Below are 72,089 nucleotides of genomic sequence, written 5' to 3' on the forward strand. Positions count from 1 at the left end.
TGTCAAATGCCCAATGCCAGATCTCATGGAAAATTATGGTGATTGGACAGGACAATCCATTCCTATTTCCCAAAACAGTGGAAGATCTTTTAAAGCAAACATATCCTTGGTCCACTCTTTTGAGGACAAGGACCAAGAGAGTTTTTAAAGATAGGATATGTATAAGGCAGACATACCAAAAAGGACCTTTACAAATACAGGTTTGAGACCTTCAAAAGCAATTTGAAAATTCCTTTTGGCATAGCTCACAGATATAATGAAGGGGTTCCTCTCAGAGTGAAGAGTCATCACTGCTTACAGGGAAGAAAAGTTGTCTCTGCACAAATAAAAGTATAGGTATTGTAAAACTCTGATACAACACTGTTTCTCCAACTGTACAGTCCAATATGGTGGCTACTGGTCACAAAATTAAAAGACGCTTACTCCTTGGAAGAAAAGCTATGAGAAACCTAGACAGTGTATCTATTGGTCAATTGAAATATGGCTAATAAAACCCAGGAGTGAATTTTAAATTTTACTTAATTTTAAGCAGTTAAAATTTAATTTTAAGTAATTAGAATTTAAATTTATATAGCCTTTTGTGGTTAGTGACTACTGGGGTGGATACCTAGATACAACCTGTTGAATAGTGCATCTCCATCAGTTCAGTTCAGTTCAGTCGCTCAGTCATGTCCGACTCTCTGCAACCCCATGAATTGCAGCACGCCAGGCCTCTCTGTCCATCACCAACTCCCAGAGCCTACCCAAACCCATGTTCATCGAGTCGGTGATGCCATCCAACCATCTCATCCTCTGTCGTCCCCTTCTCCTCCCGCCCCCAATCCTACCCAGCATTAGGGTCTTTTCCAATGAGTCAACTCTTCGCATGAGGTGGCCAAAGTATTGGAGCTTCAGCTTCAACATCAGACCTTCCAATGAACACCCAGGATTGATCTCTTTTAGGATGGATTGATTGGATCTCCTTGCAGTCCAAGGGACTCTCAAGAGTCTTCTCCAACACCACAGTTCAAAAGCATCAGTTCTTCGGCGCTCAGCTTTCTTCACCGTCCAACTCTCACATCCATACATGACCACTGGAAAAACCATAGCCTTGACTAGACGGACTTTTGTTGGCAAAGTAATGTCTCTGCTTTTAAACATGCTATCTATGTTGGCCATAACCTTCCTTCCAAGGAGTAAGCGTCTTTTAATTTCATGGCTGCAGTCACCATCAGCAGTGATTCTGGAGTCCAAAAAAGTAAAGTCTGGCACTGTTTCCACTGTTTCCTCATCTATTTCCCATGGAGTGATGGGACCAGATGCCATAATCTTAGTTTTCTGTACGTTGAGCTTTAAGCCAACTTTTTCACTCTCCTCTTTCACTTTCATCAACAGGCTCTTTAGTTCTTCTTCACTTTCTGCCATAAGGGTGATGTCATCTGCATATCTGAGGTTATTGATATTTCTCCCACAATCTTGATTCCAGCTTGTGTTTCTTCCAGCCCAGCGTTTCTCATGATGTACTCTGCATATAAGTTAAATAAGCAGGGTGACAATATACAGCCTTGACGGACTCCTTTTCCTATTTGGAACCAGTCTGTTGTTCCATGTCCAGTTCTAACTGTTGCTTCCTGACCTGCATACAGGTTTCTCAAGAGACAGGTCAGATGGTCTGGTACTCCCATCTCTTTCAGAATTTTCCACAGTTTATTGTGATCCACACAGTCAAAGGCTTTGGCATAGTCAATAAAGCAGAAATAGATGTTTTTCTGGAACTCTCTTGCTTTTTCGATGATCCAGCAGATATGGGCAATTTGATCTCTGGTTCCTCTGCCTTTTCTAAATCCAGCTTGAACATCTGGAAGTTCATGGTTCACGTATTGCTGAAGCCTGGCTTGGAGAATTTTGAGCATTACTTTACTAGCATGTGAGATGAGTGCAATTGTGCGGTAGTTTGAGCATTCTTTGGCATTGCCTTTCTTTAGGATTGGAACGAAAACTGACCTTTTCCAGTCCTGTGGCCACTGCTGAGTTTTCCAAATTTGTTGGCATATCGAGTGCAGCACTTTCACAGCATCACCTTTGAGGATTTGAAATAGCTCAACTGGAATTCCATCACCTCCACTAGCTTTGTTCGTAGTGATGCTTTCCAAGGCCCACTTGACTTCACATTCCAGGATGTCTGGCTCTAGGTGAGTGATCACACTATCGTGATTATCTGGGTCATGAAGATCTTTTTTGTACAGTTCTTCTGTGTATTCTTGCCACCGCTTCTTAATATCTTCTGCTTCTGTTAGGTCCATACCATTTCTGTCCTTTATCGAGCCTATCTTTGCATGAAATGTTCCTTTGGTATGTCTAATTTTCTTGAAGAGGTCTCTAGTCTTTCCCAATCTGTTGTTTTCCTCTATTTGTTTGCACTGATCACTGAGGAAGGCTTTCTTATCTCTCCTTGCTATTCTTTGGAACTCTGCATTCAGATGAGAATATCTTTTCTTTTCTCCTTTGCTTTTCGCTTCTCTTCTCTTCCAAGCTATCTGTAAGGCCTCCTCAGACAGCCATTTTGCTTTTTTGCATTTCTTTTCCATGGGGATTTTCTTGATCCCTGTCTCCTGTACAATGTCACGAACCTCTGTCCATAGTTCGTCAGGCACTCTGTCTACCAGGTCTAGTCCCTTAAATCTATTTGTCACTTCCACTGTATATTCATAAGGGATTTGATCTAGGTCATACCTGAATGGTCTAGTGGTTTTCCCTACTTTCTTCAATTTAAGTCTGAATTTGGCAATAAGCAGTTCATGATCTGAGCCACAGTCTGCTCCCAGTCTTGTTTTTGCTGACTGTATAGAGCTTCTCCATCTTTGGCTGCAAAGAATATAATCAATCTGATTTCGGTGTTGACCATCTGGTGATGTCCACGTGTAGAGTCTTCTCTTGTGTTGTTGGAATAGGGTGTTTGCTATTACCAGTGCGTTCTCATGGCAAAACTCTATTAGCCTTTGCCCTGCTTCATTCTGTACTCCAAGGCCAAACTTGCCTGTTATGCCAGGTATTTCTTGACTTCCTACTTTTGCATTCCAGTCCCCTATAATGAAAAGGACATCTTTTTTGGGTGTTAGTTCTAGAAGGTCTTGTAGGTCTTCATAGAACCGTTCAACTTCAGCTTCTTCGGCGTTACTGGTCGGGGCATAGACTTGGATTACCGTGATATCAAATGGTTTGCCTTGGAAACGAACAGAGATCATTCTGTCGTTTTTGAGACTGCATCCAAGTACTGCATTTTGGACTCTTTTGTTGACCATGATGGCTACTCCATTTCTTCTAAGGGATTCTTGCCCACAGTAGAAGATATAATTGGCATCTGAGTTAAATTCACCCATTCCAGTCCATCTTAGTTCGCTGATTCCTAGAATGTCAACGTTCACTCTTGCTATCTCCTGTTTGACCACTTCCGGTTTGCCTTGATTCATGGACCTAACATTCCAGGTTCCTATGCAATATTGCTCTTTACAGCATCAGACTTTGCGTCTATCACCATCACTTTCCTATAAACATGACACTCCAGCCAAACCAGCAAAGAACTCCTACTCTTTTACTTTTATTGTGGCTGTTTTCCCAGCCAGATACACACTTGTGGTTTCTATTTCTCTGAGTCATTCCATACCTTATATGCTTAACTTATATCACACCTCCTCTGGGAGGCTTCTCTTATCAACTTAGCCCTCTGAATGAGCCTATTGCTATAATCACTAGTTGAGACTTTCTTTCTTTTTGGCTGCACTGTACAGGATATGGATTAGTTTCTCAACCAGGGATCAAACCCTTGTCTCTGCACTGGAAGTGTGGAGTCTTAACCACTAAACTGTCAGGGAAGTCCTGCTATATCACTAACTGGTATAAGTCTTGTGCAACTCTGTATTGATATTTATCTTTTAAAAAAACGTTTGAAAATTTTTACCTTCAAGTAGACTGCAGGCTTTTCTAGGAGGCAGAAACAATTTCTCTCTCACATCTCTTTGAGTAGTACCTAATCTTTGCATAGGGCTTCCCTGGTGGCTCAGCCATAAAGAATTAGCCTGCAGTGCTGTAGCCACAGAAGACACATGTTCAATCCCTGGGTGGGGAAAATGCCCTGGAGGAGGGCATGGCCACCCACTCCAGTTTTCTTGCCTGGAGAATCTCGTGGACAACGGAGCCTGGCAGGCTACAGTCCATAGCGTCCCACAGAGTCGAACACGACTGAAGTGACTTAGCACGCATGCAGTCTTTACATTTAAGGGTTCAATACAATTTTGTTGAAGACGAGGTCACCAGATGCTTTGGAGGAAGAGAGGATACAAATAAAAACATAAATCCACTGGGGCAAGCATGTTTGAAAGTTGAGAATCATTGTAGAAACAGACTGCTGAAATATTTTAGAGTGAAGAGAGACCAAGAATTCATTTGGTGTTGTCTTTAGGCAAATAAATTATTCTTTTATGGATGAGACAACCAAGTTCTAATGATATTGACTAATTTAGCCAAGATCATGTGCCAGTGAAGGATGGAAGGGGAATTGGAATACAGGTCTCTGACATTTAACATTTACAGAGCAGGGTCCTAGAAAGTCTGAGGACCTCTTAAGAAGAAAGAGAGTGGTCAATAGAAAGAAGAGGATAGTGAAAGGGAGATTTGTGAAAAGAAATACAAGAGAGGGCTTATAATGAATATTCTTGTTCTGTTCAGTTTTCTGAAAACCTAAAAAGTAATTTCCATAAAATTAAAGAAAATTCAAAATATCCTTCTAATTTTAAATACCAATAACTCCTAAGATACCTGACTAGATTGAACAAACACAGGAATCCAGGCACAAGGACTAGATATGTTTATGATCTCCTTTCATGCTGGATGGATGGTCTCCAGATTATGTTCTTTCACCAGATGGAGCTTTGGGGTATATACCACACTCACATGTGCATGCCAGGCTGCAGTGAACTCAATGCGGTGGGGAAACCTTGCCACAGCAGAAATAATTGACATTTCCTATGAAATATTAACATGAACATTGGAGAAAGAGTTAGAAAAAGAATGATCATCAATATTAGGTATGTAGTGCATTAAGGAGAACTCACCCATCTTCCTATCTTTTAGGCAATAGCAGTATCATAAAAAGAAGGTAAAATCTAACATTGCATAAGCATTAGTATGATCATCCCCATGTACCCTCTGGACTCATTTCTACAGCTACATCAAGGCTCTCCTATCAGAGATGACCCACTTCTTTTCATAGAACAGAGATATATAGGAGATAGAAGAAGAAGGAAACTAAGGCAAATGAGTAGATAGATCCAAGTTTAAAGAAAGGAGACTCAAGAATTGTACTATGAATGTGCTTAATTCGCTAAGAATGTGTGTGTGTGTGTGTATGTGTGTGTGTATGTGCAGTCAAGTCTGTGCTTAGTCCAACTCTTTCCCACCCTATGGACTGTAAGGGATTGAACCCATATCTCTGCATCCCCTGCATTGCAGGTGGATTCTTTACCACTGAGCCACTGGAGAAGCCCTTGATAAGAATACCCATAGGCTAAACAAAGCACTAATTAAAATATTTAGAGTAAGGTACAGTTACTATACAAAGTCATTCTCAACCTTTAAATTAGGAGAACATGCTCAGTAATCCCTTCAAGTAGCCAATATTTGAATGTTCTTACTGTATCTTGCAACATTACACTAAGACTCTCAAACTGTAAGGCTACTTCACGTGGAGCCAAAGCCAGTGGCATTTTCATGTGTAGCCTATATTTGCTCCTTCATCATAGTTTGAAAAATTATCAACTCATTCTATAAGTTTTTGGTAAAATGTCCATTCATCCTTGATGTGGATATATTTGAAAAGCCAGATTTCAAAACCAAAAGAATAACTTAGGAGGGAATACACTTAAGTGGTTAAGAAATGCTTTCATCTACCAGGAAGAATCATTATTTAGGAGAACAGCTTAAGGATAGAATTGATGGAGAATAATTTCCAGTGGAGAATCAATGGAGAGTGAGTATGTTAGAGAAAAAGTAAAAACAAAAAATTGACTGAGATGACCATGCGTGTGTATTGCCAATCTGGTTCTGTGCTTTTGTAACAAGTGTTAAAATGTTTTGATGAAATATTATTAATAATGTGCGTTATGTGCTTATGATATTGAAAGTCACTTTGCTAAATTTAAGGATTATTTCATTTAATCCATGCAGACCTTAATATGGATGATTTGCATTATTTCTTTTTTATAGATAAGGAAACTGAGAAAAAATAATTAGGTAAGATGTCTGTAACACATGAGAAGGGACAGAGCTAGGATTTAAAACCTAACAGACATACTCTGAGTAACCATGCATTTAACCACCATGCTTTAATTTACACCTCAAATACATCAATGTGGTCCATGCTAAGTTGCTTCAGTCATGTCCCACTCTGTGCAACCCCGCCAGGCTCCTCTGTCTATGGGATTCTACAGACAAGATTACTGGTGTGGGTTGCTATGCTCTCCTTCAGGGGATCTTCCCGACCCAGGGATTGAACCTGCGTCTCTTGTCTCCTGCATTGGCAGGTGGGTTCTTTACCACTAGCGCCACCTGGGAAGCCGCATATACATCAGTGTTATGATCAATTTTTATCAAACTTAAAAAATAATATACAAAGCCTTATTAGAAGAACAATTGTGTGAGATTTCCCATTTTGAGAAACACTGACTTAAAAATATAAAGTCGCATTCTATGAAAGAAGCCACTGTTATGGACTGAAAATTTGTGTCCTCTCCCAAATTCATATATTACAGCTTCAACCCCCAGTATGACTGCATTAGGAGATGAAACCTTTAAGGAAGGAATCAAGGTTAAATGAGGTCATAAGGCTGGGGCCCTCGTCCAATAGGCTTAGTTATAGGAAAAGACATGAGAGAACTCTGTGTCTCACTGTGCACAAGAGTGAAGGCCAAGTGAGGACACATGGAAAAGGTGGCCAGCTGCAAGCAGGGAGACCTGTCAGCAGAAATCCAATGGGCCAATACCTTGATTTTGGAAGCTTCCAGAACTGTGAGAAAATAGATTTCTGTTGTTTAAGCCACCAAACTTATGGTATTTTGTTATGACAGCTGAGCTAACTAAAACAGAAGCTTTGAGTTGTAAATTTTCATTTGAAACAAGGAGTTATTTGTTTTAAACCTGTGAGATGATTTCTAAAGATAGCTATTGAAATGTAAATCTAAAATTACAAACTTTTTACGGAACGCTTACCCTATTTCCCCTTAAAAATTATGTCCTTGATTGCCAGTGTTTGTGAATCTTTCATAGGACAAAACCTGGGCTAACCATTGTGACAGATCTTGTCAGTAAATTATTATTTTTCCTGCATTCAGAAATTAATATAGCCCAATTATTTGTAAGTAGTGAATTAAAATAAATCTTAAAAAAAAATAGAGAATATAGAGATGTCTACAATCTTTCCTCTGGTATTTGAGCTTCCCAGGTGGCACAGTGTTAAAGAATCTGCCTGCCAAGCTGGAAACGAGGATTCATCACTGGGTCGGGAGGAGGAAGTGGAAATCCACTCTAGTTTTTTTGTCTGGGAAATCCCATGGACAGAGGAGTCTGGTGGGTTACAGTCCATGGGGTCGCAAAGAGTCTGACAGGACTTATCAACTGAGCACAAGCGAAGTAAAGAAGCACACCGCCCACAGCATTCTTGAATGTTTAAGGTAGGAATCCCCTCCCTTTAGAAAAATGGAACAAAGTTCTTATGAAGAACAGTGTCACATTTAATTAAAATAAAGATAAATTCGAGAACAATTTTCAAAGTATAAATTTTGCTTCCAGTTTGCAGAGATAGATGAACATATAGTTAATGCATCGTCCACTACAATACACAAATTCCTCTTTAAATGGAGATGATGTTAGAGTAATATATAAGTAGCCACTATCAACAGTAAAGAAGGTAATCCATGTGAAGCCTTGAAAACTGTCAAGTTCTATTGAAATGTCAAGTCAATCATCATTTTTGAGTTGTTTGCTCTAAGTGACCAATACCACATTTTGAATTTAAATCATGTGGCACTTTACTGAAAGGAAGTAATCACCATGTAAGCTTAGAAAACAAATGTAACACTTTCTGAATGACCAAGCCTAGCATTTTTACTTTATGTAACACATTATTAAGTATGGCTTAATGACAAAATCATCCATAAAAACTATGAATTTTGTTAAAGGTCTAATAGAATATTACAAAACCAACCTGACAAAGGATCTGTTCTATGAATAAATTCAATTTTAGAAATTATAAAAATAGTTTAATGTGGCAGATTTCTACAGAAAGGAGGTATTTAATTTTAATTCCACTTGCAGATAGCAAGCACCTGCTATGTGGAAGGCACTGTGCTGGTTTCTGAGCCACAGTGAGAAAATGATTGTGTGTCTGCTGCTGGTTGTTTCACACGAGATTTTTTAAAAATAAGAATATATTTGTTTTACAATGCTGTGTTAGTTTCTACTGTACAATAAAGTGAATCAGCTGTACGTATACATATACCCCCTCCCTCTTGAAACTCCTTCCCAGCTCTCATCCCACCCCTCTCAGTTCAGTTCAGTCACTCAGGCATGTCCGACTCTTTGCGACCCCATGGATTGCAGCACGCCCGGCCTCCCTGTCCATCACCAGTTCCCAGAGTTCTCAAACTCATGTGCATTGAGTCGGTGATGCCATCCATCCATCTCATCCTCTGTCGTCCCCTTCTTCTACCACCTTCAATCTTTCCCAGCATCAGGGTCTTTTCAAATGAGTTAGTTCTTCTCGTCAGGTGAGCAAAGTATTGGAGATTCAGCTTCAGCATCAGTCCTTCCAATGAATATTTAGGACTGATTTCCTTTAGGATGGACTGGTTGGATCTCCTTGCTGTCCAAGAAACTCCCAAGAGTCTTCTCCAACACCACAGTTCAAAAGCATTAATTCTTCAGTGCTCAGCTTTCTTTACAGTCCAACTCTCACATACATTCATGACTACTGGAAAAACCATAGCCTTGACCAGACAGATAGTTGTTGGCAAAGTAATGTCTCTCCTTTTTAATTTGCTGTCTAGGTTGGTCATAACTTTCCTGCCAAGGAGCAAGCGTCTTTTAATTTCATGGCTACAGTCACCATCTGCAGTGATTTTGGAGCCCCCCAAAATAAAGTCAGCCACTGTTTCAACTGTTTCCCCATCTATTTGCCATGGAGTGATGGGACTGGATGCCATGATCTTAGTTTTCTGAACGTTGAGCTTTAAGCCAACTTTTTCACTCTCCTCTTTCATTTTCATCAAGAGGCTCTTTAGTTCCTCTTCACTTTCTTCATAAGGGTGGTGTCATCTGCATATCTGAGGTTATTGATATTTCTCCCACAATCTTGATTCCAGCTTGTGCTTCCTCCAGCCCAGCATTTCTCATGATGTACTCTGCATATAAGTTAAATAAGCAGGTGACAATATACAGCCTTGATGTACTCCTTTTCCTATTTGGAACCAATCTGTTGTTCCATGTCCAGTTCTAACTGCTGCTTCCTGACCTGCATACAGATTTCTCAAGAGGCAGGTCAGGTGGTCTGGTATTCCCATCTCTTTCAGAATTTTCCACAGTTTATTGTGATCCACACAGTCAGAGGCTTTGGCGTAGTCAATAAAGCAGAAATAGACCCATCCCTCTAGGTCATTATAGAGCCCCGAGCTGAGTTCCCTGTGCTATACAGCAGCTTCCTACCAACTATCTCACTTACACATGGTAGTATATATGTGTGCTGTGTGTGCTAAGTCTCTCGGTCGTGTCTGACTCTGTGTGACCCTATGGACTATATATAGTCTGCTAAACTTATCTGCCCATGGGATTCTCCAGACAAGAATACTGGAGTGGGTTGCCATGCCCTCCTCCAGGAGACCTTCTAGATCTAGAGATTGAAGGATTGCAGATTTAGAGATTGAACCCACGTCTCTTATGTCTCCTGTATTGGCAGGCAGGTTCTTTACCACTAGCACCACCTGGGAAGCCCATCAGTGTATGTATATTAATCTTAATCTCCCAATTTGTCCCACCCTCGCTTCCACCCACCGTGTGTTCACATGCCCATTCTCTATGTCTGCCTCTCTATTCCTGCCTTGGAAATAGGTTCATCTGTACCATTTTTTAGATTCCACATATGATCTGTTGGTCGTAGAGAGGCAGGTGTTTGTAGAGAAATTTAGATCAAAGTTCCCAAGTAATTGGTCTGAGGAGTGGGATGAAGTAGATAAATTCAGAGTATAAAATTGAGAGTTCACCAAAAAAAAAATAGTGGAATATTATCCTTACACACCCACTTTATGGTTAATATTGGATTGTCAGTCACAGGCCCATCTTCAAATATATAGTTCATGCAGCAAGCAGTGATCTTCGCTTTTTGATTGTTGATACACAAAGCATCCAGTATCGATAATGATGCACTAGCGACCTAAACAGAAGAGCCATTTCCAAACTTTTTCTTTTTTTTTCCTTAATGCTGAACCTGAGAGGTATGTTAAATCTGGTGCTTGTGCAACTACTCCAGTTTTTCTACAAAAGAGGAAGGAAATTCCTTTCAATAGGAAGCAAAAAAAGATCAAGTTTAAAAATGATATTTGCTTAGGTGTGTATAACTTCTGTGTTGTCATCTCTCTTTTATAGGTGGAACACATTCTTTGTTTTCAGGATCTAATCATCAGTAGACTGGTTTGGGGTTTTTTATTTTGTTTTTAATTTATTTGGCTGTGCTGGGTCTTAGTTGCATCATGTGGGATCTAGTTCCCTGTCTAGGGATTGAACCTCCACCTCCTGCGCTAGGAGTGTGGTGTCTTAACCACTGGGCCACCAGGGAAGTCTCAGCAAGCTGTTTTTAAGGTCTTAAAGTCTTCAAAGTCCTGATGGCTGGTTTTTGTGAATTTCTGACTTCCAATTTAGCGAGAGAGTGCCTGGATGGGCTATTTCATCCATTATTGCCATGGTTTCCATCCTTGTGTTCAGTTTTTAATTAAAGTGTACTAAACTATATCAATCAGATCTAAGTAGGGAAATAATTGTCCAAATTAAAAAACAAAAACAATAAAAATTCTTACGGCTGGTTGATTTCAAAATATTGAGTGCCTTACATCCATGGTTGTACTGAAAACTACCAGTTTTGTTAAACTAAAGAGTTAATTATGTAGGGTTCTTATGCCAGGAAAGGGGGGCACGGGTTTTTTTTTCTTTCTATATCTGTCAATTGAAAATATGCTGTGTTGTAGCTGAAACATGAATATTTTAAAGTAACAGCAAATGCCTATAATTCTTGGCCAGCGGTTCCAGGCATGTCCTTTACTGGCAATGAACCACAAGCAGGGAGAGTCTGTCTCACTGTGCCAAGGAGTTAATTATACCCTCTTAGACTCTCAGGACTAGAGTGTCTTTACTATAAACTCCCCCATCCCCCTTTTTTGCATAAAGTGGAGCAAGTCTCATTGCTCATCAAATTGTTTTAAGCAGGTGACATTTTCACTTTTCTCTTTGTATTCATGAGTTAATATTTGTACAATCAGGTAAAAAAAGACACTAACTCTGTAACTTAAGTTTCCTTCACATTTTCATATTGTTTCCTGGGGTTCACAGTGTGAATGCAGCCCTGAACCCAGGGGACTCAGTTCCCAGCAGTGCAGTGGCATTGGCCACCAGGCTCTGCAGACTATCTTTAGTTTATACTGTTTATACATTAAAGAAAATAAATGCAATTGAGAATGCCTAATGGAACTTTCTGGCACATGCTACAGGAGGGTACTTAAATATAGTCTGATAAAAAATTAAAACCAATTTATCAAAATGGCAAAACATTCGGTAATTTGGAACACTCTTAATGTCCATTTAAAGTGCAATAGCCAGTAATTTATTCCATTTTGGAGATTTCAAGTTATCAGCATTTAGTGAAATTTATAGCTCTTTCTTAATTTTGCTATTATTTATTTTAGCAAATAGGGGGAATCTTACTCTGCAAAAAAAAAAAGAAAAGAAAAGAAAAAAGTGATGATTCTCATCTTGTGAAGTATCTCAGTGTAGCAGATTCAGTGTAGAAGACAAATTGATGACTTACTATCACCAAAGATTTCAACTTCTTTTATGTAAGCTTTCAGATATGTGGCTTCTTATACTTGAGTATCTTGGAGACCCAACCAGGGAGCTTATTAAAAATGCAAATTCTTGCCTTCTAGACCCAAAGGACTCTGATCAGAAGGTCTGGAGAGTGCCAAGTAATCTGTGCTGATTTTTAACAATCACCCATGAATAATTTTGTTCCTAGGATACATTTTGATAAACACACATTGAGACAGAAAAATCTATGCTTTTTGTACACAATGCCATTTTATATATGAACTACTGGTTAGTAGGTATCAGTTCAGTTCAGTCGCTCAGTCGTGTCCGACTCTTTGTGACCTCATGAACCATAGCACACCAGGCCTCCCTGTCCATCACCAACTCCCTGAGTCCACCCAAACCCATGTCTACTGAGTCAGTGATGCCATCCAGCCATCTCATCCTCCGTCGTCCTCTTCTCCTCCTGCCTTCAATCTTTCCCAGCATCAGGGTCTTTTCATATGAGTCAGCTCCTTACATCAGGTGGCCAAAATATTGGACTTTCAGCTTCAACATCAGTCCTTTCAATGAATACCCAGGACTGATCTCCTTTAGGATGGACTGGCTTGACCTCTTTGCAGTCCAAGGGACTCTCGAGTTTTCTCCAACCCCACTGTTCAAAAGCATCAATTCTTTGAGGCTCAGCTTTCCTTATAGTAGTATTTATATATAGTAGTATATATATATATATTTAGTATTTATATATAGTAGCATATAGTATTAGTAGGTATAGTAATCCTAAAATTAATTAAGGTGTTGATTAACTTCAGTTTGGGGGATTTATAAGATCTGTTAAAAATTCAGTTTGGAAAATTGTGCAAATTTGTATTAACCTGATAAGTTGCACCACTAAGACCAAACCTAATTCATCAAATCAATAATTCATTTAGAAGGCTCTGGTATACACTCAAAGCTATAAATGTTAAATACATAAGATGTATTTTCTTCTCTTAATACAATTCCTGGGGAGATACAGATAATGAAACATATCATCAGAAAATTAACTATAGTAAACAGCTAATATTCATATATGTTGGTAAGAACAGTTGATTTATTGAAAGTGATAGTCTGTTGGATTTCAAACACCTCCTAAAAAATATGGCTTTAGGGAGTACACCCAATGCTGAGGTCTCATTCTGATCATGTATAGAGATAATTATTAATGAACAGAAACACATCTCACTATGGATATTCCAGTTTTAAAACTGAATATAATTTTTCCATCAAGGAACTAGAGCTGGTATCATTGGAAAAGAATGGTTGGCACAGTAAAGGAGATAATCCATGTTCTTTTCACAGGTAAGAGTGAAGGTCCAGTGAACTTCCTAAAGACATTTACTCAATCTTCAAGTATCTCCCCAAACAGAAAAGTTGCTTATAAAGGAATCCTGGAAATCAAGCAGTAGATATCATCTTAGATGTGAAATGATGGTCTAAGCAGAGATTGCAAGAAGACTTCTTCTTGGTCCTATACATTGTAGAGGTCTTAGGGGAGAATCAAACAATTACAGGCAAAAAGGAAATATCACATATGACCTGAAGGACAAGACCGTGTACACGGGCCATTTACAGAATGAGCAAACGAATTCTAGATTTCAGGGAAAAAAAGGCAGAAGAGGAAATAAATCCATGAACCATCCAGGCCTAAATCCTCGGATCAAAGGTTTATCTCCAGCTGCTGGAGGATCTTGGCAGAGGAAGATAGTCTCTGGTGATGAGTGACAAGTTGGAGGAAAGGAGAAGGTGACAGGCAGTTTCTGAGGAATTTGTAGCCCAAGGCATTCCTGGTCCCTGAAGATGGAAGTGACTGTGACAGGGACCTTTAGCAGTTTCATTTTTTTCTGATGTGCTTATCTGAATTTTAAGAACCCAGAACAGAAGAACAAGAAAATTCAGTTAGGACCTAGTTTTACATCCATTATCCAGGCAAGAGGCCACAGAATCAAGCCTATTGAGGCTGTTTATGTTTGCCAAATGAACTATTTCAGATATTAAAATGACATCAATACAGGTTTTTGGAGAAGCTCACTGACATTAATGGCGTTGCCAAAAATGTAACACAAACTTCTGAACATTTGTCATATTTAGGAAGTTCTATTTTCCAGTTCATTTCCACAGAGCTGGAGAAAGGAAACGTGAATTACTGTGGTAGTAAGGGAAGGAAACCAAAATTTAATGAAGGCTTATTGTGGTCTTCACATTGTACTATGTACTTTATACATTGTCTCATTTGGTAAGTTCATAATAAATGTGAACTGTGTTAAAGATGAAAAAGGTAGTGATGTGAAACCTATAGACATATTAGGGATTTAGTAATGAACATGCCATCCCAAGTGACTTTTTAAAAAATTGGAGTAAAATTGTTTTTCAATGTTGTGTTAGTTTCTGCTGTACAACAAAGTGAGTCAGCTGTATGTTTACATATATCCATTTCTTTTCGGACCTCCCTCCCACCCTATCCATCCCACCCCTCTAGGTCATCGCAGAGCACTGAGCTGAGCTCCCTGTACCATACAGCAGCTTCCCACTAGCTATCTGTTTTACACTTGGTAGTGTATTTATGTCAAACCTAATCTCCCAGTTCATCACACTCTCCCCTAACAGTTCAATTTTACTGTGTTGAAAAAAAAAAAGTCATCATCAAACCAACCAACCCTGAGAGCAGTCTGCAAATATGTTCACGTGCAAACCTTTGTTCGTGTTCATCTGTACATCTCTCTAGAGACCTACACAACTTTTATTTAAAATCCTTGGGAGAAAAATGACCTGTTGGGATTTTTCTATAGCAGTTATTGTAGTAAGGATATTAAGAGGGTGAGAGCAACTCATACAGTTATACACAGTGTGGGTTTTATCTGGAAAACTTTTAAGCCGGAGGTTGACAAGAGGTGGCAGACATCTCCACCTTCCCATCATCCTGTAGAGATGTGTGTCAGCTCCTGGACCCATAGAAGTTTGTATCCCACTACTCTACTCTTTTTTTTTTTATTTTCTTTTTCTTATTGGAGTAGAGTTGGTTTACAATGTTGCATTAGTTTCTGCTGTGTCATGAAGTGGTGAAAGAGGATGAGATGGTTGGATGGCATCACCAACTCAATGGACATGAGTCTGAGCAAACTCTGAGAGATGGTGAAGAACAGGGAAGCCTAGTGCGCTGCAGTCCATGGGGTCACGAAGAGTCAGACATGACTGAGTGACTAAACAACAAACAACAGTATATATATATATATATTTCCTCCCTCTCGGACCTCCCTCCACTCCTATTCCACCTACCTAGGTCATCACAGAGCACCAAGCTGAGCTCTTTGTGCTATACAGCATGTTCCCATGAGCTATCTGTTTTACACACGGCAGTGCACATATGTCAATCCATATGTTAATCTCAATCTCCCAATTCATCCCAAACCCCTTCCCTGTCCCCCAGAGGATGGTCCCACCAGTGGCTCTCTTGACCTAGGAGCCCCTGAAAGCACATCTTCAAAGGTTAGTTTGAGTACCATATTCTGGAGTGTGATCCCATAGGGGCAGGAACAAGGGGCAGGCTGAGAAATACACAGAAGGAGGAAGGAAAAGGACCCACGATGAGCTGTCCAGCAGTGCCTGCTATGGCTGGTAACTTGCTTACTATGGAACAGCCTGAGAATTCAAATAACACATGTCTTAGGATCAATCTGCTTAAAGAAAAAGCAGGCAGAATGATTTACCCATTGGCTTCTCTCTCCCTGTGGCCAAGAAGTACCCATTAATTATCCTAACACTCTGCTTCTCTTGTGTCAGAGAAACTCTTGAAGAAGTTTGAGGGACTCATATTCCAAGCCTGAGGGGAGGTACTGTGAGTTCCTTTTGTAGGAAACTGATCAAAACTCAGGGCTGGAATAAACAGTGATGTTTTGGTTAAGTTTATGATATATGTAAATTTCCCTTAAGGTGGAGGACTAAATGTTTTAAACTCAAGCCTCTAGTGGGTTGGGTATCACTGTTACGGGTCAGCTCAGGAGACTTAGGGAAACCGTGGAAAGGCTTAACAATTCCTCCTTCGCAAGTATGGCCATTCACCCTGTGGAGATGTGAAACACAGCTTTTTCTTCTGGGGTGAATGTGGGACCCCAATACAGTGTGCCTTTCATAGTCAGGTAATGAAGAAAGCATGTCCATCATGGCCTTTGGAATTCCTGGTTGACACTCTGTGGTCAGGTCTGGATAGTGAGTGTGTACTCTGCTTAGTCACTCCGTCTGACTCTTTGCGAGCCCGTGGACTGTAGCCCACCAGGCTCCTCTGTCCATGGGGATTCCCCAGGCAAGAATACTACAGTGGGCTGCCATGCCTTCCTCCAGGGGATCTTCCCAACCCAGGGATTGAACCCAGGTCTCTCACACTGCAAGTGGATTCTTTACTGCCCAAGCCACCAGGAAGCACATTTGAAAGTAAATTCATTCTAACCACAGTTTTTTTTAAAAAAAAATGATGAACACTTTAAAAATTTACTTTTAGGCACAGACTAGAAGTATAAAATTGATCTGGTTTACCTGCTAGCATTTACATTGAATCTCATTCTCACAGTTGATGCTCATGAATTGCAAAGGAAAGGTCAGTAAAAGAAAGTGTCTCCCCATCTTGCTTTGCAGGTGGGTACCCATAAGGGTCAAAGAGCTGTTAGAATCCTATTCTTTTAGCTACTTTGCATCCTTGACATCACAAATGAGACAGTTATGTTGATGGTGAGTATTTTCTATTTAAGGAATTTTGCTTTGTTTTGTAAAAAGAATGATTTTTTCTTGATTAATAAAGGTTGCAGTGATTTCCAGGTTTTCCCAGGGTTTTCACTGTGTAATTGACTTACCGTTATCCCGGGCAACACTTGAATGGCTTGGTTTGCTTTTGTTTTCCTAAAAGACCCATACTTTCCTTTCTTGTTCTTGTACTTCCTATCACTCTACTTAAAGCACTTTTAAGTATATTCTTGTACTGTAAAATTAGTCTAATTTATCTTTGCTCAACGTATCTGTGTTTAATATACTTTGTTGATGATACTGATGAACTTATTTGCAGGGCAGGAATAAAGACATGGAAGTAGTAAATGGGCTGTGTATATAGCAGGAGAAGGAGAGGGTGGGACAAATTGAGAGAGTAACATTGACACATATTCACTACTATGTATAAAACAGATAGCTAGTAGGAAGTTGCTTATAACACAGGGAGCCCAGCCCAGTCCTCTGTGATGACCTAGATGGGTGGGATGGAGGTAGGGTGGGAGGGAGGTCCAAGAGGGAGGGGATATATGTATAATTATGGCTGATTCATGCTGTTGTATGGCAGAAACCAACACAATACGGTAAAGCAATTATCCAATTACAATTTTAAAAAATAAAATACCTTGTCTTCCTCTTTTCCAACTCTACAGATAAACAGGGTTAATTTATTTAACCTAGTCACTCCCAAACCCCTTTAACTTCTTATATATTAACCTCTGTTAATCATATTAGGTGATGGAGTCCAAACATTTTATTTAATAAAGAGAAGATCACATCTGTTGAATGTCACTTAAGAGAGTTATAAAAAGGAGGCATCCATCCTTCATTTCTTCCTTTAACAAATGATGGGTGGATCACAATAGGCATAGAATTCTGTCCTCTGTGCTGCGGGACATTGTAAAATGTAAAAGACAGTGGGCTTCCAAAGTATGCAAACTAATTTTGCTAACCCCATTTTGTCAAGTAATTTTGGTATGGGAAATAACCAGTGGGAAAGCAAGTGGGGAAAGAAAATAAGTAGTAAGATTCTGAACAGATGTTCAGCACAGCGGGAGACAGTGTTTCAGACCTGAGATCCAACTTGTAAAAGAAAGTGTGTAGTGGCTTGCATTTTGAAAGGAACCCCAGACAGGAAAAGATTATACTTTGTGGCAAAGACACAACAGGGAGACCTAAATGAAATCATGACTACTTTCCTTGTGGAACCACAGAGAAGAATGTGGGGTTAGGAAGCCCATTAGCAGATGACATGCTTTGGTGGGGTGAGGTGGGGGAGAGGTAGAAGGCAGTACTTTGTGACTGCCTGGGCACTTGTGGTGGGCCATTTGTGTAGGTAGTATATAAGGCTCTGAATTGTATTTTTATTTAGCATCTATTGTGTAGAAAATTATTTATGCTTCAGTCTCATTTTTTTCTAATGTTTCAGAAAACTGGTTATTTATTGCTATGTCGCTTCACTGATGTCCGACTCTTTGCAACCCTCTAGACTGTAGCCTGCCAGGCTCCTCTGTCCATGGGATTTTCTAGGCAAGAATACTGGAGTGGTTTCCCATGCCCTCCTCCAGGAGATCCTCCTGACCCAGGGATCGAACCCACATCTTTTACGTCTCCTGCATTGGCAGACTGATTATTTGCCAGTTATTTGTTAGGTTAGAGTAATTGTGTAAAAACATAAAATCAACAACCAGCAGAAATCCTTTTTAGAATTTCTTAACTTTTAATTTTTAAACCTAAAATCAATGTTGCAAAACCCACAAGAGTAAAATAAAATTTATCTCGCTAGGAAAATGGATTTTCAAATGCTTTCAAGTCCCCTGGGGATTCAAATCCAGCAATACTTGAAGTCATGTCATCCTGTATGCTGTCAAAGCCTGACTGCCATGGGTAAAGTTTGAGACGATTCTGAACCAGCAAAGGGAAGCAGTAGAAAATACACTTAGCAGTTGTGCAATCAGAAAATATTAGACTGCCATTCAAAATACAGTTCCTTGTAGCCACACAGAAATACAGTTCACAGTCACTGAACGAGTTGGGTTCCAAATGGAAATTTGCAAGAATCAAATCTCTCATCAGCTGGGTCAAAAATCAGGAGGTTGCTGGCTCGGTAAAGAATGTGGCAAAAAATAAAATCTAGATGAAAGCATCTTGAGAGTTAGCAGTTCAGACTCTCAGAGAAGTCCAGAGAACAGGGGAAGAAAATGCTTTCTATATCGCAGGTGGGGATAAAAAACAAAAAGAAAACAGGATATTCTCTGGACAAGGTCAGGGAATCCATCAGGAGTGTTTCTAGGCTAAGTGACATTACCGAGTGACCCACTGCTCTGAGTGTTTTTCTTGAACTGCTGCATTGAAATTAACACCTTCATTCTCTGTGTTGTATTTTATTTATAGTGGTTATCTCTCACTCTCTGAAGATGTTGGGGATCTTTACTTGTTGACTTGTTGACCACTTGTCTCTTCCTCTTTGAATGTGGGTTTTGTGCTGGTCACCCTATGCCTCCAACATTGAAGTACTTTACAATTGCTAAATGAATACATAAAAAGGAAAATGAAAATTTTACAGTTACAGTCTTGTCATACCATCATTGTTTTGTACTGTACACAAATGAATGGTAATGTAAGATGCTTTTGCTGATTCAGGCTCAGATGCTTTTGACAGATAGACAGCTTGGGAACAAAAGCATTGTCATAATAGCTTTTGTTGTTTGTGAGGGTGCACAGTGAATTTGAATTCATTTCATTGATATAAGAAGGGAGCAGTATTAAATATAATTTTGGCATAGACATTAAAAAATCACAGCCTTAATATTAGTGCATTTGGTTGTTCTCTCCTTTCTTCCAAAAGAAGAAGTCAAATAGGGTTAGAGTTAAGGTTAGAAAGCATCCCACAATGTTTGACAGAAGGGTGCTCCAACTCCCTGTCCAATTTTTCAGAAACTGTAGCCTGGGTTGTCCTTGTTTTTCCAGTGCAGTTACCATGGAATTGATATGGTATATTCTTAAATATACAATATTTCTCAAATGATGGGACTATTTCTGTACTACACATTTTAAAAATATGTTCAACCTTAAGGGATTATTTAGATCTTAAAAGTATTTTGCACCCAAGCTCATTTGTTCCATCAGTCCCTGACTCCCCTTCAAGCAACTTCCTGTCTCTCCTTTGAATTAGAACTGATATTTTATATCTCATGTGTTACAGACAAGATATGAATTGCACGAGGATAAGGACATTTTCTGCTTCATTCCCTGCCTAGCCTTCAGTGACACGGTAAATGCAGTAACAACATCACCAATTTTCAGATAAATAAAGGAGAAGCGTAGTGGGCTGTTTTAAGCTGTACTTCCCAGGGTATCATATTTTGGTGGAATTCAGAGTAATTCTTGACTGCATGGTTAAAAATCATTCTTTATTACTACTTTGTTTTAATGGGATCATAAGCTTTTTAAAGACTTAGTTTTAATTTTGATTCCATATTTTCAAAAGTAAATAATTGCTAAAAGACATAGCAGTGCTCCTCTGCCCAATCCATCCCACCACTAGCCCCTTCGCCATAGTGATCCCCCTTTGGAAATAAGAAATGCTATCTCTCTTAGCTCTTCTGTTACTTAGCTCTTTACTTATAAATACTACATGTGCTGTGTTTAGTCACTCAGTCATGTCCAACTCTTTGTGACCCCAAGGACTGTAGCCCACCAGGCTCCTCCGTCCATGGGGATTCTCCAAGCAAGAATACTAGAGTGGATTGCCATGCCCTCCTCCAGGGGATCTTCCCAACCCAGAGATCAAACCCAGGTCTCCCGCATTGCAGGTGGATTATTTACCATCTGAGCCACCAGGAAAACCCAAGAATACTGGAGTAGGTAGCCTATTCCTTCTCCAGGGGTACTCCCCAACCCAGGAATTGAACCAGGGTCTTCTGCATTGCAGGCAGATTCTTTACCAGCTAAGCTACCAGGGAAACCCCATAAATGCTACATAGAACATAGATTATCTTATTTTGATTATTAACTTTAAACATTATCCAACTCTATTACAGCTTGGTGACAAATCCATAGTTAGTGTTATCATTATCATGACTAGTGTAAATATTACCCATCGTTGAACCAAATAGAATGCTCTATTTATATGGTTTTTAATAGTATTTTCCCCTGGAGTTAATAAGTGCATTTTTTTCTGTTTCATTAATTACCTAAAAATTATGGCTGAGTCATTATACACCTTCTGATAGCCATGTAATATATTGCCTCATTCAAATTCCCATACAGTCAATTCTAGTTGTTAATGTAGCAATTTCCTTTTCATCTTTATTTCCCCTGAAAGCATCCTTTGGGTGTCTTCTGTATTCTTTAGAAAACCCCTAAATAGATGTTTTCAGGATTGGCTCTTCTTGGTGTGAAGGCTTCTGCACAACTGTCATCTGGATTGTTGAGCACTGCATTTTGGATTTTGAGCTCTCATTCCTCATCCTAAGACTTCCTCCTTCTTGGCTTATCCCTTGTTGTAGATGAAATATGCCTGTAACTTCTGGAAAAACAAGACAAAAAGTAATTATTTTGAGACACAGCATTTCTGAGAGAAGAGAAGCAACAGTCAAAGCAGAAAAAGAAGGACATACCCATCTGATGCAGACTTCCAAAGAATAGCAAGGAGAGATAAGAAAGCCTTCTTAAGTGATCAATGCAAAGAAATAGAAGAAAACAATAGAATGGGAAAGACTAGAGATCTCTTCAAGAAAATCAGAGGTACCAAGGGAACATTTCATGTAAAGATGGGCACAATAAAGGACAGAAACGATATGGACCTAACAGAAGCAGAAGATATTAAGATGAGGTGGCAAGAATACACAGAAAAACTGTACCAAAAAAAAAGGTCTCAATGATGTGATAACCACCTGGACAATGATGATGTGGTCATTCACCTAGAGCCAGACAGCCTGAAGCATGAAGACAAGTGGGCCCTAGGAAGCATTACTTACTACAAACAAAGCTAGTGGAGGTGATGGAGTTCCAGTTGAGCTATTTCAAATCCTGAAAGAAAATGCTGCACTCAATATGTCAGCAAATTTGGAAAACTCAGCAGCGGCCACAGGACTGGAAAAGGTCAGTTTTCATTTTAATCCTGAAGAAGGGCGATGTCAAGGAATGTTCAAACTGCCATACAATTGTGTTCATTTCAGATGTTAGTAATGTAATGCACAAAATCCTTCAAGCTAGGTTTCAACAGTATGTGAACTAAGAGCTTCCAGATGTTCAAGCTGGATTTAGAAAAGGCAGAGGAACCAGAGATCAAATTACCAACATCCATTGGATCATAGAAAAGGCAAGGGAATTCCAGAAAAACATCTACTTCTGCTTCATTGACTACACTAAAGCCTTTGACTGTGTGGATCACAACAAACTGTGGAAAATTTTTAAAGTGATGGGAATACCAAACCACCTTACCTGCCTTCTGAGAAACCTGTATGTAGGTCAGGAAGCAACAGTTAGAACATGACATGAAACAATGAACTGGTTCAAACTAGGAAAAGAGTATGTCAAGGCTGTCTATTGTCACCTTGCTTATTTAATCTATATACAGAATATATCATGCAAAATGCCAGGCTGGATGAAGCACAAGCTTGAATCAAGATTGCCAGGAGAAACATCAATAACCTCAGATATGGAGATGACACCATCATTATGGCAGAAAGTGAAGAGAACTAAATAGCCTCTTGATGAAGGTGAAAGAAGAGAGTGAAAAAGCTGGCTTAAAACTCGACATTCAAAAGCTAAGATCATGGCATCTGATCCCCTCACTTCATGGCAACTAGATGGGGAAGAAACAGAAACAGTGACAGACTTTATTGTCTTGGACTCCAAAATCACTGCAGACAGTGGCTGCAGTCATGAAATTAAAAGAAGAAAATCTCCTTGGAAGAAAAGCTATGGCAAACCTAGACAGCATATCAAAAAGCAGAGACATCACTTTGCTGACAAAGATCTATATAATCAAAGCTATAGTTTTTCCAGTAGTCATTTATAAATTTGAGATTTGGACCATAAAGAAATCTGAGTGCTAAAGAATTGATGCTTTCAAACTGTGGTGCTGGAGAAGACTCTTGAGAGTTGCTTGGGCAGCAAGGAGATCAAATCAGTCAATCCTAAAGGAAATCAGTCCTGAATACTCATTGAAAGGACTGATGCAGAAGCTGAAGCTCCAATACTTTGGTCACCTGAAGCGAGGAGCTGACTCATTGGAAAAGACCCAGATGCTGGGAAAGACTGAAGGCAGGAGGAGAAGGGCATGACGGAGGATGAGCTGGTTGAATGGCATCATTGACTCAATGGACATGACTTTGAGCAAACTCTGGGTGATGCTGAAGGATAGGGAAGCCTGGCGTGCTGCAGTCCACGGGGTCAGAAAAAGTCAGACGTGACTGAGCGATTGAATAACAACTAGAAATTTAACAAATTTCTGAAAATGTCCTTATTTCATTTTTACATATGGTAGATCGTGTATTTGGATATAAATGACTAGAATGGATAGTATACACATCAAGAATTTGAAATGCACTGTGCTACTGCCCTCAAGGCTTCTAAGTTGCTTTTAGAAAGCAAATGTGATTATTTTTCCTGATCTTTTGTGTATGCCCCCCTTTTTTCTCTGGAGGGTCTCCTTTTTTTTTTTTTTTTCATTTATAGCTTTAGGCACTTGGTGGCAAGTTTTTTCAATCTGAAGACTTACATCTTTCAAAGGTGGGGAATTTTCTGGTTTCTTTGTGAAACTCCTATTAGTCAGATGTTGGGCCTCTTCACATAATTGTTTTCCTTTCATCTTTTCTCTCTTATTGGTTATCTTTTTGCAGTTTTGATCTTCCAGCTCTTTTTTAGAACTCTTATTCAAGTGATCTTTTTATGTTTTAATTTCTATTTCTTGTTCCATGAATGTTTCTTTTTAAACAGTTCGTTTTGTTCCATGGGTTCAATACCTCTCTTACTCTCTAGGGATATTAATTAAAGCATTTTTTTTCTCCCTAAATCTGTTTTGGTTATTTTCTCATCTTAATTTTAGAAGCTTTCAGTTCTTTGATTTTGTTTCTAGTTAAGATAAAGGCCCTAAAATTTGAATAGGAAGTTCTGTGGGTGTGGGTTGCATCTATGCATGGCTGAACCTCCTGTGTTTGCCAGACTGACCAGCCACTTGTCCCCTAAATGTTTGGATTCCTATTGGGGCTTTCTGTGAGGCAATATATTTTCTCTTATATTTTCCTATGGGGAATTAACATGCCTACCAGATATCCATAATTTGGTGGGAAAGAAAGGATCAGGGTCCACAGTTTATTAAGCAAGTTTTAGTTTGATTTCATTTATCTTCCCTTAGTGTGGTAATTTGCAGTCTTCTGTGCTCATGACTGCAGGTGTGTTAGAAGTAGAATAGTCATCAAAAGGTACTCACAGTGAGTGGGAACTGAGGATGTGGGCCTAATTGCCCCTCAGCTGGTTTTTTCAAATACTTTCCCTGATATCTTCAGAGTGTTCCCAGTAATTCCAATTTCTAAGACTTTCTGGCGTTGTTAGGGGCCAAATGAGTTAGTAAATCCATTCATAAGATTTTACTACTTCCATTCTTCTAAATTATTTTTCTGTTCACTGCAGTCTTCCAACACTGCCTTGTGATTACAGATTTATTCTAATTTTTTAAATAGCTCTTCAAATTTGTTTGGTTTCATGTATTTGGTTTTTTGTTTTTGTTTTTGTTTTTGTTTTTCCTGGATGTTAGTTGAGTTTTGAGAGGAGAAGAAATGGAAATGTCTTAACTCCACCAACTTAAAACCACAAATCTGGTGATCAAATTTTGAGGGATAGATCCTCATTATTGTAAAAATTACCAACATTTATTTTTAAACAGGATACAGTTTATTAATTAGCACTTGCAACATTATCATGAAGTAAAGAAGAATATCAACTGTGGTTGCTGAAAGCAATGTTGTCCTACTAGAGAATCAACTGGAGAAACCAAATAAAAATCTAAACCTTTCTGGTGGGTATTGAGTCAGTATAGAGAATGTTAAGTTGCTCTTTCTGGTAATGTTATCACATTATCCTAGACTAATGTCACATTCCACATATGAGTACATGGCTGCCAAGATAAACAGAGCATGGGGCTAGTAAGAAAACTCTCCACTGGATAGTTCTAGTAGTATACAGACAGGTTTCTATTCTTCTTTCTCTATTCTTCCTGCAGGTTACTGAAATATTACAACAAAACATCTTGCAATTATTTGAGTGAAAAAGGAACAAACCTTTATTGGCTGCCCACTCTGTACAGTATACAGTAGTGTATACTGGCTTATACATTATTATCATTTCATCATTCTTTCCTAGATATTTGTTACACTTTAAATATATGTATATTTAGTGAGATTTCAAGGCATTGATTTCTGAATGAGATTTAAGAGATTCCCAGCATTTACTTGAATCATTTTTTGTAAAATTTCACGTGCATAGCTACTTCATTTTTTAATGATTTCTTTTAATTGTTGCTATTTCTCTGGATTTGTTTGTAAATCTGTGCCTCAAACCCATAATCATGCAATAACTGCATATTCAACACTGTGCAAAATTACCATTGCTTACTTTTCCTACAAAAGCAAGGGACATGAAATCTTTATATTTGAGGAAGCCTAAAGAAAACAGATCAGAGTCCAAAACTAAATACAAGCTCTCACTCAAGTTCGGTGAAGAGTCAAAAAAAAAAAGAAAAAAATTAAATTGCAATGTGAAAACACACACACACATATACAATGACAACAGAAATATGTGTTTCTAATCACTGCACATTCTTCTACTCCCTGGACAGAACTGCAGCAACACTGAAGAGTTTTTCCGAGCCTGGATACTGCTCCTAGTTTTGCACCTGCTCCTGAGGTGAGCCAGGCTGGCAGGAAGATGGGGGTGGGACTGATTCCAAAGGGCTAGTCCTTAGCCAATCACCAGAGTCACAGGCCCTTGGAGTGAGGTTGAACCACAGATGCATGTTAGATGTTCATCTCTGTGTTAAAAAAAGACTTTGTGAAAATAGCGTCTGGTCCTGAGCCCAGCAAGCATGGAGAGGAAGAATGATAAGTTATCCATTTCTAGAAACTTTATAAATATAGGAATTGCTTAACACAGACTGCTGACCTTGAATTCCCTTCTTATGAGTGTGTTTTTAATTCTGAAAACAGCCTCAGAAGACTGGAGAACAATTCACAGAATGGCTATTAATAAACAGTGCTCTAAAAGTTACAGTAGTCCAGAGAGTAAAGACAGGTGCTTCACTTCAGTAGAGAAATGAGATGCTGAAGAGGTTGGGTGGTTTGTCTGAACACTGTGGGGTGTGTGAATGTGTCCGTGAGAATCCACACACTCGTGTGTGCATTCACAACACATGCACATGTACTCCGAAAGTACAGTTAACCCTCAAACAAAAAGGGGGTTAGGGCACTGACTCTCCATCTAGTGGGAAATCTGCCCACAACTTTATAGTCAGTGCTCTGTGTTCACAATTCTGCACTTGCCGATTCAACCAACCAGAAGCATGAAGTCCTGTAATAGGTGATTATTGAAAAAAATCTGTGTATAAGTGGACCTGCACAGTTCAAACCCCTGTCATTCAAGGGTCAACTGTACTCACGTGTGTTTGCATTCTGTAGTAGATAATGCTTGTTTAAGACCATGCTACAGCTTGAATTAATAGAGCAATGATGTTGTTTCTAAAATCATCCCAATGCTCCTATGTTTTTCAACAATGGTAATAGCTACAGTTAATAAAATAACATTAGACCAATATCTTTTCATTTAAGTATGATGCTGATGAGATTAAGACTTGCTTGGTCTCAGGAGGAAAAACTTTCAGTTCTCTATTTAAACTGAGCTAACCTCAAAATGTAGGAAAAATAATATAAACTCAACCTATTTCCTAAAGAGTTGGCAATAATATCTTTATAAATGTATTGGCTTTTCAATATTTAAAAAGCAGTGACCTGGGTCTCACATTTCTCATAATTAAGTAGACATAGGAGACCAACTACTTGGGCCTAATGCAAACATTAGTAGTAAGAGGAAATTTATGAGTTTTCTTTTTCATCTCAGTTTCAGTGTTGGATTTGCAATGCTGCCTTCCTTCCATTTTCTTTCTTCATTTCTTTTATCTCCATTCCTTTCCTCCTCTCCCCTGGCTCACCACCTCCTCTGTCATTTCATGGAATAAGTGGTAGCATGAAGAGCATCTTCAAGAAAGTATATCCTATGGCCTTTCTTAAGGTAATTCAAACTTGTACTTGGCCAAAAAAGAACTGTATGCTAAATTTATGTATGTTCCCGGAGACAGAGAGAAACTATTTTTTCTCCGTCCCCTTCATGAGACATTTAAACAAGTGGGTAACAGGTGCTACATGCCTGGAACACACTGTACTCCGAATATTCTTGTAAGAAGCTGTTCACTCTGGGGAAAGAATTTTGTTTCGAAGTCTTAGCGAACACCACCTGTGCTTGGTCTGTCGTTGATGAGACACACTCCTGGTGATGAAATGGGATGTTACTGGGATATGGATACAATTCTTTCTCCATATACTTGGGGAGGGAGCTGATAAATGACTTTACACTCACCAAGTTGCATAGTTGTATGTTCTTTGGGATAAGATATTTCACCCATATTTTGAATGGAAGGAATAATGCAAGATTGAGCAGTGTACTATGTTTTGTTCTCATTTGGGAAAAAATGTGTTTGATTTTACTCATATAAAATATAAAACTTGCTTGTGCCAAGACTCTGATTGCTGTTGTTTAGTCACTAAGTCATGTCTGACTCTTTGCGAGCACATGGACTGCAGTACACCAGGCTTCCCTGTCCTCCACTATTTCCCAGAGTTTGCTTAAACTCATGTTCTTTGAGTCAGTGATGCTATCCAACCATCCCATCCTCTTTTGCCCCCTTCTCCTCCTGCCCTCAATCTTTGCTGGCATCACGGTCTTTTCCAATGAGTTGGCTGTTTGCATCAGGTGGCCAAAGATTGTGGTACTTATGTAGAAAAAGAAAATAAAACTTGAGAAAGAAAGAAGGAAATATCAGTTAGTAGGATTAAGAGGTAAATTTCTATTTTTGCATTAACCTCAGAATTAGCAGCTAGGTCTCGTGGACTTGGCCTAATAAAGACAATTTACACAGCACTATGGATAAGAAAAGAGCCCCAGAAAAAATATTTGTAAGCCATAAATTACTAATACATATGTACTTATGATGAATAAATTATTTTGCAATATGATGAACATGAAGAGAAAAATAAAATCTAGATTTCTAAAAGAGGATTAACTCTACCAGCCCCTTAGCATACATATTTTTTCTTGAGTCATTTTCATTGCCGAGAGTTTTAAGTATCCTAATGGTTAGATATGATGTGCTTGTTCACAGAGAGCATCCTCCCAACTTCCCCAGGCAGAGCAGAACTGTGACTTAAGCCAGTGTTTGATGAGTTTCCCAAGCATGACGAAGTGCTCTTTTACTTCGTACCCTATCCCATCTCCACCTCAAAGTTTGTGAATCACTGTCTAGCTTCAAAAGCATAATGCTGGTATATATCAATTTAGAGATTGCATTCATTTGTAAGAATAACTATCCTGAACTCCATAAGTGGTTTAGTGTACTGGGTTAAATTCTCTATGTCTACATGGTAGCTTTTAACAATTCTGGCTGATGACAGCATAGACTGAGTTGAGAATTATCAGGGAAAACTAGGTGATTTGGAAAAATTTGTTCTGGTGGTATCAGGTCAACATATAACATCAGACGTTGTTGAAATCTGAAGCAGAACACTCAGGGTGTGGCCCCAATACCATTTCAATTTGTATTTTAAAATGTCTATTTCCAGTAGTCTGGAGGAAATTTCCACTAGAAAATTTCATGACAACTAACACATTCGTCTCCCTCTCAACTTAGGCCTGTTTTCCTTGCATGTGTTTTCCATTTTGTTGGGATATTTTTGTTCTAGTTTTCAGGACAAGAGCTGAGGACTTTGAGTCTCAGCTTTGCTGCTTCTCACCATCATTGTCTATGTCTCAGTCAGTTCAGTCGCTCACTCGTGTCCAATCTTGGCAACCCCATGGATTGCAGCACGCCAGACTTCCTTGTCCATCACCAACTCCTGGAGCTTGCTCAAACTCATGTCCATTGAGTTGCTGATGCCATGCAAACATCTCACCCTCTGTTGACCCCTTCTACTCCTGCCTTCAATCTTCCCCAGCATCTGGATCTTTTCCAATGAGTAAGTTCTTTGCATCAGATGGCCAAAGTATTGGAGCTTCAGCTTCAGCATCAGTCCTTCCAATGAATATTCAAGACTGATTTCCTTTAGGATGGACTGATTTGATCTTGCAATCCAGAGGACTCTCAAGAGTCTTCTCTAACACCACAGTTGAAAAGCATCAATTATTCAGCACTCAGATTTCTTTAGGGTCCAACTCTGACATCCATACATTACTACTGGAAAAACTGTAGTTTTGACTAAACAGACCTTTGTTGGTAAAGTAATGTCTCTGCTTTTTAATATACTGTCTGTTTGTCATAGCTTTTCTTCTAAGGAGCAGGCATCTTTTAATTTCGTGGCTTCAGTCACCATCTGCAGTGATTTTGGAGCCCAAGAAAATGGTCTGTCACTGTTGCCACTGTTTCCCCGTCTATTTGCCATGAAGTGATGGGATCGGATCCCATGATCTTCACTGTTTGAATGTTGAGTTTTAAGCCAGCATTTTCGTACTCCTCTTTCACTTTCATCTAGAAACGCTTTGATTCCTCTTCACTTTCTGCCATAAGGATGGTGTCATTTGCATAACTGAGGTTATTGATATTTCTCCCAGCAATCTTGATTCCAGCTTGTGCTTTACCCAGCCTGGCATTTTGCATGATGTACTCTGTACCTATGGCTGATTCATGTTGAGTTTTGACAGAAAACAACAAAATTCTGTAAAGCAATTATCCTTCAATAAAAAAATAAATTAATAATAAGAAAAACAAGTTAAATAAGCAGGGTGACAATATACAGCCTTGATGTACTCCTTTCCCAATTTGGAACCAGTCTATTGCTCCATGTTCTGTTCTAACTGTTGCCTCTTGACCTGCATACAGATTTCTCAGGAGGCAGATAACATGGTCTGGTATTCCTGTCTTTTTAAGAATTTTCCACAGCTTGTTGTGATCCTCAGTCAAAGGCTTTGGAGTAGTAAATGAAGCAGAAGTAAATGTTTTTCTGAAACTCTCTTGCTTTTTCTATGATCTAAGGATGTTGGCAATTTGATCTCTGGTTCCTCTGCCTTTTCTAAATCCAGCTTGTATATCTGGAGGTTCTCAGTTTATGTAATGTTGAAGCCTCGTTTGGAGAATTTTGATCATTACTTTGTTAGCATGTAAGATGAGTGCAATTGGGTGGTAGTTTAAACATTCTTTGGCATACCCTTTCTTTGGGATTGGATGAAAACTAATCTTTTCCAGTTCTGTGGCCACTGCTAAGTTTTCCAAATTTGCTAGCAGATTGAGTGCAGCCCTTTCACAGCATCACCTTTTAGGATTTGAAATAACTCAACTGGAATTCCATCACCTCCACTAGCTTTGTTCGTAGTGATGACTAGCTTTGTTCGTCGTGATGTTTCCCAAGGCCCACTTGACTTTACATTTGAGGATGTCTGGCTCCAGGTGAATGATTAAATCATTGTGGCTATCTGGGTTATGAAGATATTTTTTTGTATAGTTCTGTGTATTCTTGCCATCTCTTCTTAATATCTTCTGCTTCTGTTAGGTCCATACCATTTCTGTCCTTTATTGTGCCCATCTTTGCAAGAGATGTTCCCCTGGTATTTCTAATTTTCTTGACGAGATCTCTACTCTTTCCCATTCTATTATTTTCCTCTATTTCTTTGTATTGATCACTTAGGAAGGTTTTCTTATCTCTCCTTGCTGTTCTTTGGAACTCTACATTCAGATATATCTTCCCTTTTCTCCTTTGCCTTCCGCTTTTCTTCTTTTCTCAGCAATTTTTAAGGCCTTCTCAGACAATCATTTTCCTTTTCGCATTCTTTTTCTTGGGGATGGTTTTGATCACTGCCTCCTGTACAATGTTGTCAACCTCCATGCACAGTTCTTCAGGCACTCTGTCTATCAGATCTAATCCCTTGAATCTATTTGTCACTGCAGGATTTGACTTAGGTCATACCTGAATGATCTAGTAGGTTTTGCTACTTTCTTCAATTTAAGTCTGAATTTTGCAATAAGAATTTCATGATCTGAGCCACAGTAAGCTCCTGGTCTTTTTTTGCTGACTGTATAGAGCTTCTCCATCTTTGGCTGCTGCTGATTCTAAGTCGCTTCAGTCATGTCCGACTCTGTGCAACCCCATAGACGGCAGCTCACCAGGCTCCCCCGTCCCTGGGGTTCTCCAGGCAAGAACACTGAAGTGGGTTGCCATTTCCTTCTCCAATGCATGAAAGTGAAAAGTGAAAGTGAAGTCGCTCAGTCATGTCTGACTCCTAGCGACCCCATGGACTGCCGCCTACCAGGCTCCTCCATCCATGGGATTTTCCAGACAAGAATACTGGAGTGGGGTGCTATCGTCTTCTCCATCATCTTTGGCTACAAAGAATATAATCAATCTGATTTCGGTATCAACCATCTGGTGAGGTCCATGTGTAGAGTCATCTTTATTTGATGAAAGAAGTTGTTTGCTATGACCAGTGTGTTCTCTTGGGAAAACTCTGTTAGCATTTGCCCTGCTTCATTTTGTGCTCCAAGGCCAAACTTGCCTGTTTGTTTCTTTAGGTATCTCTTGACTTCCTACTTCTGCACTACAGTCCCCTATGATGAAAAGGCTATTGGTTTTCGGTATTAGTTCTAGGAGGTCTTGTAGGTCATCCCAGAACAATTCAACTTCAGCTTCTTCAGCATTAGTGGTTGGAGCATAGACTTGGATTACTGTGTTATTGAATGGTTTGCCTTGGAAATGAACAGAGATCATTCTGTTACTTTTGAGATTACACCCAAGTACTGTGTTTTGGACTCTTGTTGACTATGAGGGCTACTCCATATCTTCTAAGGGATTCTTCCACACAGTTGTAGAATTAAGACTTTCTAGCAACCTTTTCCAAAGATACCTTGAACTTAGCTATCTTCTCTCTTTGCATGTAACATATTAGTTGTGCAGTGCTTTCAATACCCACTGCTCTTCACTTCCATTCCCCAGCTCACATTTCTGCCTTCCTTGGGCATCTCTTTACTGTCCTTACACTTTGTGAAGGATTGCTTTCTGGAATTTTCTGTATACTCCTCTTGCTTGGAATGTTCCAGATCTGACCATTTCCTTTTGATATCAATTCCTTTCCAATGAAACCTAGACATCATAACTTAATTACTTAAACGCATTTTCACCAGCACCTTCAATTTCTTTTGTATTTTGTCTCTTTTGAGACGGGAGGAGAAGGGGACGACAGAGGATGAGATGGTTGGATGGCATCACCAACTCAATGGACATGAGTTTGAGTAATCTGCGGGAGTTGGTAATGGACAGGGAAGCCTGGCGTGCTGCAATCCATGGGGTCACAAAGAGTCAGACACGACTGAACAACTAAACTGAACTGAGACATTACCCATTCCCAGCCCCCACTATGGTAATATACAGCCAAAGATGAATCTACCCATTCATTTTCTTTATAACTATCTTTTATTTTTACAGTTAACCCTTAGTCCTGAATGGTGAAATTCTACAATGGGGCTGAACAATATCACCATACCTTATTCTAACCAACTGGACCCTCAATACCACTGGGTAACTTTTTTGTCTAATGTGTGATTATGCATTTTTAAAAAATATTTCTTGCTTTATACTCCTCTCCATAAGTACTTGTTTCACTTCCATCTCTCTAAACCCTGGCAGATGACTGTGCTTGATTTTTTAAACAAAAGAATGGCTCTTATGAAAGGCTCACCTGTCTCCATGACACCTGACCTCTAGCTGTAGATCCATCCTTATTCATCTTCCCTCCTGTCTCAGAGGACATTATCCCCTGGCCTTCTCTTTAAGACATACTTCCCCATATCTAGGATCTTGAGCATCTTTTGATCCTTCTTTTCATAGGTATCCTTTATTTATTTTTTTCCTCTTCATTCCTCCTCCAGAGTATATTGGTATTTCCAAGTCTCCCTCACACTGAAAAATATTTTATGTTATTTCTGCATCCTCTTCAAACTCCTTCCTAATTCTCCTTTCAACATGTGATGAATTTTCTGGGGAAGAGGTTGGTGTGAAGGATAAGTCCACACTTACTGAGTCTACTTTTCCAAATTTCATGCAGTCTTAGTTATTACAATCTGGCATCCTCTCTTATTACCCCACCCCACAGAGATTGTTTTCCTGTTAGCCACAAATGACATTCTCATTGCCAAATCCTATTTTGCTCTCACATTACTTGATTTTTCTATAAAATTTGATGTTCTATATTATGCTTCCTGTGGATTCTAGGGCATTAATGTCTGCTGGTTTCTATCCATGTCCTATCTTTTCTCCTTCTATTTGGCCCACACATTGCATTTTAGGGTTTGTTTTCTCATGGCTACTCCCCTTATTATCCCTTTTGTTTTCTTTAGAGAGACCCTAGATGATCTTTACCCACAGTTTTATCTTACATCCCAAGCTGTATTTCCCTGTGACTTCTCAATTTCTATGCCCAGGATTCTCCCTATTTCTTATCCTTCAGTCCATTATGGCCTTTATCTTTAAAAAATATATCACTTTATATCATCACTTCATTTAAATATCCCTGGTATCTATACAATAAAGATCAAACTCTTTAGTGGGGTGTAAAGCCCATTAGTATTTGAACTTTCATCTTCTATTCATGGCTTCATATTCTGCTCTGCAGCTACATTGGAATTCTTACCATAATCTTTCCTCTGCCTTATTTGTGTATTATTAGCTTCTACCCTCCATCCTTACTCAAACTTTGAAGAAAAAAAAAAAACTCTGATAATGAGTGTGGTTGTATAATCCAGATCTTGAAAAATATTAATATATGGCTATTTTGAGATGGTCCTGCTGCCCTGGGACAAGGCCATACTTTGAGAGAATCAGTTATTTATTCCCCCCTGAAAGGAAATAAAAGTGATCACTGTCAAACATTCTAGGGAAGTCTTCAATATGGAGTAAGCACAAGATACATCTTTGAATTGAGGATTGAAGGACTGTCTTACTTTCTCAGGCTTGAGGAATTCCAGGAATGGGATAGACCTGGATTTCTAGGCTGGGTTTCCGCAACACAAATTCTTATGTGATAGGGTCTGCGTGAAAGTGGTTTATTAACAGGAAAGTGGAAAGGGCACAGAAAGGTAGGATGTGTGAGGGGGAAAAGTCAACAAAGGCTATGGTTTCAGGTGAGATCCTAGCCTGGGCTGGCTCCTATGGGTAACTCTGGAATGTAGACTGTGCTTCACACATTACCCTTCCTTGAGGTGAGGGAGCTGGAATTCAGTCCACTTGCAATAGCAATCAGTCATTGGCTGCCTGCTGGGTGAAGGTGGTAGAAATGAGGATTTGTAAATTCCTGATCCTTTCAGCTCTGCTTCAGTAGCCAAAGAACAATCCTCCGGAAAAGCTGCAGGTGTGAGCAGTTAAAAGTAGGCCACAGAGCTGGGAATGCGCATCCAGAAATGACAACACAGACATGAAAGAGTACCAATAATCTCTAAGCCATCTGGTTGTGGAGAAGCAGATTGGGATCTAATAATCCTGGAACTGGTCCCTTCCAGTGCCAACAACAGTAGGAGCAAGAACATCAGCAGAACAGAGAAGTGACGGCTTTGGGAACAACCATCTTGTAGGGAGTATGGCATCTCTTGGCCATAGGTGGCCTTGTCAGGTCCCATGAACAGGCAAGGAGATGTACAAGGACCTGGACCCCTGGGTGCTGAACAGAGGAAGAACCAGTGGTCACTGGCATCCCAGGGAGCCCAGCTGAACAGAGACTTTCTGAGCGTCACTAGGAGCAGAGCAAAAGCAAAAAGACACAATGAGCATGCCTGAGAGGAATACCCAGGCAGAGTAGTTTCAAAAAGCATGCAGAAGGGTATCATGGGAAACTCAGAAATAACTGAGAGGTGGGAAAGACTCTTTGAAAGAGATAAGTCAGTAGAATCTCTGGATCCAGTTATAGCTTGGGTTACATTTCATGAAAGTGCTCTTTAGAGACTAGAATCATTGGACTCTAAACCCCCAACAGCTGCGTGTAGTTGATCCACCAAAAAGCCAGGAGATGGAGCAACAGGAGCTCATCTTCTCCTCAGGCTTCAAGACCTAGGCATCACATCCCAACTTAGATGAACTCTTTCCTAACCTTCTCTGTACATGGTTTCCCCCTCCTCTGTGCTTGAAGAGCACTCAGCTACTTTTAGTAGAGAGTTTGCTGCACTGGACCATGGTGGTCCATTTTACTGTCTTTCAGGAGGAGTTCAGCAGGAACTTACTCATCTCTGTTCTTTAGTATTGTTGTGTTGTTGTTCAGTTGCTAAGTCATGTCCAATTCTTTGCAACCCTATGAACTACAGCATGCCAGGGTTCCTCGTCCTTCACTGTCTCCCAGAGTTTGCTCATACTCATGTCCACTGAGTCAGTAATGCCATCCAACCACCTCATCCTCTGTTGCCCCTTTCTCCTTTTGCCTTCAATCTTTTCCAGCTTCAGGACTTCAGCTATCCATCCTTCCAGTGAATATTCAGGATTGATTTCCTCTAGGATTGACTGGTTTGATCTGCTTTCCATCTGAGGGATTCTCAAGAGTCTTCTCTAGGACCACATTTTGAAAGTATAGTTTGCAGCAAATATTATGGTCTTAATAAATGTCAATTGAATGAATGAAGTACCTAGAACTATGGTTTCTTCCTTCTAGGGAGTAAAAATATCTCTAAGAAACATCTCTATGAAACTTTTTCACAGGAAAATACACAAACACAGAATTTTGTATACACTCATCTATAAGAATTTCTCAAAACAGCAAAAAAAAAAAGAAAGAAAATAAAAAACCAAAACAAAACAAAAACCCTAATAAAAAAGCTAAATAAAAAACACTAAAACATTGCTACTAGATAAAACATGTCCTTCAAACTCAAGATTAGTAGTAAAGATCCTCCTAAATTTTTGAAAACCTGTTTTCCAGCTCATGGTAAACTAAGGAGAAACTTGAAATCAATCCAAGCATTAAGAATTTAGGAGCTCACTCCCAAATTACATGCACCAACTACTTTGGAGAAGTTCATAGAAATTGCAATTAATGAGGCACTGATGGGAACCAAGTAAGAAAACAGAAGAGAAGGAAATGAAGAGACTTTTTAATGAAGAAAGAAAACAGGCAGAGCAGGCAAGTCTGGCCTTGAAATTGATTGATGGGGAAGGGCCTATTTTCTTCCAGGTTTTTGTCCCACTCTCAGCCACCTCATTTGACCATGAAATGAATTATAAATTATGTCTAAGTATTCTTAGCCAGATGTAGGAAAAACTGTCTTTTCCAAGTGCCTTGGGAACCCCACATCCTCATTTAATTTCTCTAGTCTTAAAAATGTTTTTGCTTTCTAGACTTTGGCTATACAGTCAATGACATTGACATCATTTAGTTAAGAAACCATTTTCCAGTGTTTGTGTTCAATGTATTATTATTGCAGATTTAGAGATTTTTGAGTCATTTGGCGCTCCATTGTGTTTCTTTGTTTGATGAAATTGTAATGAAATATTTTGCATATATGAAGCTCCAGGGAGTAGCTATCAACTAACTATTGACTGAGAACAGATTTTTATGAAAGAAGTATCAATTTATGTGTTTTATTTCTAATTTTGAGATACATAAATCTTATTCTCTCTTTTATTTTTCTGAATAAATCACTTTACAATTTCATCCTGGAATTTAAGATGGACCATCAGCTAAACATGTGATGACAAATTTGTGAGCATCCAGACAGAATGAAATTTTGGTAGACAATTATTTAAAGATAAATTGAAAATATCTATCAAGTAATAATCACACTTCTCCTGGCTACAAAAAACTCATTGTTTCTGTTGCACCACTGCCATAAAGTTTCTGAAATGTGTAATGAGAGCTGGAAATAAAAAACAATTCAGGTGTGAAATCATATGTGTTTGAAAGTTTGTTTAAACTTGTCTATAGAAGTTAAATAAATGAAGAATAATTGCTTTCTGTCAAATCTCAACATGAATCAGCCATAGGTATACATATATCCCCTCCCTTTTGAAACTCCCTCACATCTCCCTCCCAGCTCACCCCTCTAGGTTGATACAGAGTCCATGTTTGAGTTTCCTGAGCTATACAGCAGATTTCCATTGGCTATCTATTTTACATATAGTAATGTCAGTTTCCATGTTACTCTTTCCATACATCTCACCCTCTCCTTCCCTCTCCCCATGTCCATAAGTCTATTCTCTATGTCTGTTTCTCCATTGCTGCTCTGTAAATAAATGCTTTAGTACCACTTTTCTAGATTCCATATCTGTGTATTAGAATATGATATTTATCTTTCTCTTTCTGACTTACTTCACTCTGTGTAATAGGCTCTAGGTTCATCCACCTCATTAGAACTGACTCAAATGTGTTCCTTTTTATGGCTGAGTAATATTACATTGTGTATATGTACCACAACTTCTTTATCCATTCATCTGTTGATGGACATCTAGGTTGCTTTCATGTTCTAGCTATTGTAAATAGCGCTGCAGTGAACATTGGAATACATGTGTCTTTTTCAATTTTGGTTTCCTCAGGGTATATATCTAGGAGTGGGATTGCTGGGTCATATGGTGGTTTTATTCCTAGTCTTTTAAGGAATCTCCATACCATCTTCCATAGTGGCTATATCAATTTACATTCCCACCAACAGTGCAAGAGCGTTCCCTTTTCTCCACACCCTCTCCAGCATTTATTGTTTGTAGACTTTTTGATAAGGGCCATTCTGACTGGTGGGAGGTGATATCTCATTGTGGTTTTGATTTGCATTTCTCTGATAATGAGTGATGTTGAGCATCTTTTCAGGTGTTTGTTAGCCATCTGTATGTCTTCTTTGGAGAAATGTCTATTTAGGTCATTTCCCCACTTTTTGATCGGGTTATTTGTTTCTCTGGTATTGAGTTGTATGAGCTGCTTGTGTATTTTGGAAATTAATCCTTGTCAGTTGTTTCATTTGCTATTATTTTCTCCCATTCTGAAGGTTGTCTTTTCACCTTGCTTATAGTTTCCTTTGCTGTGCAAAAGCTTTTAAGCTTAATCAGGTCCCCCTTGTTTACTTTTGTTTTTATTTCCATTACTCTAGGAGGTGGGTCATAGAGGATCTTGCTTTGATTTATGTCATTGAGTGTCCTGCCTATATTTTCCTCTAAGAGTTTTATAGTTTCTGGTTTTACATTTAGGTCTTTAATCCATTTTAAGTTTATCTTTGTGTGTGGTGTTCAGAAGTGTTCTAATTTCATTCTTTTACATATAGCTTCCCGGTTTTCCCAGCACCACTTATTGAAGAGGCCGCCTTTGCCCCACTGTATATTCTTGCCTCCTTTGTCAAAAATAAGGTACCCATAGGTGCATGGGTTTATTTCTGGGCTTTCTATCTTGTTCCATTGGTCTATATTTCTGTTTTTGTGCCAGTACTGTACTGTCTTGATGGCTGTAGCTTTGTGGTATAATCTGAAGTCAGGAGAGTTAATTCCTCCAGCTCCATTCTTCTTTCTCAAGACTCCTTTGGCTATTCGGGGTGTTTTATGTTTCCATACAAATCGTGAAATTTTTTGATCTAGTTCTGGGAAAAATGCCATTGTTAATTTGATAGGGATCACATTGAATATGTAGATTGCATTTGGTAATATAGTCATTTTCACAATATTGATTCTTCCTACCAAGGAACATGGAGTAGCTCTCCCTCTGTTTATTCCATCTTTGATTTCTTTCATAGTATCATAGTTTTCTGTGTACAGTCCTTTATCTCGTTAGGTAAATTTATTCCTAGATATTTAATTCTTTTTGTTGCAATGGTGAGTGGGATTGATTCCTTCATTTCTCTTTCTGATTTTTCATTTTAGTGCCTAGAAATGCAAGTGATTTCTGTGGATTGATTTTGTATCCTGCAACTTTGCTAAATTTACTGATCAGCTCTAGTAATTTCTGATACTATCATTTAGGTTTTCTATGTACATTATCATGTCATCTACAAACAGTAAGAGCTTTGCTTCTTCTTTTCTGATCTAGATTCCTTTTATTTCTTTTTCTTCTCTGATTTCAGTAGCTAGAACTTCCAAATCTTTGTTGAATAATAGTGGTGAAAGTGGACACCCTTGTCTTGTTCCTGATCTTAGGTGGAATGCTTTCATTTTTTCACCATTGAGAATAATGTTTGCTGTAGGTTTGTCATACAGGGCCTTTACTATGTTGAGGTAGGTTCCTTCTATGCCCATTTTTTGAAGAGTTTTAACCATAAATGGGTGCCGAATTTTGTCAAAGGCTTTTTCTCCATCTTTTGAGATTATCATATGGTTTTTTTTCTTTCAATTTGTTGATATGGTCTATCACATTGATTGATTTGCATATATTGAAGAATCCTTGCATCCCTGGAATAAACCCAACTTGATCTTGGTGTATGAGCTTTTTGATGTGTTGCTGAATTGTTTGCTAAAATTTTGTTGAGGGTCTTGCATCTATGTTCATCAGTGATATTGGCCTGTAGTTTTCTTTTTTTGTGTTGTCTTTGTCTGGTTTTGATAACAGGGTGATGGGGGCCTTGTAGAATGACTTTGGAAGTGTTTCTTCCTCTGAAATTTTTTGAAAGAGTTTTAGAAGGATAGGCATTAGCTCTTCTCTAAATGTTTGATAGAATTCTCCTGTGAAGCCATCTGGTCCTGGGAGTTTGTTCTTTTGGGAGATTTTTGATCACAGATTCAATTTCAGTGCTTGTAATTGGGTTGTTCATAATTTCTATTTCTTCCTGGTTCAGTCTTGCAAGATTGAACTTTTCTAAGAATCCGTCCATTTCTTCCAAGTTTTATTGCCATATAGTTGTTCATAATAGTCTCTTATATTCCTTTGTATTTCTGCATTGTCTGTTGTAACCTTTCCTTTTACATTTCTAATTTTGTTGATCTGATTCTTCCCTCTTTTTTTCCTAATGAGTCTGGCTATAGGTTTGTCAATTTTGTTTATCTTCTCAAAGAATCAGCTTTTGGTTTTGTTAAACTTTATTGTTTTTCTTTCATTTCTTTTTCATTTATTTCTGCTCAGATCTTTATAATTTCTTTCCTTCTACAAATTTTGGTGTTTTTTTGTTGTTGTTGTTCTTTTTTTCCCAGTTGTTTTAGGTGTAAAGTTAGATTGTCTATTTGATGTTTTTCTTGTTTCTTGAGGTAGGATTGTATTGCTATAAACTTCCCTCTTACAACTGCTTTTGCTGCTTCCCATAGGTTTTGAGTGGTCTTGTTTTCATTGTCATTTGTTTCTAGAAATTTTTTGATTTCTTCAGTAACCTGTTGGTTATTTAGAAATGTATTGTTTGACTTCCATGTGTTCATGTTTTTTACATTTTTTTTCTTGTGATTGATATCTAGTCTCATAATGTTGTGGTCAGAGAAGATGCCTGATATGATTTCAATTTTCTTGAATTTACTGAGGTTTGATTTGTGATATAAGATGTGGTCTATCATGAAGAATGTTCCATCTGCACTTGAGAAGAAGGTGTATTCTTCTGCATTTGGATGGAACGCCCTGAAGATATCAGTGAAATCCATATCATCTAATGTATCATTTAAGACTTGTGTTTCCTTATTAATTTTCTGTTTTGATGATCTGTCCATTGGTGTGAGTGGGGTGTTAAAGTCTCCTACTATTATTGTCTTACTGTCAATTTCTCCTTTTATGTCTGTATTTGTCTTATGTATTGAGGTGCTCCTATGTTGGGTGCATAGATATTTACAATTGTTATGTCTTCCTCTTGGATCGATCCCTTGATCATTATGTAGTGTCCTTCCTTATATCTTGTAATATTCTCTATTTTAAGGTCTATTTTGTCTGATACGAGGATTGCTACTACAGCTTTCTTTTGCTTCCCATATGCATGGAATATATTTTTCCATCCTCTCACTTTAACTCTATATATGTCTTTAGGTCTGAAGAGGGTTTCTTGTAGACAGCATATATATGGGTCTAGCTTTTGTATCCATTCAGCCAGTCTGTGTCTTTTGGTTGGATGATTTATCCTATTTAGATTTAAAGTAATTATTGATATATATATTCCTATATGTTTCCTGATGCCGGGAAAGATTGAAGGCTGGAGGAGAAGGGAACAACAGAGGATGAGATGGTTGGATGGCATCACCGACTCAATGCACATGAGTTTGAGTAAACTCTGGGAGTTAGTGATGAACAGGGAGGCCTGGTGTGCTGCAGTCCATGGGGTTGCAAAGAGTTGGACATGACTGAGTGACAGAACTGAACTGAACTGATGTCCCTATTGCCATTTTCTTAACTGTTTGGGGTTGATTTTGTAGATCTTTTTCTTCTCTTGTATTTCTTGACTATATAAGTCTCTTTAACACTTGTTGTAAAGCTGGCTTGGTGGTACTGAATTCTCTTAATTTTTGCTTGTCTGAAAATCATTATATTTCTCCATCAATTTTGAACGAGATCTTTGCCAGGTACAATAATCTTGGTCGTAGATTTTTCCCTTTCAATACTTTAAATATATCCTTCCATTCCCTTCTGGCCTGCAGAGTTTCTGCTGAAAGAGCAGCTGTTAAATATACGGGTTTTCCCTTGTATGTTACGTGTTGCTTTTCCCTTGTTGCTTTTAATATTCTTTGTGTTTAGTCTTTGTTAGTTTGATTAGTATGTGTCTTGGTGCATTTCTCCTTGGGCTTATCCTGTATGGGACTCTTTGTGCCTCTTGGGCTTGACTGACTATTTCCTTTTCCATGTTGGGGAGATTCTCAACTATAATCTCCTCAAACATTTTTTCATATCCTTTCTTTTTCTCTTCTTCTGTGATCCTTATAATTCGAATGTTGGTGTGTTTGATATTTTTCCAGAAGTCTCTGAGACTGTCCTCAGTTCTTTTCATTCTTTTTACTTTATTCTGCTCTTCAGAAGTTATGTCCACCATTTTATCTTCCAGCTCACTGATTCGTTCTGCTTCGGATATTCTGCTATTGATCCCTTCTAGAGTATTTTTAATTTCAGTACTTGTGCTGTTTGTCTCTGTATGTTTATTCTTTAATTATTCTAGGTCTTTGTTAATTGATTCTTGCATTTTCTCCATTCTGTTTTCAAGGTTTTCGATCATCTTTACTATCATGATTGTGAATTGTTTTTCAGATAGTTTGTCTATTTCCTCTTCATTTATTTGGACTTCTGTGTTTCTATCTTGTTCTTTCATTTGTGTAGTATTTCTATGCCTTTTCATTATTTTTTTAAACTTCTTATGTTTGAGGTCTCCTTTTCTCAGGTTTCAGAGTTGAATTCTTTCTTCCTTTCGGTTTCTGCCCTCCTAAGGTTGTTCCAGTGGTTTGTGTGAGCTTCCTATAGGGTGAGATTTGTGCTGAGTTTTGTTTGTTTGTTTTTCCTCTGATGGGCAAGGCTGAATGAGGTGATAATCCTGTCTGCTGATGACTCGGTTTGTATTTTTGTTTTGTTTCTTGTTTAGATCAGGTGTCCTGCACACGGTGCCACTGTTGGTTGGGTGATGCCAGGTCTTATATTCAAGTGGTTTCCTTTGTGTGAGTTCTAACTATTTGATACTCCCTAGGTTAGTTCTCTGGTAGTCTAGGGTCTTAGAGTCAGTGCTCCCACTCTAAAGGCTCAGGGCTTGATCTCTGGTCAGGAATGAAGATTCCACAAGTGGTTTGTTATGGCATTAAGTGATATTAAAACAAATACCCAAAAATGAGAAACCAAAGATGAACACCAGACAAATGGCAGTTACAAAATCAGGCACATAATAATTAAAATAATGGAATATAAACATACACATATACACCAATAGTTCAGTCAGTTCAGTCGCTCAGTCGTGTCCAACTCGGCGACCCCATGAATCGCAGCACGCCAGGCCTCCCTGTCCATCACCAACTCCCGGAGTCTACCCAAACCCATGTCCATCGAGTCAGTGATGCCATCCAACCATCTCATCCTCTGTCGTCCCCTTCTCCTCCTGCCCCCAATCCTACCCAGCATTAGGGTCTTTTCCAATGAGTCAACTCTTCGCATGAGGTGGCCCAAGTATTGAAGTTTCAGCTTCAACATCAGTCCTTTCAATGAATACCCAGGATTGATCTCCTTTAGGATGGATCGATTGGATCTCCTTGCAGTCCAAGGGACTCTCAAGAGTCTTCTCCAACACCACAGTTCAAAAGCATCAATTCTGTGGTGCTCAGCTTTCTTCACCGACCAACTCTCACATCCATACATGACCACTGGAAAAACCATAGCCTTGACTAAACGGACCTTTGTTGGCAAAGTAATGTCTCTGCTTTTAAATATGATATCTAGGTTGGCCATAACCTTCCTTCCAAGGAGTAAGTGTCTTTTAATTTCATTGCTGCAATCACCATCAGCAGTGATTTTGGAGCCCAGAAAAATAAAGTCTGACACTGTTTCCACTGTTTCCCCATCATTTCCCATGAAGTGATGGGACCAGATGCCATGATCTTAGTTTTCTGAACGTTGAGCTTTAAGCCAACTTTTTCACTCTCCTCTTTCACTTTCATCAAGAGGCTCTTTAGTTCTTCTTCACTTTCTGCCATAAGGGTGGTGTAATCTGCATATATGATGTTATTGATATTTCTCCCGGCAATCTTGATTCCAGCGTGTGTTTCTTCCAGCCCAGCATTGCTCATGATGTACTCTGAATATAAGTTAAATAAGCAGGGTGACAATATACAGCTTTGATGCACTCCTTTTCCTATTTGGAACCAGTCTGTTGTTCCATGTCCAGTTCTAACTGTTGCTTCCTGACCTGCATACAGGTTTCTCAAGAGACAGGTCAAATGGTCTGGTATTCCCATCTCTTTCAAAATTTTCCACAGTTTATTGTGATCCACACAGTCAAAGGCTTTGGCATAGTCAATAAAGCAGAAATAGATGTTTTTCTGGAACTCTCTTGCTTTTTCAGTGATCCAGCGGATATGGGCAATTTGATCTCTGGTTCCTCTGCCTTTTCTAAAACCAGCTTGAACATCTGGAAGTTCACGGTTCACGTATTGCTGAAGCCTGGCTTGGAGAATTTTGAGTATTACTTTACTAGCATGTGAGATGAGTGCAATTGTGTGGTAGTTTGAGCATTCCTTGGCATTGCCTTTCTTTGGGTTTGGAATGAAAACTGATCTTTTCCAGTCCTGTGGCCACCGCTGAGTTTTCCCAATTTGCTGGCATATCGAGTGCAGCACTTTCACAGCATCATCTTTCAGGATTTGAAATAGCTCAACTGGAATTCCATCACCTCCACTAGCTTTGTTCGTAGTGATGCTTTCTAAGGCCCACTTGACTTCGCATTCCAGGGTGTCTGGCTCTAGGTGAGTGATCACACCATCGTGATTATCTGGGTCATGAAGATCTTTTTTTGTACAGTTCTTCTGTGTATTCTTGCCACCTCTTCTTAATATCTTCTGCTTCTATAAGCAAAATCAAAATAGTCTAACAAAAATAAAGTACAATAGATTGACCTGGTGAACAAAAGAAATCAACAATTATATCTACAAATTAAGAACAAAACTAACTAAAGCACAAACTGGTAAACAAAACTAAAGCAAGGTGCCAAGTGGGGAATAAAGCAATGAAAACAAAATTAACAAATACGTTGAGAGGAAAGGAAAGAAAGAAAAGAAAGAATAGATAAGCAAAGTTAAATAGAGGTAGATGAAAATTTATATACATTAAAGATTAACTGCAAGGGGAAAAGAACAGTGGGAAAAGAAAACAAAGGCATAAATGTAGAAAAGATAATAATAGGTTTAAAAAATTAAAATTAAAAAAAAAGAGAAATAAAAGAGGAAAGAAGAAAGGAAAATTCCACAGAAATGTAAAAGCCCAGTGTAGAGGCAAAGATTTATAACAAAAATAAAAAAATGTGACTGAGGAAAAAAAAAAAGTCAAAAGCTTAATTAGATTTCATAGTGCCAATAAAATTGACAACTACAACAGGGGTGGGGGGAAGGGGAAAAAAAGGAAAAAGAATCCAAAAGAATCTACAGAACAAGTCAAAACATAGGAATAATAAATGTCTTTCTCGAATCACTGCTGTCAGAGTCCTTTTCCTCACTGGGAGTCACAGTCCACCTCACCTCCCTAGGATGCCCTCCAACACTGCTGATCTCTGGACCTGCTGTGGGGGCAGCTCAGATTCTAATCTGGTCCTCCTCCTGTGTGTTCTTGCCTGCAATGTTCACAACTCTCAGAACTAGTGCATTTTCTTTTGTGGGAGCTCTCAATGTCCTTTTATATATTCCATAGACACAGAGTCTGCCTAGTTCATCCTGTGGATTTAATCTGCAGCTTGTACAGCTGGTGGGAGGGTTTTGGGTCTTCTTCCTTAGCCACACTGCCCCTGGGTTTCAACTGTGTTTTATTTCCACCTCTGCATGTGGGTTGTCCACTGGGGTTTGCTCCTGAGGCTGCCCTGGAGGACTTGGGTCTGTCCCAGTGAGGGCCAGGTATGGAGGTGGTGCAGCTGCTTGAGTTGCAGGGGTTCTGGCAGCACCAGGTACTCAGGGGAGTTGGCAGCTAGAGTAGCAGGAAATATAGTGCTCTAGAAGGGTATGGTAATCAGTATTGGCAATACACTCCAATATTCTTGCCTGGAGAACCCCCTCTCTGACAGAGAAGCCTGGCAGGCCAAAGTCCACAGGGTCTCAAAGAGTTGGACAAGACTGAAGATACCCTGTATGCATAGACACAAGACTTTTGTTTGCCTGTGGCACCTCTGCCCCAGTGAGGGTTGAGTGTGAAGGTGTGGCAGCTTCTTGGCTTGCAGTGACCCTGGCAGCACCAAGTGTGTAGGGACACTGCCTGCCTGCCTCTGCTGCAGGAGTTATGGCCCTATCCGAGTCTTTTTTCAAGCCTCTTGTACCTGGCGATCAGAAGGCCTCTTTGACCAGTCTTTCTCCATACCCCCGCCTGTTCAGACACTTAGAGGGAGTCTTACCTGGGGTCCTTGTCTGTTGTTTGGTGTTTCAGGCACATAGAGGGACCCCCCTGGCTGGGGTCCTACTCTGTAGTTCAGTGCATCAGATGTTTAATGGGCCAGCTTCTCTATTGTTCAGCTGCTGATGTTGGCTTGTGGGGAGAGAGTGGTTATGATGATGGCTCCTCCCCCTATGCGTGACTCAGCAGTATCCTCTTTCTTCCATGGCTCCCTAGCTTTCCTCCACAGGCATTTCCCACCACGATCTCCTTCCTCACATCCCTTCGATTCATCTCTCCACAGTCAACAGCAGCCCTCACCCTGGGATTGCTCCACAATCCCTAAACTTCAGCTCCCAGGTGCTGTGCCTTCTAGAGAATCTGCATCCCTGTCTGGGGTATGTATGGCTGCGGCAAGGAATATATGTGATTCTCATTCCATTTAGGGGGCCACAGATTGGCTGTTTCACTCTCAGCCTTAAATGTTGCTCCTATGACTCAGACAATTACCCTGATGTGGGGATCAGACCCCTGCTTCAGTTCCCCATCCACCAAGGGCAGGTCCAGTCCTACTAACACTCCTGTTTTTCCCCCTAGTTCCTTCATCCTACCGAGTTTTGCATGGTTCTATGTATTCTTTTCTGCTGGTCAGGTACTCCTGTCAGCTCTAGCTCGTGTTCTGCATGCACTTCTGTGTCTGAAGATGTATTCCTGATGTATCCTTAGAGAGAAATGTACTCCACGTCCACCTACTCCTCTGCCATCTTGTTCTCCTGGTTTTTTACTATTAATTGTTCAATTGTTGTTCATGTATGTGCTCTTTTCTTGCATATTTATTTGAAATATATTAAATTTTTAAACTTCTGATTATTTATGATAAAATAGCACAAATCCTTGATTTGAAGATTCAAATATTTCTGACATTGAGATGCATCTTACAATCTACATGGACATGTAATCTAAAAGTTATCTTGATATTGATGGTATGTTGTTCAATTGATGGTATCTTATAGTGGAGGTGATAAATAAGATAAATAAATTTCTGTTTAGTTTTCCAAAAATATTTCTTAGAGAAAAGTAGTTCTTTTTTTTAAAGATTTTTTGATATAGACCCTTTTTAAAGTCATTATTGACTTTGTTACAATATTTTTTCTGTTTTCTGTTTTTGTGTTTTTGGCAGCAAGGCATGTGGGATCCTGGCTCCCTGAACAGGGATTGAACCCACAATTCTTGCATTGGAAAGCAATGTCTTAACCACTGGATCACCAGGGAAGTCCATAGAGATGAGTACTTTGAATCAATATTCTACAACTTCTAAGTTCTCTATACATTTTCCTGTTTTTCATCTTCTGTCAGCACAATTTTGTTCAGGGAATAATTAGTTAAGCTTTTCTGAGAATGGGATAAGAACAAGATGTATTTGGTCTTCTAATCTGTAAGAAATATCCATGAATTATCAGTGAATCAATGGCAGATATTTCTTTGCTACTGGTTTACAAATAAGCTTTAAAAAGCACCTTCATAATTGACAATGTTACCATATGAGTTGGACTGAAGCATTGAAACAAAATGTCTAAGCAATATCAAGACCATAGAGTTCCCTTTTCACACCTGGCTGTACTTTCCCTCAAATATAGATCTATTTGTGTTAGAACTGGCCAAAGGGCTTGTCTCATTAAACTGTATTCATCTGAAAGTATTTTACCAGTGATGAAAAATAAAATGTCGTGTCAAAGTTACTTAAAAGGTGATGGGGGGGAATGAAAGTCATTCCATGAGACAATGTGAAAAATAAAAAAGCTCTATTTGATCATAATTCATAACTGAAGGTTATTTCAATTTCCAAGGTAGTTATTTTGGCAATTAAATCTACTCAAAAGTTTTATCTCTAAAAAAATTAATTGTATGTTGAAAAGTGAATTGGAATAATGTACTCTATAAAGGTTAAAAGAGGTTATTCCAAGTGTTATTTCAGTAACATTAGATTTGTTATCATATGCAGAAAAGTTTAAGATACTAAAAAAGTATAAACTGCTAAAAATGTTTTCTATATGGAAAAATATATTCTTTAGTTTTAATAGAAAAAATTGCTCTGAGTACATATATTTATTAACCCAAAGTGCCAAATTAAGTTGATTTTTGTAAGAGTGATGCCAGTCTATGCTGCTATGTATCATGTTATTTATAAATCCCCCTTGATTTAACTACTAGATTACAAATTTCTGAGGAAATTCCTGAGGGTAGTTATATCATTCATATTTTTAAACATCTATATAAACACATATACTGCAGTCCATGAGGTCACAAATAGTTGGACACGACTGAGTGACTAAACCACCCCCACATACAACAAACTGAGTATATTTAAATTGTATAATTTGATAAGTTGTTCCACAGCCCACTGATCCCCTATTCACTTCTTTCTAGTATTTTGTTTCTTTGCTTCATTTTGAATAGTTTCTACTGCTCTGTTTTCAAGTTCATTAGTCTTCTATTCTGTAGCATCTAATCTGCAGTAAATGCTACACAGTGTATTTTTCATCTCACACATTGTAGTCTTCTAGAAAACATCTTTAAACATTTAGTTTGGATCATTTTAATATTTTGTATGTCTCCACTGAACAATTTGAGCGTATGGAATATAATCACAATTTTTAATACCCTTGTGTATTAATTCTAACATCTGCTTTGGTTCTGGTTCTGGTTCTGGGTCAGCTTCAGTTGACTGAACTCCATTATGGGTTGCATTTTCATACTTTGTATTCTGGTCATCTTTGATTTGTTGCCATACATTGTGGATTTTACTATATTTAATGTGGACTATTTTTGTATTCCTATAATTGTTTTTGAATTTTGTTCTGCAATGTGATTGTTACTTGGAAGTAGTTTCACTTTTTCACATCTTGCTTTTAAGAATTGGTTAGGTGGGACCAGACTAATGTTTACTGAGACTTATTATTCTCCACTACTGAGAAAAGATCTTTCTGAGTTTTCTACCCAGGGCATTTCAGATGATTCTTTTCCTAGCCTCATATAACTTCCTGATATGTTGTACTAACCAGTACTTTGTTGAATACTACTTCAGAGGAAGTCTCTATGGGTTTCTGGACTTTTTCCTTAGTGCATTTCTCTTTTCTCCAGTACTCTGTCTAGTGAACTCTAGCTTCCTTGGTCTCTCTTGATTCTCAGCTCTATCTCATCATCTCAGGGAGACTTCCAGTTTCCTACTGAGCACCCTTCCCTGTTCTGTAGCCTGAGAACTCCCTCAAAGCAGTAAACTGGAGGACTGGAAGCAATCATGGGGCTCATCCCTCTAGGATCACTTTTTTGGTTGCCTGATGTTCAAGGTCTTGAAAGCCATTGTTTCCAATATTTGACATTTTGTGACTCTCTTTGTTTTTTGTTTTCTGTAATTTTTGGTTGTTTTAGGTGAAAAGTGGATTCAGTATACACAAACACACATGCACACACGTATACATACACATTATAGTATTTCATATATTCATAACATATTATAACATATATGAATATTTTTATGTTTTATCCAGGTAAATCGCAACAATCTGGAACTTTTCGGGAAAAGCGTTATTACAGGCTTTCCAATTGTATAAAAAATATTCATGTATTACCTGATCTTGATATTATTTGAAAGTTTTATTTGAATGCTTCAGTATGACTCTGTTTGGCAAAATTGCCAGGTATAAAGGTGGTTTACTCAGTTCAATCGCTCAGTCGTGTCCGACTCTTTGTGACCCCATGAATTGCAGCATGCCAGGCCTCTCTGTCCATCACCAACTCCCGGAGTCTACCCAAACCCATGTCCATCGAGTCGGTGATGCCATCCAACCATCTCAACCTCTGTCGTCCCCTTCTCCTCCCGCCCCCAATCCTACCCAGCATTAGGGTCTTTTCCAATGAGTCAACTCTTCGCGTGAGGTGGCCCAAGTATTGGAGTTTCAGCTTCAACATCAGTCCTTCCAATGAATAGCCAGGATTGATTTCCTTTATTATGGACTGGTTGGATCTCCTTGCAGTCCAAGGGACTCTCAAGAGTCTTCTCCAACACCACAGTTCAAAAGCATCATTTCTTCAGCGCTCAGCTTTCTTCACCGTCCAACTCTCACATCCATACATGACCACTGGAAAAACCATAGCCTTGACTAGATGGACTTTTGTTGGCAAAGTAATGTCTCTGCTTTTAAATATGCTATCTAGATTGGCCATAACCTTCCTTCCAAGGAGTAAGTGTCTTTTAGTTTCATGGCTGCAATCATATTATGTATAAATAATCACTGCTACCTCTCTGTGCCAAATGTCTATCCCAATGTATGCTGTGAAAGGATCAAAATCGATATGTTACTTCTATCAGAAGAACCTTAGTAATTTTGACATTTATTTAGAGCTTCTTTCCTATATTCTCAGTCATCTTTTTGCTCAATTCTCATATGCAAATGTATTGAATCCTTTTTACAATAATAGCAAAATAATTTATTAAGCTTTGCCCATTTTAGGGCATGATTTTATGGGTCATCAATACACTTGCTCTAAGAACATGAGGACTACTGTAATGAAAAAAAAAAAATGAAAGTAAACTGGAAAACATTTTAATAATTTTAAAAAAAAGGGCTCTTTATGTAAATTATTTCCTGTGCCACATACAAAAAGTATCTTTAGTAAGGTGGTTGGTCTTGAGAATCACTGTTAAAATATACAAAAAGTATTCTCTCAAGAATGGTTGAATGTGGCTTCTAGGTTTTGATAATAAAAGCAGGACTCTTCATACATAATAGAATCAGACTTTTCTATTTTTTTTTTTAAAGCATGCTTTCCTTTGCTATTCTGGACAGGTGTTTCCATAGTGCAATTTAAACTACAAAAATGGCTCATAATTGCCAACACCTACTTTAACTTTCTGAAGCTAATCATAAAACAACCTCCCCTTTCACAGGAGAGACAAAATCTCAGCTGGGTTTTAAATCCTGATTATATGAAAAGGTTCCAATTGAAATTTTAGCTATCAACCAAGTGACCTTCAATGACCACAAGCTGGGAAATTTGGTAACTAATCTAAATAGATCTCTAGGCAAAATCCCCACCCAATGTTGGTTTCCAGATTCTTGTGTTATTCACCTTGTGGAAAAAAAAAAAAAACAGCAGAATTTGAAAAACAAATTATTATAGCAAACTTCAACACTCAATTCTTGAAAGGCCAAAAGCAAGCTGTGAAAATATTCCCATAGCCCTGCTTCCTGTGTGAGAGTTTAGGAAACTGATAAAATGTTTGCATTGTCAGCCCACATACAACAATAATTTGGTCTGCCTTTAAGAAAGTGCTATTTCAAAGAAATACAGTTCACCTTAAAATAAAAGAAATCCTACATTCATAGCTACTTGCAGATTGTAATAAAGTCATACTTAATTCTTTTCTGCAAATTTCAATTTGAGGCAAGCTAACTATTAATTACTTTGTGTGAATTTTTCATCCTTTTCATAACAAAATTCTCCTTTAACAGAATTTTATTTTAACTTACAAGACTTCTTTTTCAACTTCATTATAAAAAAATTCTGGCACAGTGGTGTACAATGCAGCTGTACAAGAAATACCTTATTCTTGGTTTAAGTGAGGTTGGTAAACACATTGGCTTTTAATTGCTATACCATAAATTTATTGAGGGTGATTCATTTTTTAAAACAAGTTTGCATTCTCCACAGTGACCTCAAAGCCTACACTTTAAACATTTTTTGGATGAATGCAGGACTTTACTAATATAATGAATGGAAGATTAGATTTTCTCTATGAGTATGGTGATTATTCTCCTGAGAGTTTTTTGCCTTTTTTTTTTTTTTTTTTACCGATTTATAACTTTATATGTCTATAACATTTTGCCAAAGGCACATGATTAAACAACAATTATACATTTAACAAGGTGCCTATCCTATATTGAATTCAATAATATTTTATAAAACAAAACAGAAAATTCCTCAGAAAATCTGTGTCAGATAAATCAATAGATTTGTAAGCTTTTTTGGCAGGGATACACTGAACATTTTTCTCACACAGATTTCAACAGACATAAAAAGTTCTGTACAATGATATTATAAGAATATATTGCAAGAAAGAAAGTTAGAAAAAAGGGAGAAGAAACACGATAACCACAAAGCCTAACTCAGTGGGTACAATTGCACATAAAAATTCACTGCATGATTTTGGCAGCCAAGACAAAAAAAAAAGAAAAAGTAAATATAGTGGATTACATAACTCACCAATAGAAAAGAAGAAAATTTACTACTTTTTCAAAGAAGGCACATTTTTTCCTTGGTACTAAACTCAGAGCAAGCTCTCATGTGGGTCTTAGGTGGGGAACATTGAGTAATTTAATGGACAATGTCCTTATTCCAATTTCACCTGCAAATGCAGAAATGGACCTCATGTGGCTCTTTCTTGCAAAGGTTTCAATAAAAGTCGAAGACATAATGTTAGAACATTAGAGAAGAGCACAGTTTTGAGAAGGATCCAGGGAATGACATGTCGCCTTGTGTTCAATGTTGATCCAAAGGTAGAACTAGATGCTGGGCGCAGTAAAATGCTGAAACTGGATCTTGATCAATATTTCCTTTTGGTTAGGAGCTGGAGAGCAGAAAATCTTTAAAGTAACCCTCACGTGAGGGCTTTGGTTGAGATTTTTATGTTTATGGTTAAGAATAAACTAGTAAAGTTTAGAATTCACATGAACAGGTGAGAAGCCAATCCATAATTTAAAAATCCAGGCCCCTAACTAGTGTCATGGTCTGCATCCCTTTGCCCCACCAGACAGTGAAATGAGAGACTGCTGTTCAACATGGCTCGGCTAATCTATCTTTTTCATCAAGCCACTTATAATGGCAGGATCAAGTTAATATGTTTCAACTAGAATTTGGGATTAATCTCCAAAGCTTTATACCCAAAATTCTTGTTGTTTTTCGGTTGCTAAGTTGTGTTTAGCTCTTTGCACCCTCATGAACTGCAGCACGCCAGGCTTCCCTGTCCTTCACTATCTCCCAGCGTTTGTCAAACTCATGTCCATTGAGTCGGTGATGCCATCTAACCATCTTGTCCCCTTCTCCTACTGCATTCAATCTTTCCCATCATCAGGATCTTTTTCAACAAATCAGCTCTTTACATCAGATGGCCAAAGTTTTGGAGTTCAGCTTCAACATCAGTTCCTTCAAAAAATAGTCAGGGTTGATTTTCTTTAGGATTGACTGGTTTGATCTCCTTGCTCTCCTAGGGACTATCAAGAGTCTTCTCCAGCACCACAGTTTGAAAGCATCAATTCTTTGGTGCTCAGCCTTCTTTATGGTCCAACTCTCACATCTGCACATGATACTAGAAAAATAATACTTTTGACAATACGGACTTTGTCGGCAAAGTGATGTCTCTGTTTTTTAATATGCTGTCTAGATTTGTCATAGCTTTTTTTCCAAGCAGAATGCATCTTTTAGTTTCATGACTTCAGTCACCCAAGAAAATAAAATCTGCCACTGTTTCCATTTTTTCCCTATCTGTTTGCCAAGAAATGATGGAACTAGATGCCATGACCTTAGTGTTTTGAATGTTGAGTTTAAGCCAACTTTTTCACTCTCCTCTTTTACCTTCAAGATGCTCTTTAGTTCTTCTTTGCTTTCTGCCTTAGAGTGGTATCATCTGCATATCTGAGGTTGTTGTATTTCTCCCTGCAATCTTGATTCCCATTTGTGATTCATCCAGCATGTACTCTACGTATAAGTTAAATAAACAGGGTGACAATATACAGCCTTGATGTACTCCTTTCCCAATTTTGAACCAGTCTGTTGTTTTATGCCTGTTCTAACTGTTGCTTCTTGACCTGCATACAGGTTTCTCAGGAGGCAGGTAAGGTGGTCTGGTATTCCCATATCTTTAAGAATTTTTCACAGTTTATTGTAATCCACACATCAAAGGCTTTAGTGTAGTCAATTAAGCAGAAGTAGATGTATTTCTGGAATTCTCTTGTTTTCTCTGTGATCCAACAGATGTTGGCAATTTGATCTCTGGTTCCTCTGCCTTTTCTAAATCCAGCTTGTTTATCTGGAAGCTCTCGGTTCACGTACTGTTGAAGCCTAGCTTGAAGGATTTTGAGCATTATGGTGCTAACATGTGAAGTGAGCACAATTGTGTGGTAATTTGAACATTCCTTGGCATTGCCCTTCTTTGGGATTGGAACAAAAACTGACCATTTCCAGTTCTGTGGCCACTGCTGGGTTTTCCAAATTTGCTGGCATATTGAGTGCAGCACTTTCACAGCATCATCTTTTAGGATTTGAAATAGCTCATCTGGAATTTCATCACTGTCACCAGGTTTATTCATAGTAATGCTTCCTAAGACCCATTTGACTTCACATGCCAGGGTGTCTGGCTAGGTGACTGATCATACCATCATGGTTATCTGGGTTATTAAGAGCTTTTTTGTATAGTTCTTCTGTGTGTCCATCTCTTTAATATCTTACTTGAGATTTCAAAATGCACATACATTATTATTACATAAATTATTTTTAAAATTTAAGTTACAAATAAAATCAGTAAGATATGACACCATAAAACCCCTAGAAGAGAACATAGGCAAAACACTCTCTGACATAAATTATACCAATGTTTTCTTAGGTTAGTCTCCCAAGACAATAGAAAAAAAAGCAAAAATAAACAAATGAAATTTAATCAAACTTACAAGCTTCAGTACAGCAAAGGAGACCATAAACAAAATGAAAAGACAACCTACAGACAGAAAAATATTTGCAAAGGCTGAGACAGACAAGAGCTTAAAATAATGATAACATTAAATTGGAAAAGGATGTGGAACAATAGGACTCTTATTCACTGCTGATGGGAATGTAATATGGTACAGACATTTTGGAATATGGTTTGGAATTTACTTGGAAAAATAAGCATACTATTACCATGCAATCCAGCAACTGAGCTCCTTGGTATTTACTTCAAAGGAGGTGAAAACTTATTTCTACTAAAAAACTTGAATTGAGATGTTTACAGCAGATTTACTCATAATAGCCAAAACTTGGAAGCAACCAAGATGTCCTTCAGTAAGTGAATGGATAAATGAACTGTGATGCATCCAAACAATGGAATATTATTCAGCACTAAAAATAAATCTGTTGTCAAGCCATAGAAAGATATGGAGGAAACTTAAATGCATATTACTAGGTAAAAGAAGCCAATCTGAAAAGTCTAATTACTGTATGATTGCAACTATATGATATTCTATATGAGCCAAAATTATGGAAACAATAAAGAGATCACTGGCTTCCAAAGGTCAGGGGAGATAAGGATGAATAATCAGGACACAGATGATTTTTAGGACTGTGAAACTATTCTGCATGATACTGCAATGGAATATACAAGCCAGTATACATTTATCCAAACTCCTAGAATGTATAACACTAAGGGTGAAGCCTAATACAAGCTATGAGTAGACTTTGGGTGATAATGATGTGTTTCACTGTGGATTCATCAGTCGTAACAAAATACTCCTCTGGTGGGGAATGTTAGTAACAGGGGAGCCTATGTATGTATGTGGGCTTGCCAGGTAATGTTAGTGGTAAAGAACCTGCTTGCCAGTGCAGGAGATGTAAGAGACATGGGTTCAATCCCTGGGTTGAGAAGATCCCCTAGAGAAGGGCACGTAACCCACTTCTGTATTCTGGACTGGAGAATCCCATAGACAGAGAAGCCTCGTGGGCTGCAGTCTGCAGGGTCACAAAGAGTGGGAAAAGACTGAAACAACTTACCACGAATCACTCATGTGTATGTGGAAGAAGCAGGTGTATGTGAGCCTTCTGTACCTTATCCTCAAATTTACTGTGAACCTAAAACTTCTCTAAAAAATGAAAGTCTATTTTAAAAATGATTTAAATAAATTCTAAGAAGATAAGCCTTGCTTATGGAATAGCTTTGAGTGCTGCTTGATTCATTTCTCCAAAGGTCAGCCTAATCCAGTTAGAGTAGCACAGCCAGAGACAGTCAGCGTGTTTGCAACCTGAACAATTATCAATATATGCTACCATGTACCTTTACAACCCTAAGTGAACCCAGTTCATGTTCCTGTGGAACGCTGAATTCTGAGCAGCATGGTCTCCTAGTGGGTTTACTGGAAATACCAGTAGAGGATAACTTAAACGATTGACCTGCTGTGAAAACTCAAACGATTCCCACAGTTTGAACGTCCATCAAGGAAAATAGCTTCACTTATAATTTTGTTGTTGTTGTTGTTCAGACACAATACTGAATCCCTCTTTCCTGCTAATAGGTCAATTGCTCAGACTTTTGTTTTTTTGGAGTCAAAGTAATATAAAACTTGGACTGTGAATTTTGTCATTCAAAACTAGTAAAATGATAACACATACAGCTTGTGGTATTTGTAGGCTTTATAGAGGTTAACTCATTAAATCCTGATAGTCGCCTATGAGATGAATACTATCATTATGTCCACTTTACAAAAGAAGGGTTTGGGACACAGAGAACATAAGTAACTTTGCCAGTGGTCACACAGCTGGTCAGTGGATGAGCAGGTATTTGAACCAGTCAGCTTGACTTCAGAGTTGTTCTTTTAACAACTGTGCTAAGCTGACTTGAGATTGTTCTATTTCAAATCTTTCTATAAATTTGAGTTACTTCAAGTCTATATGTGGCCTAGAATTATCCTTGGAAGTATATCTGGGCCAAAGTAGTCTCAGGTACAGACTGTAGAGAAGTTGGTTCTGTAATTCTATTTCCCTTCTGCTGTGTGTTCTCAGTCACTCAATCATGTAACTCTGTGACCCCACGAACTGCTGCCCACAAGGCTCCTCTGTCCATGGGATTTCCCAGGCAAGAATACTGGAGTGGGTTGCCATTTCCTCCTCCAGGAGATTTTCCTGACTCAGGGTTGAACCCACGTCTCTTGCACTGCAGGCTAATTCTTTACCTCTGAGCCACTGGGGTTGACATTCTGCTATACTCTCTCAATTTAATGACTTTCTCGGAGTTTCTGGATTTCTTCTCCACATCAAATTTACCTCAGGCATATCCTATTATGCCCTTCAAACACATCTCATATTTCTATTATACTTTTCCTGCTTGAACTCCCATTTTTAACTTGTTCAAGTACTCAGTCATTTTCAGTGCTTATTCTGAGAGGAAAATCATTGGTCAGCCCCTTTTTCACTTCAGAAAATACCTCAGTTTCTAGTCAGCCTTGTGTTTGTTGCCCTGAACTATTTTGTCAGCAGTGGCTGAGCGAACTGGTATCTAGTGACTGGAAAACAAGACCATTCAAGGAGCAGCAATGCCAGTGAGGGTGTTCTCTTTTGAAGGGTGTGTGCATGTGAAAGGCTTTTTCAGACTTGGCCTATCTGTGCAAGTTGGAAGGAGATATTCTGTTGTTCTTCTGCACTTTCGTGAAGAACTTAGCTCATTCAAGAAGCACTTGTCCTTCCTTTATGAAATGAATAAATCTTGGCAGGCTAGCATTAATTCATGTGTATTATAAAAGTTCGAAGCATCACTATGAACAAAGCTAGTGGAGGTGATAGAATTCCAGTTGAGCTATTTTAAATCCTAAAAGATGATGCTATTAAAGCGCTGCACTCAATATGCCAACAAATTTGGAAAGCTCAGCAGTGGCCACAGGACTGGAAAAGGTCAGTTTTTACTCCAATCCCAAAGGAAGGCAATGTCAAAGAAGGTTCAAACTACCACACAATTGCACTCATCTCACACGCTAGCAAAGTAATGCTCAAAATTCTCCAGGCCAGGCTTCAACAGTGCGTGAACCAAGAAATTCCAGGTGTTCAAGCTGGATTTAGATAAGGCAAAGGAACCAGAGATCAAATTGCCAACATCCATTAGGTCATAGAAAAAACAAGAGAGTTCCAAAAAAACATCTACTTCTGCTTTATTGATTGCACCAAAGCCTTTGACTGTGTGGATCACAACAAACTGTGGAAAATTCTTAAAGAGATGGGAATACCAGACTACCTTACCTGCCTCCTGAGAAACCTGTATGCAGGTCAAGAAGCAACAGTTAGAACTGGACAAGAAGTAATGGACTGGTTCCAAATTGGGAAAAGAGTATGTCAAGGCTGTATATTATCACCCTGCTTGTTTAAATTCTATGCTGAGTACATCATGCAAAATGTCGGGCTGGATGAAGCACAAGCTGGAATCAATATTGCCAAGAAAATATCAATAACCTCAGGTATGCAGATGGAGAAGGCAATGGCAACCCACTCCAGTACTCTTGCCTGGAAAATCCCGTGGATGGAGGAGCCTGGTGGGCTGCAGTCCATGGGGTCGCTAGGAGTCAGACACGACTGAACGACTTCACTTTTCCTTTTCACTTTCATGCATCGGAGAAGGAAATGGCAACCCACTCCAGTGTTTTTGCCTGAGGAATCCCAGGGGCGGGGGAGCCTGGTGTGCTGCCATCTATGGGGTTGCACAGCTTCGGACACGACTGAAGTGACTTAGCAGCATCAGCAGCAGGAGATATATGCAGATGACACCACCCTTATGGCAGAAAGTGAAGAGGAATTAAAGAACTTCTTGATGAAAATGAAAGAGGAGAGTGAAAAAACTGGCTTAAAAGTCAACATTCTAAAAACTAAGATCATGGCACCTGGTCACATCCCTTCATGGCAAAGAGATGGGGAAAAAATAGAAACAGTGACAGGCTTTATTCTTCTGGGCTCCAAAATCACTGCAGATGATGACTGCAGCCATGAAGTTAAAACACAGTTGCTCCTTGGAAGAAAAGCTATGACCAACCTAGACAGCATATTAAAAAGGCACAGACATTACTTTGCTGACAAAGGTCCATCAAGTCAAAGCTATGGTTTTTCCAGTCGTCATGTATGGATGAGAGAATTGGACCATATAAAGAAAGCTGAGGGCTGAAGAATTGATGCTTTTGAATTTTGGTGTTGGAGAAGACTCTTGAGAATCCCTTGGACTGCAAAGAGATCAAAGCAGTCAATCCTAAAGGAAATTAGTCCTGAATGTTCTTTGGAAGGACTGATGCTGAAGCTAAAGTTCCAATACTTCGGCCACCTGATACAAAGAACTGACTCACTGGAAAAGACCCTGATGCTGGGAAAGACTGAAGGCAGGAGGAGAAAGGGACAACAGAGGATGAGATGGCTGGATGGCATCACTGACTCGACAGACAGGAGTTTGAGCAAGCTCTGGGAGTTGGTGATGAACAGGGAAGCCTGGCGTGCTACAGTCCATGGGGTCACAAAGAGTCGGACAGGGCTGAGTGACTGAACTGAACTGATAAATAAAAGACATGTTTTTGATGGGCATCGTGGCTTTTTTCAGGCCCCCTGAGTCCCTAATCAGCTGAAAAATGACCTCTGAATTATAGAAAATGAACACTTGGAAGCATTTTTAAATGTTGGAAATCTAGCATTAGTCAATGTGAGCTTTTACCCTTACTTACTATTCTCGGTTAATCTAAAAAAGAAAACAAAAACAAAGCAATATTTTTGTTGTTGTTGTTGTATAAACTTTCCTCCTTACCATGTAACTACAATTTTGTGTTCCTCCTTTCTGGTCATATCATGGGTTCAGGAGGATCCACCCCTATATTATTATTTTAGACTGTCTTTATTTATGTTTGATGTCATGCCATCACTGTCACCTCGTTCCTCTCCCCCTTCTCCAGCCCTATTACTGCTTTCAGATGCACAGTGTCTGCTATGGTTTGCTTTAACTGTTTTATATCCATTTAGATATATGCTCACTTTGTATAGAAACTATATTGATTTTGTGGACAGACAAATCATAAGCATGAGATGAGTGGTTTTTGTCTAAACCTATTAGAAAAAAACGCTGTGCTTTGGAAGCAAAGACTTTTTCACAGTTGTTTTGTGCTTGTTTGTGTAATGGAATTTTAGTTTCAATCAATGGAAAAAAATAAAATTAAAGGTGCATGCTTAAATATAAAACTGTATTTTCTTCAGAGAATGATATGTAATTATACTTTTCTTTACCAAAACCTCACATTAAGAGGAATATCTTTTATTAAAAAAAAAAAAGAAGTCTAGTTGATAAAAGTCCTTGAAACTACAAAGTTGAGAGGCAAATGCAGCTTATTTAATGAAGAGAGCAACATACAAACTGGTGTCAAATTTCCAGCAAGAACAATGCTTATCTTCCTAATATATTGGGTATAAAATCCTGTATAGGAATACTATCGTATTTCTTTAAGAAAGAGACTTCCTTGCAAAGCTTCTTTAAAAGTGTTCTTTGTCTTGACATTTCTATTTTTATTGCCTTAAACCTTTTCAGTTCTGTTATTTTGAAACAGCAAACTGTAAAAACAATAGCCAGAAAGAAATTGTGTGATAGTCACTTGATAAGTTGATCACCTTGTATTACTGTCTTGCTGGAAAATTTAAAAACTGCTTTTATAATCTCAAGATTTCAAAGGTCATCATGTTTCACAATGAATCCTTGATATGCATCTACATATACACATGGCATTTGTATGAGTATTTGTATAATTACATATTAATTATTATAACTAAAACACACATCATTCCTCTTTTTTGTTGTGCCAAATATTTTTTGTTTTACCTGCATGTTTTTACTTTAGTACTTGCTAACTTGTATAACTAAATCAATATTTGCCAAAATATTGCAACTTCAAGGATATTACTGACATTATGTGGTCAAGGCAAAATTATATTTAAAATTAAAGCCATTTTGGAAGTTCTGGAATATATAATATACTTTAACAGTGAATTAAAAATTAAAAGTCTAAAAAAAAATACATCGCTTTTGAAATGGGATGCTGTAAATGCAATCACACACATCATGGCACTAGCTTATAATAGGGTGACCTCGTTTTAATTATCTTCAGAATATGAATTAAGCCATCATAGCTGATCTTTTAAAGAGTGGGTCTGGGAAAGACAGAAAACATTTTATAGCCTTGGAGTAAAGGGATGTGGTCATTTGGAAACGCATCATTAAAGACTTAATCCCAATCACAATATGGGAAGGCAATTCTACAGACGTTTTCCAGAAGACATACAGAAGATGTGAGGTCAGGAAGGAGGAAAGAGATTTAAAGCAAAGCACATCTGGGATTGTTAAGAACAATCAAAAGCCATAACATAAAGAAGACAAAAGGGGAAATGTGCTTCAGTTGGCCCCACAGCCATCTGGCTCAACGGACTTTAAATATTGAGCAAGCGTTGTTTCAAAGACTTCTTTTTTTCTCTCTCTGACCTCAGCTACCAGAAAACTACAGTGTATACAAAATCAGCCTTTTTGTGGAATCCCCGTTAATTCAGAGGTGATATATTAGAAAAATTTCCAATTTATGTTAGTCTTAACTTCCTACTTAGTGGATTCTTAATGCCCAGGACAATTTATGGTTCACTAAAATTACACATAGATTGCCATCCTATTAATCTATTTAATTAAGAAAATTCCATTTTTTCCCAAAAAAAAAACCCAATCAGTAATCATTTGAACTCCTGAGTGAATGGTGAAAGCAAATACACTCCTGATGGTTGTTATTAAAATTCAGGATGAAAACTAAAATGTATTCTTTTTAAAAAATTTTTAATCTGTGAAGAAAAAGGTCCATTTTCCTTTGGAGGAAAAAGCCCATTTCTTATTTTAGTAAAAATAATGTGAACTAAACATATGCAAATGCCTTCTAAAAATAACAGATTTCATTTTTATTACAGTTTAAGACTTACACAATAATTAAACACATAGTATAAGGAATTCGATATACCCCTCTCACCCCTCACAATTTTCCATTAGTAACATCTTACATTAGTGTAGTATATTTGTTACAGTTAAGTGAGTATTGATACATTATTCTGAACTATAGCCCTTTTTGTTAAGGTTCACAGTTTGTGTTGTAGAGTTTCATTGTTTGTTTGTTTTTTAATTTGCTGTGCTGCACAGTTTCCCTGGTCAGGGATTGATCCCCAGCCACTAACAGTGAAAGCACCAAGTCCTAACCACTAGACCACCAGAGAGCTCCCAAGTTCCATGGTCTTGACAAATGCAAAATGGCATGCATTCACTATAGTTTCATACAGAATAATTTCACCATCCAAAAGATTCCCTGTGCTCCACCTATTCATTCCTTCTCTTCCTTCAAACACCCAGCAACCACTTACCTTCTTACTGTCTCTATAGTTTTAGCTTTTCTAGAATGTAGTACGGTTGGAATCATACAGCATGTAAACTTTTCAGACTGACTTCTTTAACTGAGAAATATGCATGTCATCTCAATGTCTTTTCCTGGCTTAATAACTCATTTCCATTTATCACTGAAATGATTTTTCACATATGCAAAATTTTCATAACCAAATATAGGACTGAAAAGTAAGGATACTTAACGATGTATTTGGATATTAAATTAAAATTGGATATTAAAAATTATTTATTTCAGATGGAGAAATAGTTTTCAACAATCACTAAATTAAATTGTTTATTCTTCAAAAAAATGTATTAGCCTCATTTACATTTTTCAGTACCATGAAATTGTCTCTAAGTCACACTCAGTTCCTTTCTTGGACCATCTGTTCAATAGGCTCATAAACCCATTAACCAGACGAGTTGTCCAATAATCAATGTTCCATGTATCCCCAATGCCATGAGAATTGGTCCTCCTCTCCCTGTCATTACAACTCACTTCCTTCTCTTTCCTGCATAACCCTAACTTAGATATTAATAACTTAGATTTTTTTTTTGGTGGGGACCGAATAACCATGAAATTATGGAGCATTCCTCTGTGGTTGTTTTTCCAAATCTCATCTCATTGGTGCTTGATAATTAATTGTGTTTAAAGTTCTTCACAAACATAAATTTCTATTGGAATGAAAATCCATGAAACTAAACAAACAAAAAAGAATTGGAATAACTGTTTAAAATTTTCATTGGCTCTGATGCCACTTATTTCTATCTTTTCTAATATGGACTTAAAGCATGATTACTCAAATGAACATTTTGACCTGGAATAAAAACAAGCTTTAAAAATAACCTCTTTTTTCATGTGCTTACAATCTGAACCATATGACAGTAGTAGTTTTTGTTTTCTTTAATAAGAACCAGGCCATTGTTCAAGTGTTTCTTGAACACATGTTTGAAAAGCCCATTGGAATGATCTAGGCAAGGCTGTTTCATCCCATAAAAGACTGGGATAAATTTAGTATGCTAGAAAATATAATTGAATAGTATAATTAAAGCTTCATCTTTCTGCTAAATAATTTGCTTAAACAGAAAGACATCTTGTAAAACAGCTTACATACAGTATTTTTGGCCTGCTTCCCTTTTCTAGGAACCATATTGATTGCAGTTTTAGAAATATAAAGCTATTTAAACAAAATCAGTTAAAATAATATTAAGAAGGTCAAGCATATATTTATAAAAATCAGATGATCTGTTAATTAAAAAGCGCAACCCATTAGTAACAGTTGACGCTTAGAGTTTCCATGGCAACTGTTTAAAAAATTTAACAGCACACATTTTATTTACTTTGCAAAAGAGCTGCATCCAGTAAAACAGGCTGATGACCTAATACAGGGTGGATTTATAGTTGTATGTTTGAGCTAGTAAATTAAGAAAGGTGTCACTAAGATTGGCAGGGAAAACACAAGTTTGAAGTCACAATATATTCATGTAGCAGTCATGGTTATTACACTAGGGAAATGTACATAATACTAAATAATCTACTTATATATTCTTTTATAAGTTTGTAAATTTCCACATTGTTGCATATGCAAACATCTGCTATTTTTACAAATATAAAATCACCTCCAAAATATTACAGCTGTTCCATTTCTTTGTGTTGATTGTTGGGGATGCTGCATTCTCATCCTTATCTTTCACATTATTTATAACAACACAGTCTCCCTGGCCACCACCAAGGCTTTGTCAAGTCTTTCTCACCCACTGCCCTCCCCATTATTGATTCCTGTGTATGCTTTATAAGTAATGAAATGTTAATGATAATTTTATCTGCTTATTTATCTTTTTTTCTTTACTTCAATTATGCTGGATGTTAAATTATTGTACTCCTACTCTAGACAACTGCAAACTCTGCTTGTATTCAGATTTTATCTGACCATAATTCACAATGATCAAGCACACAAATCATTCAACATATGTATGTCTATAGCATATATTCTAAATATTGTTCATTTCATAGTAATAAAAGTGAATATCAACAAATCAATGATGCTTTTATTGTGGAAAAATCATCAATATAAAGATATATAATTTGCTTGATAGTCTGGGCTCTCAGGAGGCATATGAGTTATGGGGGAGATGTTATGAATATAAATGAAATCATAGCAAACACCATGAGGCTATGAATAATCAGTACTTAGAAAATGGTACAGACCAAAGAGACAGAGAAGGGCAAAATAGAGAGAGACCATTTAGCATTTGATGATCAGGGAAAGTCTTGACAAAGGAGATAGGATTTGGTCGTGAAGGATGGGTGAGATTTAAATGGCAGGTAGGAAAGAGGAAAAGTGCTTCCCAGCAATCAGAACAGAGTGAACTAAAGCAGAGAAAGAGTGTGAAATTCATTGTGTACAGGAGACACTGAAGGAACAGAAGTAGAAAGTTCATGTAAAGCCTAGTGAGAAGTATGGTTGCAAAGACAGACTAAGGTCATATTTTGGCAAATTCTCTATTTCAGGCTAAATAATCTTGATTATGGGCACCAGACAATCATTTTGTAGATTCTGAGCAAGAGAATGGATGCTCTTTGGACAAACTGATTGCACAGTAGTAAACAGGTTACTATGCAGGGGAAGGCTGGAAGCATGGGGACTAGTTAGTGGAACTATGAATGTCAGGAAGAGGGAATTGTTGGATAGGAAGTTAGATGGAGATGGTCTAGCAATGACTAGTGTTAGAAATTTTGAATTTGAGGTGAATATCAAGTAGTCAGTGGAAAGGAAATATATATTTGAAAATAGTTTTAGGAGAAAGACTGTAGATTTGTGAGGTGTTCCAGTTAGGAAAGTTTGACCAAATTCTTCTGCTTCCTTGGAGGCCTAAAATTAAGCCTTTGAAAGGAATGACCTATTAAACAGATGGTGGCTTTGAGGGAGAAAAAAATATGAAGAACAAAATCGGAGAGAAGACTGGGGAGTGAATGTGTGGATGTCTACCTTCTCTTGGGAAGAAGAATCTTAAAAGGAAACAAAGTAATTAATAGAGAAGTAGGTGGACCAGAAGAATGGAGCTAAGGGAAAGAGATTGATTAACCCAGCTAATACTAATATCTACTTCTGAGAGACTAAGTTAGAACATTTGTTTAGTCATGATTTTTCACTACATAGTTCACACATCACTAGGAATTGCTTCATGTAACTGAATCTACTGTTCTTCTGCCAACAAGTATCAACATACCCTGTGAACTGTTGCAGAGTGATTAACAATGTGAATAAGATCTAGAAAACTTGTTTTCCTTATGCTTGCAGAGACGCTCAGTCAAGACATACAAAAGCATAACCACGTGGCATGAAAAACTCTCGAGCCAAGTTTTCTTCTCTTTCTTACTTTATTAATTCCAGAAATCAGCTATTAATCACAGAGGATACCATAAAACATGATCAGATCTTTTTTAGTCCCTAAATCCAAAATGATTAAAAATGTGCTGAGGCAACTTGCTGTCAGTGTATGCCCAGATGTAGATGTTGCTTCCAATAAAAAGGCAAGAAATTTGTTCAGCTCTGCAGAAAAAGATTGCTCTTGGCACACCAGATTGATGCACCTGTGCACACTAGCCCCGAAGGGAAAAGGTAGGAAAAGAAAGTAGATTTGGATTTTGCTATCCTGGAAACCATGCCATATGATTACTGGGATTGGTCTTATTCATTGGGCCCAGAATAGTAACCACCATAATAAACAGTCAAACTTTAGAGTGCAATGTACACTTCTAACTCAAGGACTGTTGCTTCTTGGAGTAATGTATTCATCCCTTGGGTTAAAGGTAAGGGGGAAAAATTGCTGATGTTAAATTACTATCACCTCACTGTGATGACTTAGAAGACTGGATGAAGGTTGCTACTGGGCATCTCTTCTGCTAACGTTGCTGAATCCAGATGAGAACTTGGGAGAACTGTTGCATAAGAAGTGCAGCCCAGCTGGGAGACTCCTGGATCAGTTTCATTCCTCCTTCTCCTCTGGCTTAGCTTCGTAATTCTGAGTAAGTCACTATCTCGCCTTCAACTTTCTCAAATATATATTTAAACTTGAAAAACATCTTCAAGCAGCTCTTCATCACTTCTGGAAAAAGAAAGTGGTTCCAAACTTGGAATCACACTGCAACCTGATTGCTCACCTTATTCTTTCTCACTGTATTCCCATAGCTTCCTACATGAGCTTTTCCTGATCTTATTCACTTTTTTTGTCTCCTCCCTTCCTCTTTCTCCCTCTCATTCTCTGCCTCCTCTTCTCCTTTCTGCTGTAGAATAGTGGATAGTTTCTATCTTCAAACAAAAGAAATTCTTTATCTGAATCACACACACACTCTGAGGGATAAATTCTGAAGAGCAGAAGTCACTGTGTAATTTTATGAAAGGCAGGTCCTGCAAAGACTGGCTTGGATGAAATGAGTATCACACAGAAATTGCCCGAGATTTATTTTGGAGGCTGAAAACTTATAGAAGAATGAAAACAAGATTAGATTCAGAAAGTACTCTTTTTTCCGTTAGCTCGAAGTTGCTAATAATGCTGCAAATAGAGAATGGGAATGTTAGTTTTGAATATAATAAATAGTAGAAGATTCAATTCCTGGATCAGGAAGCTCCACTAGAGAAGTGATAGGCTACCCACTTCAGTATTCTTGGGCTTCCCTGGTGGCTCAGCTGGTAAAGAATCTGCCTGTAACACAGGAGAGATGGATTCGATCCCTGGGTTGGGAAGATCCCCTGGAGAAGGGAAAGGCTACCCACTCCAGTATTCTGGCCTGGAGAATTTCAAGTCCACGGGGTTGCAAAGAGTTGGATACAACTGAGCAACTTTCACTCACTACTCATCAAGGTTTCAGGACAAAACTGGATTCTGTTTAAATCTGCTAACGATAGAGTGCTCATCAGAACCAATAGAGATCTGGAAACTTTGAAAAAAGTGTGTTCATTCCTAAGTAGTATGAGCTAAATTCATGTCGAAGAATGTAAGTTAGAGAGAGTTACAACTGTGTGATTTATTGAACACTAAACAAATTTGGAGAAGGAAATGGCAACCCACTCCAGTATTCTTGCCTCGAGAATCCCAGGGACGGCGGAGTCTGGTGGGCTGCTGTCTGTGGGGTCGCACAGAGTCGGACACGACTGAAGCGACTTAGCAGCAAACAAATTTGAGTATATGATGATACCCTATTTTCCAAAGAGAAGATATCAAAAGGAGGTTTGTGTGTGTGTGTGTGTTTGTTTATTTTGTTTTGCTTTATCTGCCAACTTGAAATACATGTTTTTAAGGGTGTAGTTTAAAGAGCTATTTATAAAATTTAACTATGTTATTTGGTTACACACAATTTTAAAATCATACATAAAGTTAAATGATACAGTAATGAACAAACCGCTATTTTTCATGCTCTCATTCTGTGAAACATCTATATTAAAACTCCTCACTTGCACGAACACTTATAATGCCTGAATACAGTGAAAATGTTTTCCTTTAGATGTCAGCATCTATTATAACTAGAACCACTTTTTTGAGTTTTCCAAAGTACTTATATCCTTTCCTTCCATCTAAATTGTTGGAGATACAGCTCTTCCATGATTTATGGGTAAGGTGATCTCTGGAAATTTTACACCAAGCAACAGATGTTCATTTGGTAGTTTCATTTTAACAACTTAGTCAATGCTACTTTACTTTTTAAAGTGATCCATAAAAGGCATGTTTACATCAAAACTTGTGATTATCAGACTGAGGGGTCATTATTAAGCATGCATAAATTTATTTGCTACCTTTTAAAATTTTAATACCATCATTCATTCAGTGATTTGGGGTTTTTATCTTTCCCAAATAGAATTTTTCCAGAAATATGAGAAATTCTGTAAGGTGACTTTCTTGTTTCTGAAGGATTATTTGAAAAAAAGAACTCATTTAATATTTCAGCATATATGGTACTTGTGTTTTATAATGATTAGGTCAATTGAGAGGCACGTAACAAGGGCAATATTTCTGAAATACCTTCTGAAGGCTATATCCTCTTTTTTGGTAGCCAATTTCATTCTCTGTGGGCCTTCAGTTAACATTGCTATAGAGAAGGGGATGTGAATACCCTGGACTGAATAATAAAGAAGCTCCTACCAGCTAGCAGAGGAAATAGAAAGTGGAAAGATCTTCTGATTCCAAAAAAGTTAAAGAAGAAGGTGAGGTAATAATAGGAGTAAGACATGGATGCTATCTTGCTCCCACTGTTTGGTTAAAATCCAAAGATAGAAGAGCATAGAAATAATCAGAGAGATTTTAGACAGCCCCAAACATATCCCAGGGGAGATACAAAATCTCTTAGACAAGTTGTCTCTCTGGAACCATATTCAGTGTGACACCAGGAATTAGAATAGAAAAAGCCAAGGGAAGTGATCTGGAGGAAAGCTTCACAGAGCTCTTGCGCTTCAGGTGAGAGTGAGAGACAGAAACTAGGAGTTCTCCATGAAAATAAAGAAGAGCTAAGCTAAGAAGAGGTGGCAAGAATACACAGAAGAAGTGTACAAAAAAGATCTTCATGACCCAGATGATCACGATGGTGTGATCAGTCACCTAGAGCCAGACATCCTGGAATGTGAAGTCAAGTAGGCCTTAGAAAGCATCACTACAAACAAAGCTAGTGGAGGTGATGGAATTCCAGTTGAGCTATTTCAAATCCTCAAAGGTGATGCTGTGAAAGTGCTGCACTCGATATGCCAGCAAATTTGGAAAACTCAGCAGTGGCCACAGGACTGGAAAAGGTCAGTTTTTGTTCCAATCCCAAAGAAAGGCAATGCCAAAGAATGCTCAAACTACCGCACAATTGCACTCATCTCACATGCTAGTAAAGTAATGCTCAAAATTCTCCAAGCCAGGCTTCAGCAATACGTGAACCATGAACTTCCAGATGTTCAAGCTGGTTTTAGAAAAGGCAGAGGAACCAGAGATCAAATTGCCAATATCCGCTGGATCATCGAAAAAGCAAGAGAGTTCCAGAAAAACATCTATTTCTGCTTTATTGACTATGCCAAAGCCTTTGACTGTGTGGATCACAATAAACTGTGGAAAATTCTGAAAGAGATGGGAATACCAGACCATCTGACCTGTCTCTTGAGAAACCTGTATGCAGGTCAGGAAGCAACAGTTAGAACTGGACATGGAACGACAGACTGGTTCCCAATAGGAAAAGGAGTCCGTCAAGGCTGTATATTGTCACCCTGCTTATTTAACTTATATGCAGAGTACATCATGAGAAACGCTGGGCTGGAAGAAACACAAGCTGTAATCAAGATTGCCAGGAGAAATATCAATAACCTCAGATATGCAGATGACACCACCCTTATGGCAGAGAGAGAAGAAGAACTAAAGAGCCTCTTGATGAAGGTGAAAGAGGAGAGTGAAAAAGTTGGCTTAAAGCTCAACGTTCAGGAAACTAAGATCATGGCATCTGGTCCCATCACTTCATGGGAAATAGATGAGGAAACAGTGGAAACAGTGTCAGACTTTATTTTTTTGGGCTCCAGAATCACTGCTGATGGTGACTGCAGCCATGAAATTAAAAGACGCTTACTCCTTGGAAGAAAGGTTATGGCCAATCTAGATAGCATATTTAAAAGCAGAGACATTACTTCGCCAACAAAGGTCCGTCTAGTCAAGGCTATGGTTTTTCCAGTGGTCATGTATGGATGTGAGAGTTGGACGGTGAAGAAAGCTGAGCACTGAAGAATTGATGCTTTTGAACAGTGGTGTTAGAAAAGACTCTTGAGAGTCCCTTGGACTGCAAGGAGATCCAATCAATCCATCCTAAAAGAGATCAATCCTGGGTGTTCATTGGAAGGTCTGATGTTGAAGCTGAAACTCCAATACTTGGGCCACCTCATGCGAAGGGTTGACTCATTGGAAAAGACCCTGATGCTGGGAAGGATTGGGGGCAAGAGGAGAAGGGGATGACAGAGGATGAGATGGTTGGATGGCATCACTGACTCGATAGACATGGGTTTGGGTGGACTCCGGGAGTTGGTGATGGACAGGGAGGCCTGGCATGCTGTGATTCATGGGGTCGCAAAGAGTCGGACATGACTGAGCGACTGAACTGAACTAAAGGGAGTCTGAGAACCCATAGTCAGAATGTGGAGACTAGCACACAGGGACTTCATAACTGAAAGCTCTGATTATACAGACTTTAACTGGGTAATTGATATCATGAGGATTCCCAGGTGGCTCAGCAGTAAAGAATCCACGTGGCAAACAGGAGATGCATGTTCAATCCGTGGAGAAGGAAATGGCAAGGCACTCTGATATTCTTGCCTTGGACAAAGGAGCCTGGCAGACTACAGTCCATGGGGTCGCAAAAGAGTTGGACATAGCAACTAAGCAAAAACAACAATCAAAATTATGCTCAAAAATCTACTCAGAACCACCTATAACCTATTCTAATCATTGCCAGGTGCTCAGGAGAAAGGTCAGACAATAAATTGGAACAGACTGAAGCAAGAACACTTGAAAATGAGCACATATACCTTCAGCCCCACTCCCTCCACTGCAAATCTTGGGAATCCTATTTCACTTAGATGGGAGCTTGGCAAGGAAGAAAGAAGGATTCATCTATGATAATTAATATCCTTAATAGAATTTAAATCTTGGATGAGTTGAATATTTATTTACCCAACAAAAATCAGTTAACCTAAAGAGACTTCCAAACAGAAACAAAAACAAAGTTACTTGTCATTGACAAGTTTCAATATTTCCCCCACTACCTGTGGGAATGGAATCTTCTGATCAAAATATGATTTATTTTAGAAATAAAGTAATTATTTTGCATTCCTGAACTAAAGAGTTCAAATGCTTCAATTTAGTTTATATATTGAGGTATCAGTCAGGATAGGTTAAGTTATTTTGCAGTACCGAACAACCCCAAATCACAGTACTTTAAAACAACAAAGGTAGATTTCTCACTCATGCTATAGGCATGAGAGTTGGCAGAGACTGCTATTTATTGCAGTTACTCAGAAAGAAACTGAGACTGATGGAGAGTGGACCATGTCGACTAAATGGTGACAAGAAGGAAGAGTGCATAGTGGTCATGTCTTAAAGAAGTTAAGACATTTGAAGTGACATGGATTCCTTATGATGAAATTTTATTGGCCAAAGAAAGTCACATGATCATGTATAACATCAAGGGTGCACAGAAGTGCAATTTTACATACGCTATTGAGGAGAAACAGAAATAGCTGGAAGAGTGCTGATAGCCACCGTAATTTGTAAGCCCTTTGTAACTTTCTGGATTATGGTTTCAACAAGGAAGATCTTCTGACCAGGGCAAGATGTGAGAAATAGAAAAGATACCAGTGACTAAAATTTTGGCATAATAAATACCTTTGGTTGCAATGTAGCCACCATTTTCTCACATTTCTTAATATAGTAGCATCCATATTGTTCAGGATTCAGTCAAACCAAGACAGTTTACTCTAGATCAGTGGGTGGGAAACTTTTGGTGTAAGGGGCCAGATAATAAAGATTTTAAACGTTGTGAGCCATATGGTCTATATCACAACTACTTAATTCTGCTGCTGTAGTATGAAAGTAGCTCTCCCTAATATCCGAATGTGTGGGAGTTGTATGTTCCGATACAGCTTTATTTAAGGACTCTGAAATTTGAATCTTGTATAATTTTCACATGTCAGAGAATATTATTTTTCTTTTGATTTTTTTCCCAATCAGTTAAAAATGCTAAAACCATTTTTAGCTTTCAGTCTACAAAAAC

General features: G+C 38.4%; 1 long non-coding RNA gene across 1 annotated transcript; it reads left to right on the forward strand.

Moving 5' to 3' along the window:
* Window positions 1-6,925: 6,925 nt before the first annotated feature.
* Window positions 6,926-49,722, forward strand: LOC145531323 (uncharacterized). Its single transcript, XR_014072360.1, has 6 exons — window positions 6,926-7,041; window positions 13,441-13,884; window positions 20,096-20,164; window positions 24,785-24,916; window positions 25,736-25,803; window positions 47,273-49,722. It is a non-coding gene; the product is annotated as an uncharacterized LOC145531323 (long non-coding RNA).
* The last annotated feature ends 22,367 nt before the right edge of the window (window positions 49,723-72,089 follow it).

This window comes from Giraffa tippelskirchi, chromosome 2, assembly GCF_054371585.1.
Source record: "Giraffa tippelskirchi isolate mGirTip1 chromosome 2, T2T-mGirTip1v1.2.pri, whole genome shotgun sequence".
Lineage (NCBI taxonomy): Eukaryota > Metazoa > Chordata > Mammalia > Artiodactyla > Giraffidae > Giraffa > Giraffa tippelskirchi.